We start from the raw sequence: 72,089 nt of genomic DNA on the forward strand, positions 1-72,089 counted from the left end.
AACTTTGGAGTGGAGATAGAGGTCAAATCCCCATGTGCAAATTCGGAACATGTACAAAGCTCCTCTCCAGGGTCTTATCCCCAGAGGAAGTCCTGACCAGTCCGATGTCTTTTTTCTGGGGGAAGGAGATCATGACATAGAACCTTCATGCAAGATGACTTATCTCCCAGGAGAAAGTCGTTATACCGCAGACCTCTCCTGTGCAGTGCTTAGCCTTGCAACTCCTTGGGCTGCTGAAGCCTACCCACTCTATCCCGTGCAATGAGACTAGCCTCGTGGGGTGCAAGAGCTGGGAGGCCAGCGACCTATTGCTTTAACATGGTTAACCAAATGTCAGGGGATGCTCCGTGTTCTAAGGCAGCAAGTGCTTGTGCCACCACCACTTTCTCCTTTTGTTTGGGCTCTGAGCGTACACACCATCCAAAGCATCAACACTATTCCACAGCAGAGAACTAGGCTAAATGATCCTACCCCCACCCATTCCTTAAAATAAGAAAATGCAGATGAAATCCAGGGGAGAGGTCTTCCATCAGAGAAAGATCCAGATGCGTCGAATTCACTTGCAGGATCGCCATTCTCAACTCACGGAGTGTCTGCTCAAACTCAAAAGTCCAATTCTGTAATAAATGTTGAGACAGAGCTTTTGACAGGTTAGCTGCTCTTGTAAAATTCTCATATTGTACTAAGTGACATAAAGGCCAGGCAACTTTGTTCACATCCCAATTTGGCCATCTGCCACAATATATCCAATTGTTCCTGAACCAAATTAATCTGTTGGTTTACCAACATCAGGCCTCCTTGTATCTGAGAATTGGCAGTGGCCTGTTTATCTAGGACCATGGTCACAGTGGCCTATAGTTCATTAATGGTTTGAGTTGTCTGCACAGTGGCAGAAAGTGCAAGGGCCGAGGCGGTAACCGAAGCAGTAACCGCGGCGGTGGCTATCAGACCCACAATAATAGCAGAGATCCCAAAAATCTCGCTTTTCCCTAAACAAACTCAAATTACTTGGCGCCTCAACAGGAGCTGGAATAAATCGAGGCATGCGCATTACCAAAGCAAAAGGGTGCTTAATAGCATCCCAGCATAATGCATAAAAACAATTCTAAGCAGAACAATTTATTTCTTTCTGATTCTTACCTAAGGTATCATTACTCACAACCCAAATAAAGGGCAGCTGAATAATTAGTTCTCTTAAAAGGGGTATACTTAACATTGGAGGAGGACCAATCAGATGATCCAGAGCTCTGTCCCTCACTCAGACTGTTGCCTAATGCCCCTTTCCAATCAAAAGTAATCTGTCCCTTCTCACTATCATAGGAGAAAGATCAGTACAGCTTCCATTAATTCAAAAGGATTAGCATTAGATCTTTCTGGATCCATATGAATAAAATTATCCTTTAATGAAGAAATCACAGTAAAGCACAAGCTTCCTACTAATGACAAGGTTCTCTCATCCTGAAAACTCTGTATCTGAGGATCTAAAGGCAAAAAGGCAAGCCCCAACTCTCTATTATTTGTGAAAAATCTAGGGAACACCTGGGCATTCTGCATCACTGGCATCGGTAGGGGGAAGGTAGACATGATGGCCCACCGTAACTCTCCCATCATACTAGGAACCATCATCCCGAGTAGGAGAGTCTTCATCACCCACTTGGCCTCCATCCTTCTTATTCTGGAGTTGTGAAGGAGCTCTTCGAGTGAGTCTTTCAGGGATCCACAGGGGGTTTTCTTCCTCCTGTGGAAAAACACACACAGCTCCCCTGGATCTTATAAGAATAGGATCCGGGCCTTTCCAGAGATCAGTCAAGACATCTTTCCATTTTACCATTTCTTTTGGCCTATCAGGCTCTAAACTGTGGCGATCAGCCGCAGTGTGGCCTTGGGCATCACAGTTCAAGAAATTAAGGGTAAAAAGTGCCATGGATACAGCAACTCTTGGTACCGAGGGTAGAACATCCTCAATACTCCCTTTTGTTTAATCAGATATGATTTGAGTGTACGATGGGCACGTTCCACAATGCCCTGTCCTTGAGGGTTATAAGGTAGGCCAGTTAGATGGGTAACATCCATTTGCCGACAAAACTGTCGGAATTTTTGAGAGGTATATGCTGGTCCATTGTCTGTTTTTAAAATTCTGGGTTTTAAAGATCCCATAGCCCTTTTTGTAAAGTGTAGGTTTCTCTATCCCCGAGGGAGGGCAGCAACACCAGTTGTGCAATTCTATCTCCCTGCTTTATAGAAAATACATCCCGAGGGCTAGAACAGAGAACTTGAATCTCCTCTTTATGATATGGGTCAACAATCCCAGGATATATAATGAGTCCCTGTAAAGTTAAGGAGCCACGGCCCAGAATAAGCCCAATGGTGGCAGGGGGCAAAGGTCCAGGGGAATGGACTGGGACCGGTTGAACATTCATTTGGGGCATGAGTAAGAAGTCGGAGGCGGCACGTAAGTCCATTCCGGAGGTTCCTCGGAAACCTCTACTTCCTCTTGATTGCTTTTCTGAAATTGGTTCCCATATTTCTGAGGGCCCTGGGACCATGGGCCCCGTGACCCGTTTTTTGATTGGGGTACCTTGGATTCTTCAATAGGGGGCAGAAGCCTCCCTTTTACATCCCGGACTGACCTGCATTCGCTAGCCCTATGATAACCTTTACCATAACGATAGCAAAGCTTCGATTCTCTTGTTCTTTCAGGGGCTTGACAATCTTTCTTAAGGTGCCCCATTCTCCCATAATTAAAACAAGCTTTTCGATTAGATAAATCTCTATACCTGTGCGTTTGTAAAATGGCGGCAGCTAGTCCTGCATTGGTTAGGGGTCCCCCAGCTCCCTGCACACTCTGAGCCAATCTTGTAAACCTTTGCTTTTGCGAGGGCGATAGCCGCTCGACATTCCTGGGTTGCTTGTTCATAGACAAGTTGCTCAATCAGGGGCATAGCTTGTTCTGAATCACCAAAGATGCGACTGGCGGCCTCTGTCATTCTGGCCACAAAGTCTGAAAATGGCTCTTGGGGTCCTTGGACAATCTTTGTAAGGTGTCCACTGGACTCTCCCCTTTTTGTGAGGGCCTTCCATGCTTTAATAGCGGCGGCCGACACCTGACCATAGACGCCCCAGATGTAGTTGGTTTGATTAAGGGCATGTTGACCCTGACCTGTCAGCATTTCAAATGTCCATTGCCTCTGATTCTCATCTTCAGCCGTGGCATTAACTCTAGCTTGTGCCTGGGCTGCATCATACCAGAGAGCCTTCCATTCCATGTATTGTCCCATGTTGGGAAGCACTGCTTTCATTGTCGTTTGCCAGTCAGTGGGAGTCATGGCAAAATTAGCAAGCCTTTCCACCTGTAATGTGGTAAAGTTAGCATTGACCCCATAATTACGAACGGATTCGGCCAATTCTTTAATTTGATTGTAATCTACGGGGTATGTACTCTTCCGCCTTCCACATTCTCGAATACTGGAAAAGCCATTTGTATTTTTCTCCGTTCCTCTAAAGGTAAAAAGGAGTCAGTACCAGTATTCAGCCGAAGCTCATATGGCGGAGGCGCTGAGGAGCGTGAGCCCGCCGGATTTATAGGCGGTGGCCTCACATTCATTTTTGTTTTCAGTGGCCGGTGTCTATCAGGGTGATATCTTTTTTCCTCATATCGTGCCACCTCCTCCTCTAGACCACCTTCTTCGCTAGAATCCAGAGTGTCAGAATCAGAATTATCTAGCTCCAAGGCTTCTAGCTCTACTGCAGGGTATAGACTAGATTCTGGCTTTTTCTTTTTCTTAGATTTGTTAAGGGGTGAATGATAACTCCCTTCTTTCTCTCCCCCTTTCTTAACTTCCTGGGGAGGGCCTTTTTTCTTAGACATGTCTTTTCTTTTGCGAGCTCCCATTCTCTCACTCCGTTCAGTTTCTGACATGCTATCCTGAACTTCCTCTAAGGTTCCCTGACTTTCTATTATAGCAGGGTGACAGGCCTCATCCTCCAAGCAGTTTTTAACTAGCTTCCAAATGGCTTTGGTACCTAAGTAGAGATCTCCTTCTGCATGCTTCCTGTCTAGTTCTTTACCTAGCTTGTTCCATGAGGCCACAGTGAGGGACCCGGAACAAGCATACCATGGTGCCACTCTATCTACCTCCTTCATAAAATTTTGAAGTGTTCGTGGTGCAATTTTAAGATCTCTTTGTTTTAGCACAGTCTGTAAGGCTGTAACCATTGACTGTGATGACCCCATCGCGCTGACAGCTTATCTAAAAAAACGCGTTCAACTCCGTTACCAGACTGACAGCACCAGACTGACAGCATCAGACTGACAGCACCAGACTGACAGCGCCAGATGGACAGCGCCAGATGGACAGCGCCAGACGGACAGCGCCAGACGGACAGCGCCAGATGGACAGCGCCGTTCTGTCAGCACCAGCCACGATGAAGGAGAAGGACAAACAGGACTAGCACCAAAGCCTCCACTGACCCGTCCCACGGTGATGACAAACTAAGGCCAAAGTCGAGAAAAGGGTTGTTCAGGATAAAGCATACCTCTCTGAACCTACGTCCCTGCAGTTCTGAATCCGCCCCGTTTTCCGAGGGGTCTCCCGCGGCGCCGGCGATGTTGAAGAGTTCCCGGGTTTCGGCACCAGATGTCCCGCGCTACCGTCTCGCCAGCAAGAACGACGCAGAACACTCGGATCCTTCTGCAGTAAAGCTTTAATGCATCTTGAGAGATAGATGATCAGCTTCTTAGAGGGAGACCCCAAGCTAAGAAACCCAGCCCCTTATATAAGCCTAGGAGCTCCGAGTGAGATGTGTAGAGCCGGGATTGGTGGTTTGCACATCACCCCAGATGACGTCACGGGAGAGGCACAGTTTAAACGGTTAACTCCAACTGACAGCGACAGTTAACTCCAACTGACAGCGACAGTTAACTCCAACTGACAGTGGATGTCAGCGCCATCTTCTAACGGCAATAGCGATAGCGAGGGCGGCTCCTCACACTTCCCCTTGTCCAGTCAGCTGTCTTTATGGGTTCCGCCAGCCCAGTCTTGACTGCCTTTCTCATCACTCCTCCAACTCTGTTACTGGGCTCCAGGGGATCAGCTTAGTGTTTAGTTGTGAGTATCTGTCTCTGCTTCCATCAGTCACAGGATGAAGGTTCTAGGATGTCACATAAGGTAGTCACCAACCTTATCATCAGGTAGGGGCTGATAATGTAGTCTCTCTGCTATTATTTAGTTTTCCAGTTGCTGTTATCCTTGTACATCTCTGGGAATCTCACTAGTGTCAGCTCTCTCCTCAAAGCTATAATGGCTCCAACTATTATGTTATCTCTTATCCTGGTCTTCTCTATTCTTACCCCGACTCAGTCTTCCTGCTCCCCCATGTCTTCTTCTACCCTCCTCTTATCCCCCTCTCTTTTTCCTGGCTCCCTCTCTTCTCACCCCATGTTCCCAATCTGCTTAGGAGATCTTGCCTCTTTCCACTTCTCTGGGGTATAATGCATATCTCTTGGGAACCTCCCTGTTTCCCAGACTCACTGGCCCTGGGATTGTAGGCTAACACTCCCCTGATCCATGTCTAAAATCCATATATGAGTGAGTACATACCATGTTTGTCTTTTTGTGGCTGGGTTACCTCACTCAGGATGGTTTCTTCTAGTGCCATCCATTTGCCTGCAAATTTCAAGATTCCGTTGTGTTTTTCTGCTGAGTAGTACTCCATTGTGTAAATGTACCACATCTGACTTAATTATTAACCCATAATTACTAATATATATTTTTATAAGGTCTTATCTTACCAAGAACGCCAGATTTGTGGCCTTGCCTCCTGGGATCACGTGGTGACTCTCCCCTCTTGACTACATTTCCTAGAATCCTCTTCTACTGCTAGTCCCACCTATCTTGCTTCCCTATTGGCCAACAGTGCTTTATATGTATAAGACAAACATATACACAGAAGACCATTCCCCATCTATGGTGGACACCTAACCCCTTCAAACCATAAACCAAAATAAACTTGTTTAAATTGCTTTTGGTCACAGTATTATATCATAGCAACAGAAAAGTAACTAACACACCACATTTTTCAAATGGTGGAAAAATAGGATATTTTAAGACAAGCAGAGTCTAAGGCAGTTTTTGATCATCAATCTACTACAGAACCAAATAAATACTGTGAACAGAGAAGGAAGAAAGTGTCAATCATAGAGATCACAGGGAAGAATAAATGCCATGAGAGGAGCTGATAAGTCTGCCGTGTCCAACACAGTAAATTAGGAAACGCCTCTATAGAGAATAAGGTAAGGAACAAATAATAATCCAGCCAGAAAAGCATGCAATAAGATTACAAGAACTAGTACAGTTTTCCCAATAATAGCCTTAAATGTAAGTGGCTTCAGCTTCCAACCAAGGGACACAGACTGACTAACATGACTTAAAAACTAGATCCAGCTATTTGTTGTTTTCAAGAGAAATACTACGTGGATGGAAAAAGAATGGAAAAATATATTTAAAAGGAAATAGCAGCCAAAAAGAAGCTGGAGTAGACAAACCAAAATTAAATGAGATAAACAAGATCATTACATATTAATAAATGGGATCAAGAAGTTATAATAATTATAAATACAGGTGTACCCCATATCAGGGCTCCTAATTTCATAAACACTAATGGACATAAACGATCACATAGGTCCTAAACACAATGATAGTGATTTCAATGCTCTAGTTTTATCTTCTGATTGATAAGTCGTCTAAACTAAACTAAAAATCATAGACATGGCCGGGCGCTGGTGGCGCACGCCTTTAATCCCAGCACTTGGGAGGCAGAGGCAGGCAGATCTCTGTGAGTTCGAGGCCAGCCTGGTCTACAGAGCGAGTTCCAGGACAGCCTCCAAAGCAATACAGAGAAACCCTGTCTCGAAAAATCAAAAAAAAATCATAGACACCTCAGAGTTGAACACTAGAGGTTAAATGGATTTAACAATGCTATAGAATATGCCAAGCATTAGATAAAATTACACATTCTTCTCAGCAGCCCTGGGACATCACATTCTAGGACACGCAGCAAATCTTAAATAGATAACCAAAATATTTTTTTTTATCTCAAAGAAGAATAAGACTACAAATCAACAGGAAGAGAAACTACACAAAGTAAGCAATAGCTTTCTGAGTGGCCAGTGGGCCACTGAAGAAATTAGGGAGGAAGGTTAAATTCCTAGGATCATAGGAAAATGAAAACACAACTTGCCAGTGTTTGGGATGTAACTAAGGCAGTTCTAAGAGGAATGTTTATAGCAATAAATGCTTACGTTATAAATCCAGAAAGAGCTCAGATGAATAAAAGAACAATTCAGACTGAGAAACAGTATATGGCAAGAAGTAATGGAGATCAGGGTAGAAACTAGTGAAATGGAGAAAAAATATGTAGAATCAAGCAAAGAATTGGTTCTTTGAAAACAAATGAGCTAGTTGACAAAAATCTTACTCAAACACACACGCACGCACACACACGCACACACACACACACACACACACACGAGAGAGAGAGAGAGAGAGAGAGAGAGAGAGAGAGAGAGAGAGAGAGAGAGAGAGAGAGAGAGAGAGAGAGAGAGAGAGAGAGAGCGCAAATCAATAAAACTAGAGGCCAGGCAGTGGTGGTGCACGCCTTTAATTCCAGCACTCAGGAGGCAGAGGCAGGAGGATCGCTGTGAGTTCGAGGCCAGCCTGGTCTACAGAGCGAGTGCCAGGATAGGTTCCAATACTACATAGAGAACCTATCTCAAAAAACCAAAAAAAAAAAAAAATCGTAGCAGGTATGAGAGTGAAGCAATAATAAGAAGTTTACCCACAAAGAAATGGCCTGAGACCAAATAAACTTGCTGATGGAATCTGCCAGATTTACAGAAGAGCTAACTTCAATACTTTATAAACAGTTATCTAAAATAGGAAGGGAAGGAGCATTCCTAAACTCATTTTACACAGACATCATCATCCTGAGGCCAAAGTTAGATAAGGACACCCCCCAACCCCCACAAAACAAACAAATAAACAAAACTCAACTAATTTCCCTGATGCACATACATGCAAAATTTCTCATTACGTTTTTTGCAGATTGAATTCCAGAACATATTAAGAAGATCATACACATGACAAAGCTACTTTCATTCTAAGGATGCAAGTTTGTCTCAATGTATGCAAATCATTGAGTGTGATTTATCATATAAGTAGGCTGAAGGACAGAAACTGCTTGATCATCTCAATCAATGCAGCCTTTGGCAAGGCCCAGCATCTTATCATAAAACCCCCCAAAGCTAGGAATAGAAAAAACATACTTTGGCATTCTAATTCCTGATCCTCCTGCCTCCACTCTCGAGTGCTGGGATTACAGACCTGGACTGCCGTGTCTGGCTCCTTTCATGGTTTTTAGCTGAACATTTCTATGATTCCAGTTTCTCTACTTGCTCAGGTTGGTAGTGCGTCTCTTTCTAGTCTTCTCTTTATTCCTCTCTATTTGCCAAATAAATTCATGATTGATGCAAATTAAAGTTTAAATAATAATGCAGAGCATGAGTGCTTTGTTTTAGTAAGTATCAGTAAAACTTATCCTAACCCAATTCTGCCATTCCGTCAGTCTTTTCATTGATATATCTGTATGCACTGTCTTCATATCTCCTTTGTTCTTTTACTTTGTGCTGATTGGCTATTTTAAAACTTAAATTCCACCCCTCTTGTTTGTTTTTGGGACAAGGTTTCTCTGTGTAGTTCTGGCTGTCCTGGAACTCGCTCTGTAGACTAAGCTGGCCTTAAATTCACAGAACTCTGCCTGCCTCTGCCTCCCAAGTGCTGGAATTGAAGGTGTGTGCTGCTGCTGCCCAGCCCACCCTTCCAATAGTAATGAAAATCATGGACTATTGGAGCATTCTGTAGCAATAACCCTAGCTTAACACTACATACATCTTTACCACATCAAGGCACTGCATTCACTAGTCCTTTTCTTCTCAGACATTTGGCAGATTTTATTTTACTTTGTCTTCATTTTCTCTTCCCAGTTTCTATGCCATTGTTTTCAAGTATTTCCACTCAATATATACTTAAATCTAACCAGGACTGTTATCGTTGGGCACAGTTAATGGAGTTTTCATTGTTTCCCATTCCTTCCTATTCCTTTGATGTTTTAACTTGAGATAATTTTCCTTTTGACTGAAGAACATGCTGTATTACTTCCTGTAGTACAAGTCTTGCCGGTGGCAAATTGTTCTTTTAAAAAAATTACATTAGTTTATTTACTTAGTATGCCACCTAACACAGAGAAGACACTTAAAGTATTTGCTGACTGAATGAAAGTGTAGCTACGTAAAGGAGTCTGGGTGTACAGGCAGCCTGCAGACAGTTTGTTTTTCTGTGTGTAAGACTGAAGCTTTCTTTGTCTTCTGATGCCTTCTGATGAACATGTGGCTTTCTTTCCACCGGTCTCTCAGTCCCTCGCTTGCCTTTTAAAGTGTGTGTATGTTCCCTGGTTTAACTGCAAAGGCGTGGTAGAGGAATGGTCATAACTGTAAAGTTGCATTTATTCCTTCTTTTAAAAAGTTGTTTTATGTGTAAGATGTGTATATGGTCACCACATGTGTGCAGTGTCCACAGAGGCTGGAAGAGGGTACCAGGTACCCTGGATCTGGAGTTACAGATGTTTGTGAGCTTCTGTGGGGGTGCTGGGAACTGAACCTGGGTCCTCTGCAGGAACAGCAAGTGCTCTCACCTACTGAGCCATCTTTCTAGTTCCCAATCCTTCTTATCTTTATTAGAGATTATACTAGAGATTTAGAATGGTGTTCTCATAGACATGGAAACCCAGAGTAGAAATAATTTTGTGTGATGTTTCTGTTGAAAACTAATAGGCATTTGGGAGTCTGATGAGTAGTTAGTTTGTGGCTTGTAAAATTTAACCTTTCAGACATGGAAAGGGATGCATGGGAGGTTACCTTAAAGGTTATCTTAAAAGGCTCCTATGACATTATATTGGAACTGACCCCAGACACTAATGAAAGAGTAATCCTCCCCAAATCACTCCAAAGCTAGTAATCCCCAGGGCTGCTGTTGGTGATTAAAAAAGAAACGTAAGAGCAGCTGTCTTTTTGTTCAGCTTAATTCTGTCCATGTACCTGGGTGGGTGTTAATTTCCTGGTGGTGCTGGCTGAGGGAAAGGGAGGTGTTAGGTTTCTGCAGGAACTGAATGTGCAGACGTGAATTCTGCCTGGTGTGTGCCTGGAGAACAGCACAGTTCTGGGGAGCTCAAGCTCGTGAGCTCAGGTTGCATGCCTTTTAATTTCTGTTCTTTAAGTTGGACACATGGGCCACTATGTACCTTAGGACATGACAGTCCTATCAGGTGTCAGCTAGACAGCACACTTTAATTAAGAGTGCATCACCTCACCCCCACCTCCAACAATGAGCCTTGCTGAGTCTGTAAGGCAGAAGTCATTTGGCAGACAAACAACACCTTCATCCTGATCTGCCACATATCTATCTATCTATCTATCTATCTATCTATCTATCTATCTATCTATCAATTGTCTATCTCATGTATCCATCATCTATCTGTCTGTCTATCTATCTATCTATCTATCTATCTATCTATCTATCTATCTATCTATCTATCTACGCATCAGGCAGGCATGGTGCTGGAGCAGTAGCTGAGAGCTTACATCCTTGCCGGCAAGTAGGAGGCAGAGATTACTAACTGGGAATGGTGTGGGCCTTTTGAAACCTCAAAGCCCACCCTGAGTGATACACCTTAACTATACCATGTGAAGCTGGGAACAGGGAACTCAGCTACACTTTTTCTGGACTTCAGACCCATAGAAACTATGAGCCAACAAAGAATGTTGTTTTAGGCTCTAAAATTTGTAGGAAATTGAAGGAAGCAGCAATGATGATGATGATGATGATGATGATAATAATAATAATAATAATATGGTACAACAATCTATATATCTATCACTAACTCAACTTCTAATTCTCTATCAAGGTTAATGTGCATCCCAGTAAAGTCAAACACATTAATCAATCAACTCCAGTTTTATTTCATTGTCTTTATTTGTTTATTTTGAGAAAGGATTCCTTTTGAATAACTTTGAATTCTAGGAAGAGCACAAGCTTGAAGGACAGTTCCCACCAAGATAAAGACAATTATCCATGAAAGTAAGGCTCTGTATGGCTTGTTTCACTTAATGAACTTATTTTGTTGTAAATTTTGGGTTTTTATTCTTTTTATGGCTGAAGTATTCCACTGTATATATGTGCCACATTAAAAAACATCCATATATCAGTTAACCAAACATCTCTTTATGATAAAAGTCCTGGAGATTCTAGATATGCAGGGAACATATTTCAACATAATAAAATCAGCGTATAGCAAGCCCACAGCCAGCATTATGCTAAACAGGAAAACTCAAGCATTTTCTCTAAAATCAGGAACAAGATCAAGATGTCTCCATTCCTCTTTCCATCCTGCTCAATATGGTGCTTGAAGTCTGAGCTAGAGCAATTAGACAAATGAAGGAGATAAAGATAAATAGAAAAGGATGAAGTCAAAGTATATTTATTTGCAGATGGTATGATTCTATACTGTCTTATAAAAGATCATAAAGAGTCCATCAGAAAACTACAGCTAATAAACATGGTTCAGCAAGGTAGTATAGAAGAGAAACACTTATTTTTTCCAAACTGAAGTTATCTCTGCTTAATTCTCCATCTCCCTCTGCACCCCTGTCTCAGGAAATGAACTAAGTAGACTCTTGGTTCTCTTATATTCACACCTTTTTCTACACCAATGCATTCTACTACTCTGCCCTCTAGGAGGTCCCTGCCTGGCCCAAGCCATGCCTGACATCTTAGGGCTCCTTTTTCTGGAGGCTCTTCTCCCAACTTTCCCTTGTTCCTTTCAGCCACTGTTGAGATACCTTCTCAAAGAAGCCTCTCTACAGCACGCCATTGAATCATGATGCCCCTCCCCATCTTACCATGCAGTTTTCTCCACCACCTCACCACTTTACATAATCTTCACACCCCTTCTATGCTTGATAATCAAACTACTTTATGTCACTTTTTTATTTTCAGACTGATAGTTCTATGAAGACGTTGCTTCTGCATCACTCCTGTGTAGCACTTAGTGGGCACTAAATTCGTGTTTGGCATTCTTCACATTGAGACTTCCTCCCTAAACTTGCTTTCATTTTCCCATTGTTCTGACATTCTCCCTCTATAACAAGAAAAACCTGCACCCCAGGCTCTACTGGGGATGGGGTATTTCAGTTGCCTTGAGTTGCTTCCTCCATGGCTTCCTTCTTTCATCCACTAGAACTGTGTTGTATCTTTAGCAAAAAGAAATGTTTCTACTAATTGCATCATTTCAGGAAATAGGGGGATTTACCCTGGGAGGACAACATTGGCCATAGCTGTGCAAAAGGGAACCACATACTTTTTTTTGGAACAAGCATCACTCTGCCTAATGTAAAAAACTGATTCTCACTCTCAAGGGGCAGATTTTTTCTTAGAATAGTTTGGTAAAAACTACTTTCCCCCTCCCTTTCACTAGGAGTGGAGGTAAGAGAAATTAGGATTCTGGATTCTAGGGAGGAAGGTCAAAACTCAAAGCTCTCCTGCTTGTTGAAGATGAAAAGGACATTTGAGGTGAGTATGGTCTGATTGTGCGTGGGAGCATCCAGGCGCAGTTGACCAGGGGAGCTCCTAGGGGAAAGAGGTCCTTCATTCTTCTCTTTCCTCTGGACGTCTGTTTCTTGAGCATGGCAAACAGAGAAGCTTCCTTTATGCTTATGTCCTGTATCCTGGCACAGAGCCCTTGACCTTCAACATAGACCACTCTTCTCTGTGTGGCGCCCACATCTGTCCAAGTTGCTAGAGCAAGGCCGAGGGAGTTCAGCAGATCGCTCCGTCAGGGCAGGCCACCCAGGCAGCAAGTTTGTTGCTTGCCCACAGCACCTCCTTCTCTATAGGTGCCACATGCCACAATTTATACACAGACATGATTTGCCTGATTGTTGCAGTCTGGGCCTGGAATAATTTTAATTAACAGGAAAATGGTCCTCAATACACCGATTAGACCTCTTCAGGTACAACAAGATAAAAGCCTGATAATTTGGATGGAGTACTCTTCTTAAACGTCTACTGTAGGCACGACAGCCAATGGGAAAGCCAGGCTGACTCCCACCTGACCCAGTGAGTAATTAAGAGAGGGCCCTTTCTTCTCCACCTCTCCCCCACTCCACCCCGCTCCCCAGCCGAAGCTTAACAGGTTGGCGGTATAATTTGGAGACTTTCAGGGGTCTCATACTAGAAGCTTAAGCAAGAGGCAAGGCATCTTCTACTCCCAGACCTTAACCAGCTGGGGTCGAAAAGCTAGCAAGTGAGGGGAGGAAGGAGCCGGAAGCGAAGGTGGGAACGGTTCTCAGCAAAGTTTGAGAGGGCCTAAGGCCATGAGTGAACTGGGCACGCAGAAGTCTGGTGAGGGCACTGTGTCTCGCCTGCTCAATGTGGTGGAAAGTGAGCTTCAGGCGGGGAGGGAGAAGGGAGATCCTACGGAGAAGCAACTTCAGATCATTCTGGAGGATGCCCCACTCTGGCAGAGATTCAAGGAAGTCACTAATGAAATGATCGTGACCAAGAATGGCAGGTGAGTTTGTCTTCGTCCTCTTTGTGCTGGTCTTGGGTGGGCAAGGAAGGTGAGACTCGTTTAGTACTGATGAAACGGCCACTCTTGACTCGGAAGCACTAGGCTCTGACTGAACACCTTAAAGAAAGACGGTCTCGGCTGGCTGTCACTCAGCCAATTTAATTAATTTGTTTGAGATCATCAGAGCAGAGGAAGATGGAGCCACCTGTCTTACACACACATTAAATGGGAATTACTATGCCGGGGCCGGGGGCATGCCCCATGTACTGGGGAAGAGGACTCAACTGTCAAAAACTGGTTTTAATTTTTGACTGACTGTCTACATGGAACAGTTGTGAGCTCAGCCCTGTTCAGATAATGTGAAAGTCGATTTTATTTGGAGACTGGACAGTTTCCTCTTAAGCATAACAAACTTGTTCGACAATTGTGATTAGTCGGAGATTGGGATTGAAAGGACAGATTTAGTCACGTTGCCTATGCCTCCACCTGCTTCCTTGAGGGTGAGTGTCCAGTTATGATTGTGTGTTTGTGACTGTGAAAGGTGGCATGGTAACAGTGCATGAAACAGTAATACCGTCTCGGGGAAGAGAAGCTTTCTTCTTTTATCCCCCATGCAAAGAGTGAGGAGTGTAGATAGGTACGGCTCCATGCTGGTATTGCTCAGATCCTGTGAAGTTGAGTCTGTTCAGAGGCTCTTGAGGCAATGCTAACAGCTAGGACTTAGCAGAGGAGAAGCAAGTGCTTTGAAAGACTCACTGCTCTGTCACACTGGCTCCTGATATGGTGCTCACACCATATCTTGTGGAACCATGGGCACAAAAGCAGGAAACACTGAAGGACGTTTGCAGTAGTGTTGGTTGAGCCAGGACTCTTATTCTGACACTTTGAGAGAAATATTGCTTATAGAGAAAAGTTGGAGCCAGCTCAAATTCAGGCTGGCTTTTGTCCTTGAGTAAAATGCCTCAGTGCCTAGTGTCTTAGTTTTCTAATTCTGAGTAACACACGGCACGGAAAATGAGCTATCCCTTGTACAGCTGGAAGAATTATGAGCCTGAGAGTCATTGCATGGGAATAAGCTACTTTCTGAGTCAAAGTTGTACTGTAAATAAGTGCATTTTATAAACTGCAATTACAGAAGTAGTGAAGCTATCAATCTTGTGTGATAATGACTTTTTTCATAAACAGATCCTCTTATGTGTACTATAAATCTTATTGCTTTGAACATTTGAAAATTTAATTTCACTTGCTTATTTTCTTGATAGGAAATATTTTAACTTCAAAGAATTACCCCAACTTCTTAGGTAGTTTTGATTTCTTTCAAAGATGAGTGATGATGCAACTGTAGAAACTTAATTGTGTCTGGTTATGGGTTTGTGCTTTATTATTTTGTCACCACACTAGTATCTAAATTCCATTATTTGGCCATCAAAGCGGCCCTCTATTGTGATATAAATAAGTGCAACCAATAGATTAAAATATGGTTCAAGTAAAGGCAATAAAAGTCTCTTGAGATATTAAGTTCAATTTGATGGTAAATTATAGCAGAATGTACCTTTGCCATTTGAAAAGAGTGTTTCTTACCTTTTTTTGTAAACCTCAGTAAAATTTCTTTCAGTATTTAAACTTTACAATTGTTTATATTTAAAGTCATTCCTGTTAATTATATGAAAATTATTCTTTGTGGCAACAGTGCACTTGTGGCCAAAGTGGTTCTTAGTTATTATTACATTCTTTTTCTTAAATTACCCTGAGCCTTCTGAACCTTTAGAGTCAAGACTTCACCGGAAGTGGGACAGCATGCTTTACCCTGTAGATGAGGAGCAGGAGATGAATCTGTAAGAAACTGCTGTGGTAACTATCGTTCGAAACCTGAGCAGGACCTGCTCTCACTCTCCCTGGGTTTTCTGACTAAGATTTTAGCTGACCTCATTGTTCCCCTTCTTTCTGCTTTTCTCCCCACTGCAAATTAAACAACAACAAACAAATTTTTAGCCATTTGTGTTTGATAAGCTTTCAGATACAGCAGTAACTACAACACTGCCAGTCTGTACTTACTTTCATGTCCACCGTTTAAGCTAGGAAATTATGTTAGGATGCAGGAAAAATTTCAATTCCAACTATACAGGCAATTGAGTTAAAGCTCTTCACTCCTCCCTTCCCCCACCACCCTCCTTTTTATTCCTTCTTTTCTCCATTTCTTCTTTCCTTCCTTCCTTCTTCCTTCCTTCCTTCCTTCCTTCCTTCCTTCCTTCCTTCCTTCCTTCCTTTCTTTCTTTCTTTCTTTCTTTCTTTCTTTCTTTCTTTCTTTCTTTCTTTTCTTGCTTGCTTGCTTTCTTGTACTAGAGACTGCCTTGTACTAGGCAAGTGATATACCATTGAGCTGTATCCTTAACCCTCTTTTGAAGGTCTCACTAAGTTGCCCAGGCTGGCTCTGAACTTAATTGGAACCCCAGGCTGTCCTTGAGTTTTTAGCTCTCATGCCTTAGCCTCCTGAGAAGCCTGTGAACTCAGGTCCAACGAAGTTGTTTTCTTTACCTGTAAACATCTTCATCTAAGAGGCCAATGCTGTATTTCATGTTTATGTATAGTTTATGCAGTTCAATAATTTTGAGTTAGTTAAAATTTGCCTTGAACAGATTTTAAGAAATTGGAAGCATTTTCTGACATATCTGGTGCTTATGGACTGTCATGAATAGGGTCTGGGAATGCAGGGATGGAATCTGTTGATAGGTGTGTGTGTGTGTGTGTGTGTGTGTGTGTGTGTGTGTGTGTGTGTGTGATGCTCAGCTCCTGCTGGCAGTTTCCAGTGAGGGCAGCACAAAAGAGAGAAAAGCAAAGGTTACACTTAGGCAGTTCATCTCCATGTCCGACAGCTCATGAATTGTTTTCTCTACACTTCACAATCACAAGTGAAGCAGATCACAAGCAACTGCATAATCTGCTTCCAATCTGATGCTACTGCTCTTTCCCTCTGATTGACAACTGCAGCTGAGCTTATGCCTGCTTACTACTTTCATGTATTGACATTCATGTGCTATGTGTTTCATGATTATACAACATATACGCACATGAACACACACACACACACACACACACACACACACACACACCCTCAACCCAACAACTCTCGTGAGCCCCTGATGACTGCTACTGTTTGACGAGGAGAGTGAAGACAGTGTTTTTGAGCAAGACTTCCTGAGGGTTGCCCTGAATCGCTTGTTTCTCTTCTCCTTACAAAGTCAGTCTCATCACTTCCTTTTTTCTTCTGTAGCCCTCTCTCCTGCTAGCCTCTTCCTGCAGGTCTATCTCCTATGATTCCTATTGGTGAAATAAAAACTGGAAAGCTAGCTTCACAGCAAAACCAAAGCCAGGTTTGTGGGTAAAACTCAGTACCCATGACCCATCAAGCATGGTGCTTGGAGATGAATTGTTCACAATGTCACATTTTCTCTTCTTTCCCTCTCCATCATCTCCCCTTTCTCTGAGGAGATTCTTTCAAGAATGAATTAAGCACTGGTAATCTGTGAGTTAGAGGCTGATTCACATGTTTCTGAACTTAAAGACTCTCAAGCTCTCTGTGCTTAGTCATGCTTTGGGGGGAAATGGAATAAAAAAATCACTTTGAACAGAAATGGATTTCATCCCTGATAGCAATATGAGTGATGATTACAGGTCATAGATGATGTATCAAGGTCACTGTGGGTCAAAACAAAGAAGGGGGAGGGGAAGATGATGTGGAAGGAGATTAACTTGGTTAAGAGGGAGGTCTAGTCTGGTTCTAAGGCCTTTGGCAAGCTAATGGATTTATTCTTTCCTTATTGTGATAACAGAAATTAAAATCACATGGCATTGTTTAGTTAATTTATGTGGTGATCTCCAAACCAAGAATAATTATAAAGTTCTTGACAAATGGATCACTAAAGGGTGTAAAACGGTTGATCATCCTATCATTTTTCATATAATACCTCTTTCCGAGCTTGTTTATTTAATTGACAGAATTATTGTATGATTCACGTACCATATTACTCATACATTTAACGCACACAGTTATATGGGTTTAGCATATTCACAGAATTGTGACTCCTCCACAACTGATTTTTAGAACATTTCATTGTGTTCTCCCCACCAAAGAATCCTATATTCCTTAGCCATCAGTGGCTCAGTGGTTTGCTTTTTTGCCTCTATAGATTTACTTATTCTGGTCATTTCATACAGTGGAACCATACAATATGTGATTCTTTGTGAAAATTTCTAACTTAACTCAGTGTTTTCAAGGTTCATGAATATTGTAGCATGAGGCAGAATTGCAGACACTTTGTGACCAAGTAACACCTATCATATGGATACAACATATTTTGCATCTATTCATCATTCAATGGATCTGTCTGTTTTTGCAATAATGCTGCTATGACATATGTGTAATCATGTGTTTTCATCCTTCCTGCACACATTCGTAGGAGTGGAATTGCGAGGTTAGACAGTAATGTCAACAGACCATTTTCCAAAGTGACTGCATTTTACATCCTCCACAGCACTGAGAGGGTCTCCAGTCTCTCCATGCTCAGCAACATTTTCTGTTGTCTTCCCTTCTACTGTAGCTGTTCTTGAAGGTGTGAGGTAGTATCTTACTTGTGTGCTTTTGGATGGCTAGTGATAGCTACCTGTGCAGTCATGGCTTCTTTACAATATCAAGTATTTCTGAATTTAGAAAGAGGGAAGAAATGCCATTATGGGTTTCTTCTTTGTGACTGAGACTTCACACAATAGAGTTGAGAGACTAAGAGGGAGTGCTCAAGCCTATTGGAACACCACATGGGGTGTTTCTTTGCCCCAGCAGATATGGCTTTCTCTTTAGTCTCTGGGCTGGTAGGCTTATTGGAACCTTGGGGCCTCTGTAGTAAAATAGGCAGTAACACCTCCTTGTAGTGAAGGAAGGCTTAAATGAAGTGTAACCTATGGCGACCCTTGGGTGCATATGGTAACTATTATCATTGAAAAATGAACTTGCATTAAATTATCTTGTTAGTGGTAGGTGAGAACTACTCAACAACTCCCAGTGCTTGATGTCACACTGCCACCTGGAGCAGTTGCATCATTCAGTGCTCACTGTAAGGGAACAGACATGCTTTGCAGATTTTCCTCTTTTTAAAAATAATATGCTACTGATGCTACATATCCTCACGGTACTTTTGAACTTTAGTTCACAAAACGACAACTTACTTGTCAGTCTTGGGCTTTTTAAAATTTTTATTCTTATAAGACAGGATCTAGTTATGTTGTCTCTGCTGGCCTGGAACTTGCTATGTAGTCCAAGCTGGTTTTGAATTCATAGAAACTCATCTGCCTCTGCCTGGCAAGTGTAAGTAACTATTTGCTTGACTTTGCCTCTGCAACTATTAATGAGTTACCACACCACTCTTGTGGGGTTTTTTAGTAATATAAAATTAAGAATAAAATAAAAAACAAACCCCAAATGTATCACTTTAGGGAATCAGAAGACAGAGACCACTTGCAGCCATACCTCCAGTGAACAAACTGTCTTCCCAGCTGTTAAGATGGCTTTCTGGATCTCTATGTCATTTCTCTGATCTCCATATTTAGGTTTCTTTGCAAATGGCATTTGTATGTTCAGTAACTCCTCTTGTCTACACTGGGCCAATACTATTAAAATAATTGAAAATGTTAAATACACAGAGAAAAGGAATAGTTCAGTCTAATGTCATGAGTGAATACTGGAGAAACACACCTTCTATTGCTTTTAAGGAAACATGCAGAAGAAAGCAGAAGAGGGAAGAGGCTCCATCACTAGCCTTCCCGGTGACCTGAAAGAGAAGTCGTCTTGAGGAGGGGAGTGATTGGGGATTCTCAGCCAAGAATCTGGGTTGGGAACACATTATCAGATACATTTCCCCTAGACATTTTATTTCTGATGCACATACTTAGTCTCATTTATCAAAACTCATGTCACAGCCAGGCAGCTTCATAAAGTTTCAGGAACTCAGTGAGTTGATTCTCATGAAGTGTTTATTCCAATACCTGGTGAATATTCCAAGTATTGCCACTCTGCCCTTAGACTCATGACCTCCAGCTGGCCAGTCCTGCTGCTGTTCAAGAATCTTACCTTGGGTCACTTTGGACATTGGAAGCACATGCAGTATCAACTCTGCCCCTGGCTGGTGGAAACCACTTCCCTTGGCATTTCCTTCTGGAAACTAGAAGTCTAGGAAGAACTGGGGAACTGAGTGATGGTGGCTATGTGGTTTCTCTTTGTGGGTAATAAAAAAAGCTACAGCATCAGAAGTCAGCTAGTCAGATATTTAGATAGATGAAAATATTGGCATTGTTCTAGAGGGTTGAAGAATGACCAGGGCATTCACAATGGTCAAAGACAGGCGGGGTTTAGGGAGTGCACAGTCTCACACTCCTCCCTGTGCTCACGGTGTGCGTGGGAAAGGGAAGGCTCTGAGAAGTCCCGCAGGAAAGGAACTAACTGTTCAGCCACAATCCCCCTCCTGATTGGTTTACCACGCAGCCTTACACACTCTGTCACCTTTATTCACAGCAGGGTTGCATGCAAGTCTGGGAAGGGTAGGTCTATGGCATTAGGACGATAGGGAGGAAGCTGTCTGAGAATGCGGCATCTGAGGACACACCTGTCTGTATGTCCTTCTGTAGGAAATGACTAGACCATGATTGTAACATACAGACCAGGGTTTTATAGTCAAACCCCAATGTCAAGTGCGTTAATAGCAAGAGGCTCTGGTGGAATTGGGCCTGAGGTCTTACCTGCTGTCTCAGTGGCCTCCCTTCCAGATCATTCCATGGGAAGGGCACCTCAGCGGTGAGAGGCCTTTGGGGCAAGGAGAGGAAGGGATCCTCTAATGTCCCTTTGTGGCTGTTTCTGGCTTATTTCAGACGGATGTTCCCTGTGCTGAAGATTAGCGTCACAGGACTGGACCCCAATGCCATGTACTCCCTCCTGCTGGACTTTGTCCCGACAGACAGCCACCGCTGGAAGTACGTCAATGGGGAATGGGTACCCGCAGGCAAGCCAGAGGTCTCTAGCCACAGCTGTGTCTACATTCACCCCGACTCCCCCAACTTTGGGGCTCACTGGATGAAAGCTCCCATCTCCTTCAGCAAAGTGAAGCTGACCAACAAGCTCAATGGGGGCGGGCAGGTACGCGTGGCCTCCCCATACACCAATCAAGAAATATCAAGGGTGCATTTAGGCAATTAGAGGGTCCTCAGCAGCCTGTTTGCCCACAGAAGCCCGTTATTTCCTGGAGTCCAAATGTAAACAGGAATAAACAGCTCTTAATTGGTGCTTCAGTTTTTAATGGACTTCCTGATGTTAAGAGAACGAGAGAGAGTGCACTAGTTTACTTAATCATCAGGCTCTTTTCCGTTTTGTCTTGCGTGTGGTGCTTTTTACCCAGCCCAGGGAGGGAGATGTTTGTGGGTACCAAGGTTTTGTTTTCCTCTCTCTCCCTGCTTTTTTTTTTGGTGTAAGTGGCATGTTGGCAATAGACAAATACCTTAATAAAAAGCTGCTCTCAAATGAAATAATTACTTCTTCTGCTTGGGCATTATGATAATTATCAATAGAATATTGAAACAAACCTTAAATAAGGAAGGTTTTATTTAAAAACCCTCCAATTAGGGTAAACATGATGTAGAGCTTCTTTCCCTATTTCGGTGGCAGGTTGCAAATCCAGCTCCCTGGGTAAGGCTGTTAGTTACTTTATAAAATGCAGACTGTTTGGGGGCATCGGGGATGGGACATGGGGGACGAGGCCGGCTTCTCTCCCCAGCCCTCAGGTTTTGCTTTGTCTGTGCTGAGCCTATGCCTTCTTTCTCTCTGTGCTAAGTGGCAGGGAGCATAAGCGCCCAGAGTTTAGGAGGTAAAAGTAATGCAATCCCAGCTTTGGGTTAGCTGAGATATTCTTTATTAAAGTGCAAATTTGAAGGTTCGTTGTCCCTGCCTTACTATATTTCACAGCACAAGGCTTTCAATAGCCTTTCATTTAAATCATGAAGAGTAAATTTTGTATAACCCTCTGATACTAGATTTCCTTACCCTGTAGGCACTGTTAACATTTTGTTACTGGGATTCTTCATATATAAACAAATATATATTTAAACGGATTGAAATATATATTGTGGTGCTGAACACGGAGGAAGCAAGAAAATGGAGGCCTGAATTTGGGTGGAATAAAGAAAACTTAACTTTGACTGTCCACTCTGACCCTAGTGTGATGCTTGCTGGGACTGTAAAACATTTCCCCATTCATTTTTACATAGAACTTCAGTTGGGTGAATGCCGAGCTGGGAGGAACCTAAGGTGCTGGCTAGCTGATGAGCTGTGATATTCCAGGCTTAGCTGTGTTTTCTTTTTAACTTTTTTTTCCCTCCCATTCAACAGATAATGCTGAATTCTCTGCATAAATATGAGCCCCAGGTTCACATAGTGCGTGTTGGAGGTGCCCATCGAATGGTCATGAACTGCTCCTTTCCTGAAACCCAGTTTATTGCTGTGACTGCCTATCAGAACGAGGAGGTAAGCGAGTGTGCACCTGTGCACACATCTGTGCACCCCCCCTGTGTGTGTGAGTGTGTGTGTGTTACATGGAAGTGCATGGCAGAATCAGTGGGGAGCCTTTTTATTGACAATGAGGAAGGCTGAACAGAATTTAAGTTTTGAGGGTTCAGACACTCTTGTCAGTGATAATGAGGCGTGTGCAGAGACTCTCATGCCTGTCTGCTTGCCAAAGGCCCTTCCATGTGCTATTCAACTTTCTGTCACTGCTATAGGTACAGGGGACAATACAGAGAAAATTTTACTTTGTCTTAACATTCTGGAGGCTCCAGTACAGTCCAAGTACCCTGTTTACTTTTGTAGGAGAAAAAAATAAAACCCTCTCCAACTTCCCTTCAAGAACATGTCTCAGTGAACCAAAGACCTCTGACTAAGTGTTCTACCTCCTAAATATGCCACCAGCTCCTAGGGGCACCAAACCTTCACACAGGAGCCTTTGGGACACACTCAAGTAGTCCACCAAAGCAGCCTCTCCTGGTGCCTTGTACACACAAGACACACTTGTGTATCGTTATAAAACTGCTGAGTCATATAGGAAATCTAGAGTCTTTGTTTTGGGTCCCTTAGTGTGCTTGGTTGGTAGCAAGCCAATGTGTCTGAGAGGAGTGTGGGCTGGAAGGGTGGCTGGCAACTTCTCCTTTCTGTTCTGGAAGCAAGCCTGTGGGGCTGACACATGTATCCTCCTAAAGTTTTATGACACCATCTATTCTGCTTGTCAGTTTTTTCTCTCTGAGCAGTCAGGTGCTTTTTTTTTCCTACTCAGTAACTTGAACATGGAGTGCTGAGAATTCCAAGCCTGGCCTCTCTATGAACTGCTTTGAGTCCATCCCACTCTTCAGAGGCCAGCAGTCCTGCTATTTGTCATAAATGACTGGGAAGCGTTGGACCCTTTTTGATCAAGCTTAAGCATGAAAGATAATATAGGTTTCTTAAAAAAAACCATGTAATGGATGGATAGCAGAATATGCAAGGCACAAATGAAAGGAAAAAAGCCCATTTTCTCTCGCTCTGGGAGGCACATTCTTTACGGCAGCTATAGTGACAAGCTTTTAAGTGTGCTCCCCCACTTGCTGTGACATAAATGAGCATTTCTTCTTAGAGGCTTCATAGAGCAGTTTCTTCACATAAATTGGTTCATCTTGTAAACATTAGCTCTTAGTTTTTTTCCTTCCTTCCTTAAACAACGCGATAGTATCTAGTGGATCTCTTTCTATGAAATTACATTCAGGCATATATCTTTTTCCTAGAATCATTCCAGTATTTTATTACACAGGTACATGACTCAATGTGAGCAGCCTCCTGCCCCCAGCAGAACTTAAGTTGTTTCATTTTCTATCATAAATTATGCTGCTGGGTAATCTGTCATAGTTTGCTTAATAATGAACACTTAGTGACAGGATAGTTCTGCACAAGAAATGTATATTGAGAATTTTGATAAATGTGCAAGTCTTCCCCCTGAAAAGGACATCTCATTGACAGCCCCCACACAGAAGCAACCGCTTTCACCATTGTCAATCTTATTGTTAAAAACAATAGCTTCTGGCTGCTTTATTGTGCATTTCTGTATGTGGCAGCTTTAACAGAGTCGGGACCAGGATTGGCATCTCCAGGGATGGTTTCTAGAATCTATCGTGTTCTGTCTCCTACGAAGGGCCCTGGTGATATCAGGTTGGAAAATGGCATCTTTGTTCCCATAGGTAAAATGATGCTGTAGGCCTAGCTTAGGGAAAGTGTGCAGAGAGAGTGTAGCTGTGGTTCTATAAAGGAGCCCAAGCTCTTGGTAGAAGCTTGGCTGTGGGCCAGTGGGAGCAGAAACTCCTAGGATCCTCCCACTGGGACTGTCTTTCAAGACCGACACCAGAGTCTCTCAGCTAGCCTTCTCTTCTCCACTTCTCTCTGGGAGGAGTCTGTGTTGAAGGGAAACCCTGTGGCTTTAGTATCTCAGGGAAGTGCCCTGGCTCCTCTGCCCAGGCAGTGATCCCTGCCCATCTCCATGTTGCTTGCTCTTAGACACTGGCCCTTGTCATTCCGTTACTGACTTGGGAGATGCCCAGAAACTTTTCCTGGCCACAGGTACTAGATAGTTCTCTCTGAACCAATGGCCTGGCAATGGCTACCCTTCAAGCAAATTCCCCAGCCCAACTTAGCCATTCCTTGAATTTGAACGCATCCCCTGGAGATCAAGCTATTTAAGCATACTCTCCTACTGCTCACAAGGTTTCTCTGGGAGTTGAGCAGGTGTGGGCCTGGCTGGGAGAGTCCAACAATTTCCTTTGCGTCCAGTGCTAGCTTCACTTCCCACCCAACCTCTCCAGGCTTAAGTCAAGAGAAATACCAGGGCATCTGCTTCTCACCTACACTCCCCTCTCCCTTTCTAGAAAGAGCTGTACGTTTATTTTACATTTCTTCCTTCACACAGAGAGTCATAGGTTCTTGCAGACATCAATATTTTGTTTGCTATTTCTTCAAAAGTATTTGCTGGATATCAGTACATGCTGGCTATTATCATAGATTCTGGAAACTGCAATAAACAAAACAGATACGAGCATCATTCTCAATGCACTTATGTACCAGTTGGTGGGAGATAAAGACAGACATTCTCTTTCTGCTTCCAGCTCTGTCTCTAGCTCTGTCTCTATGTCTGACTGTCTTTGTGTATGTCTGTGTCTGTGTCTCTATCATTATGACAGATGGAGCCGATGAGAGAGAATGTGGAATCAGAGCTGTAAAGTTTCACATTTTCGCTTTTCTTTGTAACTGTCCAATAGTTCTCTTTCATTGTAAAAGCAACACATTAACATATATATATATATATAACATACATGCATAACACACACACACACACACACACACACACATACATACACAGTGTCACAAGAGTCTGTCCTCTTCACTTACTGAATGGATTTTGATGATGTAGAATGACAGTGAATGGGAATGGATGATGTGTTTTCACACTAACATGGCCTTGTGGGTAAGTGAAGTGATTCCATGAGAACAAGGGACTTGATGCTGAACTGTATACAGTAGGTGAGGTGGGTATCACACCCGTGCTACACCCCCTACTGTGTGGTAGGAAAGGGGATTGCTTATGGCAGGGACTCAGAGATTCCTGGGTAAAATTGAGAAATGAATGGAAAGGAGGGTGGGTAGGTTAGCACCACCGGGCTTACTGATCCCTGACACTGTGCCCGCTTTGCTCACTTTGCACATCGCTTGCTATTTTCGTCCCACAGTGCAACAGTCAGCACAGTAGTGAACAACAGTCAGCACAGTAGTGAACAATGAGACGTGGGAAGGGAGAACAGGAAAGAGGGAATTGCAGCCTTACCGAAGTTCACAGGGGGAGACCATGGCTCAGTTTGCATTGCACTGTTTAACTAACCCTTCTTGTCTTTGCAAATACAAGATAACAGCTCTCAAAATCAAGTACAACCCCTTTGCCAAGGCCTTCTTGGATGCCAAGGAAAGGTGAGTAGAAGGATTTCAGTAAGATCTTGTGAACTGAATTCTGCAAATGAGGGGCTTCTTGAGCAGAGCTTGGCTCTGAATTGCCTTTGCTAGAAATGCGCTGCAATGTTCCGTTAGTGCTGAACAAACTCAACGAAATTCAAACTGAACCACAATTGTTTGTTCCTGTAGCAACTGCTATAGGTCCAGGAGAGCCTGCAACTGTCAGTATTTTGTCACCTTTGTTTTCCGGTGGATTACTGAATAACCACATAGTTACTGAATAACTACATAAAATGTGATTTAGGTTTTAAGTAACTTTCTCTGCATTTTTCCATCCTTTGAAGAGTATGGTGTTGTAATTTAATTTCTCAGACATGATCTCAGGCAGAGCAGACTGGCCTTGAACTTGTTGGATGTCTGAGGATGACCTTGAACTTCTGATCTCCCTGCCTCCATTTCGCACGTACTCGGGGTTAGGAGTGTATACCACCATGCTTCATGTATGTGGTGCTGGGCATTGGAGCTAGAACTTTGCATATGCTACCGACTCAGTTATAATCTCCAACCCATGAATATGGCTTTAATAGTCCCCCCTTTTCTTCAGATAGGATCTCTTTATGCCCTTGAAGTCTCCATCTTGCTGCTTCTGCCTCTGGAGTAGTGGGATTACAGGTGTATACCACTAACTCGCTTTCAATTTTTTTAAAAAAGATATCTTTAGTTCAAGAAAAGTGAAAAACCATGGGAAGCTTCTATTTCTCAATGGAAGACAAGAGTTAGAGAATTTCTGTGTCATGAATGGTGATCTACCAGATTGGGCGAGTGCTTTGCCAATTCCTCACCTTTCCTTTCCATGGAAGGATAAAATGGAAGAGTAGTGTAAACCATTCCTGTTCTATTGATTCTTGAAGTACAGTGAGATCACCTTTGAAGTGTTCTGACTTTACTGACCAAGTTTCAATTTTTTTCACTGATTTGTTTGTTTGTTTTCGAGACAGGTTTCTCTGTGTGGCCCTGGCTGTCCTGGAACTAGCTCTGTAGACCAGGCTGGCCTTAAACTTACAGAGATTGGCCTGCCTCTGCCTCTACCATGTACGGTGGAGGTATATGCCACTATGCCTGGCTTTCACTGATTTTTAAAAAATGTCTAATCTTTTCTTTCCCTTTTAAAGGCTATGGGTTGATGGACAGCCATTTTTAATGCTATGTCATGGGAATCTGTTCTGTTTAATATTTGGGAATATTTTGATGATGTAGATGACATACTTAGGTAAGTTTTTCAGATAACAGAAATCCTAAAGGACAAGTTGATCTGCAAGGTGACAAACTCTAAATGACAGTGATAGTAGCATGCCACCATAGAAAGAATTCAGAAGCCCACCAGGCTATGGTGCACACGCCTTTAATCTCAGCACTCAGGAGGCAGAGGCAGGTGGAGGGCCACTGGTGGATCTAGTATATCACCTATGAAATTGCCCCAAAACCCTGTGCAGATCTTAGCTGCTGTTAGTACTGTCTGCATCTTGTCAGGCACTTAAAAGAATCACAAAACCAGTCAAATCAAAGTAACTAGTGATAGCTGTAAGAATGACAGGAAAGGAAAAGTAAAGCTGTCACAATTTCAAGTAGACTCAGTGCCTCCAGGAAGGTGAACCTGGGGAGGGTGGTAGCTTTGACTGTTCTTATTCCAAGAGGCTTATCACCCTCTGCAGAGAGTTGCATGTGCGCTATGCTGGACTGTAACAGACTGTGACTTTCATTACTCTTTCAGAAACCACCTAAAGGACATTCCAGAGGCTGTCTCTGAGAGCCAGCATGTGACCTATTCTCCTCACTGTGAGTGGAGTGGACAGTGTGTGGGAGGCATGTGGGGCCACACCGGGAGCTATCTCCCTTCATGCTCACTTTACTGTCATGACTGTGCAAGGCTTAGTCCAAATTGAGACCCCATAAGTCATTCCTCCAACCCGAGGCAAGTGTATGCCTTCTCCAGAGTTCCTAGAGAAAAGCCAGGTTACTAGGTAAAGAGGCCCAAGCAATCCTTGAAAGGAAGTAATAAATTTCATACACTCTAGCTATCATATATAAGAGCTCCATTGACAGAAATCCAGGCTTATCTTCTCCCTTCGTACTCTCTGCTCGTTTCTTTGTTCTGGATTTTTCATTTTCTTAATTTTTGCTGGTGTTGGAGTTGGTCTTCATTGCTGCACCTCAGCAGGCTGTGGCCTCACATGTTAGGGTGTGGTTGAGTGTACTGCAGGGCAGGAGAACTGGAGTTCATCAACCTGGGATTCTCAGGACATTCCTGGTGGTACCACTTTCTCCATATCTCGGCATCATGGTGGAGCCAAACTTCTGAAGCTGTAATGGTAACCCTAGGGCAGTGACAAGGGAGTAAAGCTGACCTTTGGACACACTCTTTTGTTCCCTCTTCTTTTAAAACTGAAAATAGATTCTCGGGCTGGAGAGATGGCTCAGTGGTTAAGAGCACTGTCTGCTCTTCCAGAGGTTCTGAGTTGAATTCTCAGCAACCACATGGTGGTTCATAACCACCTGTAATGAGATCTGGGACCATCTTCTGGCCTGCAGGGATACATGCAAGCAGAATGCTGTATAATAGATAAATAGATAAATCTTCTTTAAAAAAAAAAGAAAGATTCTTCTCTCATACAATACATCTGACCATATTTTCCCTCCCTCCACTCCTCTCAGTTCCTCTTTCCCCCCAGATTCACTCCCCTTCCGCTTCCTTTCGGAAAAGAGCAGGACTGCAAGCGACAACAACCAACCCAACAAAACAAGATACAATAAGACAAGGCAAAAGCGCTTATATCAAGGCTGGATAAAGCAACCCAATGGGAGGAAAAGCGTTCCAGGAGCAGGCAAAAGAATCAGAGGGCTTGGTGCAGACCCATGTAGGCCCCATGCTTGTTGCTTCAGTCTCTGGGACCCTGCGAGCCCTGTGTAGTTGATTCAGTGGGCTATGCTCTGGCTGACACACTCTTTAGATCAGATGCTAGTGGGTTTGAGAATGATTCTTGCTGCCATGCGAAAGCTTTGGAAGTCTTCACCCCCTCCTAGTACCAAACTGCAAGGTATCTCCTATGGAGATGTGTCCTCAGAGTCCTTCCTGCAGAGAAGCCACTAGGAAAGCCTTTCAAAGGGACTTTAGTCAATGTTTTCTGTTTAGGTTAGGGTTCGCACAGACCTACACCTTCTCAATATCCATGAGCTGTAATGTTCTCAGCAAATACCCTGAGGTGTGGACATCATGGGGCAAACTAAGTTGGGAGGAGCTCCGCCTTGGTTTTGCATCCACTTGTCATCACAGCTGAGATGGCTTCTTGCTACAGGATTCGCATTGCCAAGTCTCAGTTTTGCCTAGAAACCACTTAAAGTAGAGCATTCTGTTCAGCATCTTCACCAACCATCTCTATGCAGTGTTTTGTTGGCTTCCAAAGTTCAGCAAAAGGATTGCTGTTCAGAATTAGCTCCTTCTCATTTTCTGTGCTCTCAGAATCCTATTTGTAGGTTCCTGCTGGAAGACATCATTTTCCCACTGGGTAGAACAGAGAGGGACCTCCACTCCTCCTGTGTAACCACATTAAAGAGCCTTGGTATCTGCAGTCAGTGAGTTCACACACATCTGGTGTTTCCTAGGCTACCTTTCATTTTAATTAAACCAGCACGACTTTTGCCATTTGATTTTGATGTGGAAGTCTCTGCATTTTCTTCTTGTCTATTCTAGTGGGAGGGTGGATCTTTTCCAATCCGGATGGCGTGTGCACAGCAGGAAACACCAATTACCAGTATGCTACGTCTTTGCCTCTGCCTGCTCCCCACACCCACCACGGCTGTGAGCACTACCCTGGCCTCCGAGGACATCGGCAGGCTCCCTACCCGTCTGCGTACATGCATAGAAACCATTCTCCCTCAGGTGTGTGGTTCTGCTAATTAAACCCTTGGGGTGCACAGATGCCAAAAAGAAGTACCTGAAGATGGAATCCCTTTCATCTATAGTATACATACACGCATACGATGCATGCGTATGTATTATTTTGTATACCAATATTTGATAGTTTAGTCTCCTCACCTTTTGTGTGTGTGGGGCTGATCCCAGGGCACATGCATAGTAGGAAGTGCTGGACCACTGGGCTATAGCCCCAGCCCTGTCCATGGTCTCTGTCTAACAGGTATGAAAGGCCTCAACTCAGGGTCCTGGTGTACTGATCGTTTTAGGCTGATGTCTGATGCTAAGTCAAGTCGTGGGGTCTGAGACACTAATCTCATTGTCCTTCAGGGCTCTTCCTTATCACTGTGCCCTGGTCTGGGGAGTCTGGGTCCAGTGCAGGAGAATTGTCAGGCAATCTCTGGGGGAGTTACAGTCCAGACTGTTCAAGCCTTTGATTGAGTTGGAGTCATGCAGACTCAACTTCTATAACTTTCCAGCCTATTTTAAAATTGGTATTGTCATTTTTCCTCGTTGACCGTTGTCTTGTCTACACTGGCCTTGTGCATGCCCAGACCCTCTCTGCATATTGGATGTTTTTTTTTAAAAAAGGAGATGAAAGCAAAGCTTAATTTTTAATTATGGTTATTCACACACCAAATAGTTACTGAGAACCAATTATATGCCAGGTTCTGCTTTAGGCACATGAACTAAAATGGTCAGATAACGTATTAATATGGAGATCTCTGTCCTAACATGAATGGCCAATACTACATATAACAGATGAGTGAAGTTCATGCCACGGGAGAGGCCGCTTTCCTTCCTCAGTGACACCTGAGATCTGCACTTGCAGAAGGCTTCCTGATCATCACTGATCTGTCCCTGGAAGCCTAATACTGCTGCCAGGTGTGGAGACTGGCAATGTCTCATTTTGCTTCCCTTTCTTGGGCTCAGCACACAGGTTTCTCTTCCAAGCCCTCTTTTAGGAAGGCGATCAAGACCCAGCCTCCCTCCCCGAGGAGCTACAAAGATACATGAAGAATTAATTGTAATACAGGGACGAGTGGTCTAATGTGGGTCTCACAGTTGCAGTATCACCTGGGAACTTGTTAGCTCTCTAGTGTCTCAGGGTCTACTCTGGGGCCAGAGTGTGCATTTTAACAAGATCCCCAGGTGCTTGTAAGCACATCGAAGTTTGAGAGGCAATCCATAAGACACACAGGCCACCGCACTGGGGGAAGGAAGGAAAAGTAGTAGGTCTGCATGCTGGGCAGGAAAGGATGCCCAGAGCGGGTTGAAATGGGAGTGGGCAGAGACGCGGGGTGCTTGGGGAGGAAGTGCTGTGTGCAGACACAGAAAGGTAAGAGCCTGCGACACCTGGGAGACAGATCGAGACAGAATGTGGAGGAGGGGTGCTGTCGGCACATGTGAGAGCTGAGACTAGGAGGTTGAAAGACAGAACATGGAGGAGGGGTGTCATTGGTAGATGCAAACGCCAAGACTAAGGTGCCAGCTGTGAAAAGCAGCAGCAGCCCTAGACCTCATTTCATTTTATGCTGCCAGGACAGATTGTCTGAGGTGGTGCATTTGTTTAAAAAAAAAAGGAATTTATTCCCTCACAAGGGAAGTTGGTCCAAGACCAGGGCAATGGCCTTTCTTGTGTTACAGCATATTTCACTTCCACAGTAATGGTGTTACCCAGTAGTGAGAATTCTCAGAGCACTTATCGACACGGTTGCACTGGGGATTAAGTTCCTACTGCATGAACTCCGGGAGACACATTCAAACCCCACTACCAGTGCTGTCGGCAGGAATCTTCTCCCTCTCTCATTCCTTCTTCATGCATTTACCTTTCACCTACACCACTCATTCAAAGGAAGACTCAAAACTATAGAAAACAGTACTCTTTCTTTTCTTATAAAAACACATACATTTAGGTATACAGTAATGTGTTGACATACACACATGCAGTAAAATTGCTACTGTATTCACTTACATCAACATTAATTTAAAATAGGAAATAGATTCTCACCAGGCGGTGGTGGTGGTGCACACCTTTGATTCCAGCACTTGGGAGGCAGAGGCAGGAAGATCTCTGAGTTCAAGGCCAGCCTGGTCTACAGAGTGAGTTCCAAGACAGTCAGGACTACAGAGAAACCCTGTCTTGGGGAAAAAGAAAAAAAGAAAGGAAGGAAGGAGATTCTCTTAGTAAAATTTCAGGATATAATACATCATCATCATCATTATTATTATTATTATGATTATTTACTTTGATCCGGTATTTCACATAGCCTAGGATGATGGCCTTGAAGTATGTATCCAAGGCTCAGGTCCTCCTGCCTACACTGTCAAGTGCTGGAGTTACAGGGGTGGACCCTCATGTCTGGTTTATGCAGTACTGGGGATCAAATCTGCTAATTGAGCTACACCCCAGCCCACCATATTAATTCTAGTTCATATTCTGTGTGCTCACTCTGCAGTGACTTGTACCTACATCTCCCCATTCCCGGCAGCCTCCATCCCACCCTCTGTGTCTACATAGCTAATGACTGTGTCTATGTACATGTGAAGCTGAGCACTGCTCTGTTCTTGTGGAAAAACACTTCTTAGAAGTCCATATCTCTGAGACCTCTAAGGAGAATGAAAGCCAGGACCTCAGAAATCTCCTCTGGGCTTTGGCATCCCTTGGGATTTGTTTGAGGGATGCTGTTATGGTCCATTCTTGCAGGGTAATAAATGAAGGAAGAGAGTCAGGTAGATCTGCATCACACAGGGCATCTTTGCCTATAAAGTGATGATGGCAATGTGTTTGGGAAGGTTATAAACTGAGTAGCACCTGGTCTGTAGTTGATATTCAATAACCACAAACATCCTATTTTGTCTGTTTCCCTCAGAAGTTACCAACACACTACACTGTTGGTACCTGTAGAATAAGCTGCAGTTATATTTTGCTGTGTGATGATGTCACTGGCCATTGTGTTTCCATGTTCTGTCAACTGAAATGTTGTTATTTCCCCAAAGTGAATTTGATAGAAAGCTCAAGCAATAATCTGCAAGTTTTCTCGGGACCTGACAGCTGGACTTCCTTATCCTCCACACCCCATGCCAGCATCCTGTCTGTACCTCACACCAATGGGCCAATAAATCCAGGACCCAGGTAAGACCAACACCAGGAACTCACTCATAGTGGGACTTGGAGGCTTCCTGTATCTCCCAAGACTCATGCGCATTGCTTCCTGGATGTATTGGCTTAAGTTATTGTTCTGATATTGAGTTAATAGGAAATGAAGGCTCTTTTGCAGTTGGGGAAAGGGTAATAGGGAAGTCCTATGATGAAGAGATTGGTCCGTCTCTCCAGGCTTTGTATTGGGGAGCAGAGTTGAGAAGTGAGGTCCTGGGCTATAAGGATGGTAGAAAACACAGAATACTGCATGCTTGGCATCACATATTTGCCTCTACAACAACTTCTGAGCTGTGCAGAATTGTTTCTTCATTTTTTTGAGGATATGGAAAGTGGGATTCAGAGAAGTAATTTGACCAAGGTCACAGAGCTAATATGTGGTAGAGGAGTCACACCAAGGACTTCTGGAGGCAGTGTCCTGCTGCTTCTACCTATCACATTGCCTGCTTTGGCCAGGGGGAGGCCATACCACAGCTCCTACAGTAGAAGAACCTCCCTTTCATGGCCTTAACTATCTTAGACAGTTGCAAGGGTCTCAGACAGTTGAAAGCTGTTTGATATTGAGTAAGTTGTTACTAACAGGGCCAGCAGCAGAATCCAGTCCTATTTTTTTTCTTATTTACTATATCTCACAGGGTCTCTTGGATTTTCTGCAGAAGTAGAGACTAGAGACAGAGTCCTTGCCTGAAGCCCCCCTCCCATCACTGCCCCTCCTGGCCCCACCTCTCCCTCTCAAGTGGTTCTGGAAATGTCCATGTGCTTTTTGGTAGCATCTCTTTGCTGAAGTTCCGTCACCAATTCCTGTCTCTCTGTCTCTGCAGTCCCTATCCGTGCCTGTGGACCATCAGTAATGGAGGTGGGGGCCCTGCGGCATCGGGCTCAGAGGTGCACGCCAGCACCCCAGGGACGTTTCTCCTTGGGAACCCTGCGGCCACCTCACCTTCCTCTGTGCTCCCCACCCAAGCAACCACTTCAGCCGGTGTGGAGGTCCTGGGCGAACCGTCGCTGACCAGCATCGCCGTGTCCACCTGGACAGCAGTGGCCTCACATCCCTTCCCAGGCTGGGGTGGCCCAGGGGGAGGAGGGCGCCATTCCCCCTCTTCATTGGATAGTTAGGCCGACTCCGAGGAGCCTCTGTCAGCAGAGACCTGTCTATGTGGAGGTCCATAGCAGCTGCCTCTGCTGATTCCAGTGAGTAGGGCTGCAGGGACTCTTCACCCAGAGGGCTGGAGGGCTGCATGGTAACGCCAAAAAGGCCTTCCAGAAGTGGCTTCGTTTGGGTGATGTGGATTTTACTGCTTGCATCTCCATCATTTCCCGTGGCTCCTTCGCTTTCTTTGAGCTTACCCCTGCCATGCTTAGGTTGCAAAGTCGGCTTTGTCCTTCGTGCCCTGCCCCTTGCTTCCTTTTCTCTGGAGGTGGTGCAGGATTGTGAGGAAAGTTCTGCATTTACCTAGTGAGGCGGCTGCCTCTTAGCTTTGGGCAGCCTTGGAAAGCACATGTGGCCATCAGTTCTGAGACAGCTTCTGCTCTGAGACCCTGAGATGTGAGTCTATAAAGTTGTCCATGGGAAGCTAATGTCAAAGTCAATCCCATGTTGTTTGTAGAAGCATGTCTGGAATTGAGGAAGTGAGGTTGACTCCTTCAGTAGTTCATAATCAGTGGCTCCCCATTGCCTATAGAATGAGACTTCTCGATGGGACTTCAGATGACGCCATACTCTAAGGACAGCCTCTAGAGTTTGGCCTTCCTCTGTATCTCCAGCGTTAACTCCTTCCGTTAGCCTTTTAGCACCAGTCAAGCAGGTGGCTTTTCCCTCCTCTGAACACTCTGCACTTGCCCTCCTCCATGCCTGAAGTAACCCTCTCTCCAGCCCCGCCTGTGTGAATTGTACCTGCTTGACCAGGACTGGTGGAAAGGCCACTGCAGTGTCAATCACCTGAGGTGATGTTTGTCTCTCTCTGTCCCTGCTTTCCCACCATCTTTACCTCAGGCACAGAGCTCACCACATTCCGCCTTATATTTCTGTGAGTGTATTTGCTTCCTCATCTACTGTAAGCCTCCTGAGGGTAAGACCCAGCCTCCCTGTCATTGTGCCCATAGCCCCTGGTATTGTGCCTTGACTGCCATAGGTGCCCAATAAACATTTGCTGAGTTGAACTGGTGTGAAGTATGTGTTTGCCAAGGACTGTATGGAGGTGACTGGCGGAGAGAACTCTGACACTAGCCTGTGACACAGCAAGTCAGTGTGGAAGCGAGGAACACGTTGGTTAGTCTCCCGCATCTGAGGCACAACCAATTTTGGGACTGTAGTGACACATGGGAATGTGTGAGATTGTTAGGGATCCCCTGGAGCCCTGTATAGGATTATAGATACCTGGGTATGTCCCATATCTGCGGGAATAGAAGCTTTGGGCCGAGATCCAGAATCTACAAGGAATACTGGGAAGTGGTTGAAGAGTCAGGTAGGAAATCACTTATTTCAAATAGAGAAAGAGAATGGGAATTCTTCAGTGCATGACATTCAACTTCTACTCCAATCAAGGTCATTGCTGTAGTCAATGATCAGAACCATGGCTTCCTCCATGTTTCCTTTCTTACCCACTGTTGGCTATGTTTGTAAGTGTGGGAGCGAGCCTTCCAGACCCGAGTGTTGAGTTCTCTGCATATCGCCACCAGACTGCACTGACTGAGGGGGCCCACAGCTCCACCACAGCAGGGCCCCGGTCCACCACTACTCCACCAGCCGAGATCCCTCCACCCTAAGGCTGAGGCGGTCAAGAATGGCATCTCAGGGTCCTTGGCTCTCTCTATAATGAAAAACCTCATAACATGGTTAAATGAGGTTTCTTTAAGAAAAACAATACCTCCTGTCTCTGGAAACAATAATACTTCAGCTACATGGTATCCTGAGAGGCTGTTCTATTCCTGTTAGGGTTGCCCGGCTAGAGCTCTGGGCCACTAATTGATGTGAGTGACTAAGGTGAGCTATCCTCAGGTGACTGCTCCTTGAAAAGGTGCTCCATCGTCATGTTCCCATGGCAGTGCTGTAGCCCAGGTCCCCAGAGTCTCTGTGACACCATTAGACATCATTAAGGTCTTAAAACATTAGCATCTCTGCCAGGTGGCATTTTGGTAAGTTTCAAAAAGTGGCCATAAAGCTAGGCAGTGGTGGCACACACCTCTAATCTCAGCTTTTGGGATACAGAGATGGGAAATCTTTGTAAATTCGAGGCCAACCTGGTCTAGAGAGCTATTTCCAGGACAGCCAGGACGACGCAGAGAAACCCGTTTGGAATAACAAAACAAAACAAAACAACAACAACAAAAAAAATGTGGCCATAGCTTATTTGAGTGACAGCTATTTCAAGTTCCTGGTGAAGGCCTTGTCCCCAGTTGCTGTAACAACACCTTGTGTGTCAACTGTTGGATGCGTTCATGTCTGGATGTCTGTCTGTGTCTGTCTACATGTATGTATTTTTAAAGCATGAAAGCCCATCTTCAGCTTCACTTTTCCCATACCTCCCAGCCTAAAGGAAACCAAGCATGTGGCTCAGAGGCTCCAAACAGCGAGACACCAATAACCTGCATTCTTTTTTTCACTCACTTTGCTCCAGTGGCTCCGATCCTCTGCAGAGCAATAAAGTGTGCAGCAGCCGAGTTGGAGGTGATTAAGTCTCATCAGTGTTAAAGTGGATGCTCAGCCTGGAGTCTGAGATGATTCATATATGTATCCAAATGATAATTGCTTCTGCATTTAGGATCTCCTTGCAGTTAGCTAGACACCCAGAGTCATTGACCTTCTGGTTTCTTCTCTAAATAGACAAGGACTAATTTGCATTTGGCAAGAACAATAGTATTTGTTGAGGTTGGTTTAATAAATGATATCTGATATGTTAGATGAACTTTTGAGGCTGTATACCTCTTTCTCACTGACATGTTTTTACCCAGAATATTATAAAACAAAGTTGACATCACATCCAGTTTTCAGGCCTGTCACATGAAATCGAGGAGGTGAATTCCCACCTGAATAGAAAGAACTACATAACTCTTCCAGCTAAGTAGTAGGTTCTGTTTTGCTCTATTCCATTCTGCTCTCTATTGTATTCTAAAGCCCCACTGCCCCTTTTCTGGCTTGTATCTGGATTTGTGAGACTTCACCATTTTTTCCCTCCCCGAGTGAGCCAGCCTGTCACCACCGACCTCTGCACACTGAGTGGGAGCCAGGTGCTACAGGGACCACTGACCCCCTTCCTGACACTCAGTGGGCATCCCTTCGACTTGGAGGAAGTTGTGAAGACGTAGAAGGTGGGAGGGCGTTGTTTCCATCAGCTTAGCCATTGACGGGAAGTCTCAGTAAAGGCTGAATGCCACTTTATCCTAAGACTGGAGTAAATCTGGGCAAATAGCAGCAAGCTAAAGGGGCGCATACAATTGTCCCTGCACATCTGGGACACCACACCCCTTTCCCAGTGCACATGTCTCTGCAGAGGGTTGCCGCACTCCCACTCAACTCCGCCCCTCCTAGCAGAGATGGCTTGCTGGATCAGGATTTCTGCGTTTGCACCACAGTCCTGTCTGTTGCAGGCTGTGAGGGGCTCCTCAGACCACAGAGGGGCTAAGCATTTCCAAAGAAGAAAAGCAATGGAGCCTCAGTTTGATATTTATTGTAAACAACATAAAATTAAAAATGCTTATGAAAACAACTTTTTTTTTGTTTTTGGTGCTAAGGTTGATTGGGGTCCACTGCCAGCCTGGTCACTATGACTGTTCTGGGGACCCAAGGTGAAGTAATGTCTGTCCTGCATCCTGACAAATCTTTGGGGTCTCCAAGAAGTGATTCCCTTCCTTGCACTCAGTACCTGAGGAGCCCAGGGCTGCCCTTGTACTTCTTGGGCTGGTGACACTCTGGGACCGTGCTTCCTACTCCTTGGCACTGTCCATATTCAGTTCTGGGGACCCCAGGACACAGAAGGTGGAGGCCACATGGCAGTGGAGCACAAACTTTGATGTCAAGTGTAACTGGGATGCCCCTCCATGCTGTACCAGCAAAATACATGATGTGTTGGCTTAAGGGCGAGTCTGCGGGGTCATTTTCTTGGTTGATGATTGATGTGGGAGGGCCTGACCCACTCAGTGGGGGGTGCCACCCTGGGCAGGCAGTCCTGGATTGCATAAGAAAGCAGTTGGGCAGGCCATAGAACAAGCCAGTAAGCAGCTCTCCTCCATGGCCTCTGCTTCTGCTCCTGCCTCCAGGTTCCTGGCGTGACTGTCTTCAGTGATAGACTGTTATCTGGGTGCTATAAGATGACACAAACCTTTTCCTCCCCCAAGATGCTTTGGGTCACAGTGTTTATCCAGCAACAGGAGAACTAGGTCACATCATTTCTGTAATTTAAACTTTTAGCAGTTGGGACAATCAACACCTACCTGTTCAGGTTCATAGGGAAAGGGAGTATCCGTTTTCACCCTTAGGAGTTATTGCTACGGCTCTGGACACTCTCTTCAAGAAACCATAGTTAGCAACTTTTAGCCTGTGCCTGAAGGGGTAAAACTCTGAGGACCAGCTCCTTCAGTTAACAATGCAGCCAATATCCAGGTTGCTGCATGAGCCCATGTTTGGTTAATACACATCTCTGAGCTCCACAGTAGGTTGGGCCCTTCCACATAAGCCATCGATCAAGAAAATGCTCCCACAGACATGAGCACAGGCTGGTCTTGTGGGGAAATTGCTCAATTGGGGTTGTCTTTTCCCAGGTGACTCTAGTTTGTGTCATGTTGACAAAAGCTAACCAGCTCATATACATGCACAAGCTTGCTACAGTTCAACCTGCACAATGTCTGCTTGGTTTCATGCTTTTAAGAATGACTTTCTGAAATGTCATTAAGTTGGACTGCTGAATTTAATTACTAATGTTTACTGAGCAGTTATTATGTGCCGGCACTGTGTTAAGTACTTTGCATGCATTATCTAACTAAGTATTTTTGGAAGCTTACAAGATACATAATGGTTTTAAATGGTTTTATTAATTTCTGATTTGCAAACTAGAAAATTTGCTTATTTGAAGTGTTTAAGTTATTGATGTTTAATTTTTAAGTTACATTTATTTATGTGTGTGTGTGTGTGTGTATGCGCACGCACTATGCCTCTGAATGGAGGTCAGAGGGCCTCCAGGAGTCAATAGTTCTCTTCTTCTGCCTCGTGGGGCCTGGAGATTGAACTCAGGTTGTCAGGCCTGGCAGCAAGCACCTTCACTCACTGAACCATCTTGCTGGCTTCAATTTATTGATTTTTAAAGTATATTTACAAAGTTGCACAAAGCACCATCATCATTTAATTATAAATCATTTTAATCAGCCTATAAAGATAGCTTATTTCTATTGGTGGTTATCACTCATTGCCTTTCTTGTTTCCCTATAACTCCTGGCCCTAGGCAGCCAAGACTTCTATACTTTCCCATTCTGGATACTTCATGTACACAGACACATGTGACTTTAGTCTTTATGGATGACTTCTTTTACTCAGCCTATGATTTTAGAGGTTCATTGATAGAGCACACACCAGCCCTCTGTTCCTTTTTGTGCAAATGACATTCTGTTGTATAAATGCATGTTGCATTTACTCATCCTTCAAGTTGATGGACATTTGGTTTGATGCCCCTCTGAATAAGTGAATAAGTGTGTACACGCTCCTGTGTGAGCTAGAGGTTGTCATGCCAGTTCTCCATTGTGCAGATGGGCAGGGAGGCTCAGACAGCTGAGATGGGCTTCCCAGTGTCACACAGCCACTAGGAAGCTGGACGAAGGCCTCTCCGAAGGTAGTTACATCCTTGAGCCCAATTCAGTGTCACTGCTCTGTCGGCAGGGGACCAAGCAGAAGCAATTACATTTACTCTGGAGGTGCCTCCCTTAGCTTCTTGCCATATCAACTTGGGTCTCTAGGGATACTGTAAATAAAGCAAAGGGCCTGTTCTTTGGGAAGAAACTTGCCAGAGGAAGCAAGGAAGCAGGAGGCAGAGAGATGGCCATATGAGCAGAGGCTCATGGGCCGCATATTTCCGGGGCCTGGTGGCAGATGGCTGGCTCCAGGAAGAACTAGATGGCAGGAAAATGTCTCTGAGTGTTTCCCAGAAACCCTTTTGGGCAGATTCTGGTAAAAACTGAATTGGAACAGTAGAATATGGAGTTCATTATAATTTGGATTATTAATGAAAATGTGAAAGCCTACTTAATGAAGCTTGTAAATATTAATTATAGTTAGAAATGAGGTAATTTGGGAACTTGTTGTCACTTCTCAAAAATTGTATTGGAGCCAAAACATTGAGAATGCTTTAAGAATTCACTTCATATTTAGAAGTCCTCAGAAGGGTTGAGGTGGAGAAAAACTTTGCATTTGTAATGATTTTGATCCGGGAGGCCAGTGATATGTTAGGTCACTGTTTGGTCGCTGCTTCCGCGATGGTCACCGAGCAAGACGATGCCACGAATGCCTTTCTCTGCAGAGGATGTGGTTCAGGGCCCCTGATGTGGGGGCTTTTCAGTCTAAACCCAGAATAGCTTGCCCGGGCCTTGACGGTCACATTAGTATACTGGGTCATGTCCTTGAGAGGTGGTCAGTGGGAGTTGACGATCCTGTTGCTTTTATCACACGGGGGATGGGTATTTTATGAAAAGAAGTCGAGGTGAGGAGATGTAGCAGGAAAGCTAACAGATTGCCTTGCGTTGTTACTGCTGCAGTTCTCTCGACCTTCTGTAGGTGGCGCAATTGTTCAACATAACTATTTCTAAGGAAGAAAACCCGCTGTGTAGAAGCATCTAGACGTGTTCTTAGACCCAGCTAACACAGTTTCTTTTTCACTGCAGTCTATCCCGTATGTTTATCTCAGTTTTATCGAAATCACTCCTCCAAACTTGCTTACCCTGAGCCATAGAAACACTTGCACATGTCCTTAAGAATTTCTATTTTCAAGCTGTAAAATTCCAGGCTTAAAGCCTGGCCCACAGCCGGTGAGATGTCGCATAACAGATCAAATTTTAGGTTTGCTGAGTCATGCAGGCTCACAGAACTCTGGAATTCAGGTTTTACTCACCAGTTCTGACCTGGAGTTCCAACAGGGGTCCTGGGCTTTGTGCTAAGACATTGGTTGACTCATGTCAATTGTTATGCTGTTGTTTCAGAGGTGGAAGATGTGTAAACACATGGAGGGGATAGGAAACAGAAAAATGTACTACCTTCCCAGTGTTCTGATCGCTTGTGTAGGGTAGAGCCTGAGCTTCAAATCACCTGCAAATTACTTTCTCTCTGTTTTCTTTTTCTTTTGTCAAAACCAAACCAAATCAAACAAAAACCAAAAACAAGTCTCCTCCACCCATCCCCCAAAGATAACAATAAAACAAAAAGAAACCACAGTTGTAGCAGAGCCATGCACTCTAATGTTTCCCTATGTGTCTCTCCTTGGGGTAACCAGGGACAGATACTTTCATATTTCTGTGTATTTTATGAGTAGAGATGTACTGGCTGGTTTTTTTTTTTTTTTTTTTTTTTTTTTTTTAACGAGACAGGGTTTCTCTGTATTGTTTTGGAGGCTATCGGTCCAGCCCGGCCTCGAACTCACAGAGATCCGCCTGCCTCTGCCTCCCGAGTGCTGGGATTAAAGGCATGCGCCACCACAGCCGGCACTGGCTGGTTTTTGTGTGTCAACTTGATATAAGCTAGAATCCTCAGAGAGGAAGGAGCCTCAGTTGAGGAAATGCCTCCACGAGATCCAGCTGTAAGGCATTTTTTCAATTAGTGATCAAGGAGGGAGGGCTCAGTCCATGGTGGGTGTTTCCATCCCTGGGTTGATGGTCCTGGGTTCTATAAGAAGGTGGCTGAGGAAGCCATGGGGAAGTAAGCCAGTAAGCAGCACTCTGGAAACACAGTTTGCTTTGGAAGGTAGAGGCTGTGTCCCTCTCTGAGCAGAGTTCAAGGTGCGACTAAGATAATGTCTTCCAGACTTAGGAGCAGCAGCAGATGTAGGCCTGACTTCAGGACCCGAGCAACAGCTTCAGAGGGAGATTTGAGCTTCAGGCCCCAAGCAGCATCAAGGGAGCCACAAGTCCCAGACCTGGGAGCAGCATCAGTGGGAGGCTCCAGCCTCAGGCCCAGAAGCTAGGAGTGATTGCCAGGTGAAATGACAGCAGCGGTTTCCAGCAGTAGCTTCCAGAAACTATGGCAAGAAGTTCCTCTGGGAAAGAGCACCTGTGTCCCAGCCAGCATCCACTGCCATTTCTTGGTTGTAGATATCCTGCTACTACATCAACCACTGGACCCTCAGGCTCACCTATATCTACAACGGTAGGAGAGTCTGCTAGAGCTGTAGCCCCACCTGTACTGTGAGGAGTGACCACCTGAGCATTGGGTCCACTTCTACCAGGAGGAGTGTTCACCAGAAGCTCTGCTCTAAAGGAGCCATCAATACCAATTGGAGAAAGCACAAGCTCCACCTATACTGATTAGACAATAAGGTAAGAACACACTCAACAATATAAAGAGCACTAGAAACTAGTGGTGCTACAACAGCAAGACCCGAACATTCCAACACAGATGAAGTAGAATAAATAAATAAACATAACTTTATGAGGATGATTGAGACCCTTAAAAGAGGAAATGAAAACTTCCCTTAAAGAAATGGAGGAAAAGACAAAAAAATTGGAAGATATCAACAAATCCCTTAAAGAAAACCAAGAAAAAGTAATCAAACAAGTGAAGGAAATGATTCAAGACATGAAATCTGAAATAGAGGCAATAAAGAAAACACAAATGGAAGGAATTCTGGAAATGGAAAATCTGGGCAAACAATAAGGAAGAACACATGCAAGCATAAACAACAGAATATAAGAGATAGAAGAGAGAATTTCAGGCATTGAAGATAACTTGGAGGAAAGAGATTCATCATTCAAAGAAAATTTAAAACCCAACATTCCTTAACACAAAACATGCAGGAAATCTGGGACACCATGAAAAGACCAAACCTAAGAATAATAGGGATAGAAGAAGGAGAAGTCCAACTTAAAGGCACAGAAAATATATTCAACAAAATCATAGAAGAAAACTTTCCCAACCTAAAGAAGGACACATCTATGAAAATACAAGAGGCTTACAAAACACCAAATAGATAGCATTGAGAAAAAAGTCCCCTCATAACATAATAACCAAAACAATAAACATAGAGAATAAAAAAAGAATATTAAGAGCTGCAAAGGAGAAAGGCCAGGTAACATATAAAGGCAGACCTATCAGAACTATACTTGACTTCTCTGGAAACAATGAGAGCCAGAAGGTCCTGGTCAGATATTATGCAGATACTAAAGAACCACAGATGCCAGCCCAAACTACTTTACCCAGCAATGCTTTCAGTAATCATAGATGGACAAAGAAAAATATTCATTCCAGGATAAAACCAAATTTAAACAATGCCTATCCACAAACCCAGCCCTACAGAAAGTACTAGAAGGAAAATGCCAACCCAAGGAAACCACCTATGTCCACAAGAACACAGAAAATAGATGAGCTTACAGCAGCAAATCCCAAAGATTGGAATTGAACACACAGTGCTATCACCACCACCAAAAACAAAAATAACAGGAACTAGCAATCACTGGTCATTATTATCTATTAATATAAGTGGTCTCAATTCACCTATAAAAAGATTAGGCTAACAGATTGAATACGAAAACAGAATCCATCCTTCTGCTGCATACAAGAAACACCTCAACCTCACAGGCAGACATTACCTCAGAGTAAAGGGTTGGGTAACAGTTTTCCAATCAAATGAACCTAAGAAACAAACTGGTGTAACCATCCTAGTATCTAACTGTCACTGTAAAATATATCACATGTTTGATGAGGGTATCGGTAACTATTTATTGTGGAAGGTACTTACAAGAGAAAATGGCAACCCAGATGAGTCAGCAGCTTTCCGAGACCTGACCGGAAGCCTGAAAGAGAGCATGTGTCTCTCCTGCACAAGCTTTTATTCCCACATCTGTATGTGCCTCTAGCCACGCCCAAAGTGGTCATCTGCACAGGTATCTAAAAATCTCTCCCTCCCTACATCTAACAAATTAGACTTCAAACTATAATTAGTCAAAGGGCATTACATATTCATCACAGGAAAAATACATCAAGAGGAAATCTCAATTCTGAACATCTATGCCCCAAACATAAGGGCTCCTACATTTGTAGAAGAAACTTTATTAAAGCTTAAATTACAAATCAGTCCCACACACTAATAGTGGGAGACTTCAACACCCCACTCTCACCACTGGACAGATCTGCCTGACAGAAGCTTAATAGAGAAATAAGGGAATTAACAGATGTTATGACTCAAATGGACTTGACAGACATCTATAGAACATTCCACCCAAACACACAAAAAAACATACTTTCTTTTCAGTACCTCATGGAACCTTCTCAAAAATAGACCACATACCTGATAACAAAGAAAACCTCAACAGATACAAAAAAATTGAAATAAGCCCCTGTACCCTATCAGATTACCACAGCTTAAAGTTAGAATTCAACAGCAACATTAATTTCAGAAAGCCCACAAAAACGTGGAAATTCAACAATGATCAACTGAACCACCACTGGGTCAAGGAACAACAACAACAATGAATAAATAAAAAATAAATAAATGACTTGCTAAAATTAACAAAATCAGAACCTCAAAGGGAGACATAACAACGGACACTGAGGAAATCCAGAGAATCATTAGGTCATACTGTACTCCATTAAATTAGAAAACTTTAATGAGATGGACAATTTTCTAGATAAATGACACATACCAAGATTAAATCAAGAACAGATAAACAACTTAAATACACCTACAACCCCTAAGGAAATAGAAACAGTTATCAATAGTCTCCCAACCAAAAAAAGCCTAGGCCCAGATGGATTCAGCGCAGAATTCTACAAGATGTTCAAAGAAGATGTAATACCAATACTCCTCAAATTACTCCACACAATAGAAACAGAAGGAACATTGACACACTCTTTTTAGGAGGCTACAGTTACCCTGATACCCAAACCACACAAAGACACAGCTAAGAAAGAAAATTACAGACCAATTTCCCTCATGAACATAGATACAAAAATACTCAGTAAAATACTGACAAATCGAATTCAAGAACACATCAGAAAAATCATCCACCATGACCAAGTAGGATTCATCCTGGAGATGCAGAGACAGTTCAACATATGAAAATCCATCAATGTAATCCACCATATAAAAAACTGAAAGAAAAAAATCACATGATCATCTCACTAGATGCTGAAAAAGTCTTTGACAAAATTCAACACCCCTTCATGATAAAGGTCTTAAAGAGAATAGGGATACAAGTGACATACCCAAACATAATAAAGGCAATATACAGTAACCCAACAGCTAACATCAAACTAAATGTTGAGAAACTCAAAGAAACCCCACTGAAATCAGGAACAAGACAAGGCTATCTATTCTTCAACATAGAACTTGAAGTTCTAGCTATAAGAAAAACATAAGGAGATCAAAGGGATACAAATTGGAAAAGAAGTTAAACTCTTGGTATTTGCTGATGATATGATAGCTTACATAAGTGATCTTAGAAATTCTACCAGAGAACTCCTACAATTGATAAACACACTCAGTAATGTAGCAGGATACAAGGTTAACTCAAAAAATCAGTAGCTCTCCTATATATGAAAGATAAATGGGCTGAGAAGGAAATCAGAGAAAAATCACTCTTTATAATAGCCATAAATAACATAAAAAATATTCAGGTAACTCTAACCAAACAAGTGAAAGACCTCTATGATAAGAACTTCAAGTCTTTAAAGAAAGAAATTAAAGAAGATATCAGAAAATGGAAAGATCTTGCATGTTCTTGGATAGGTAGAATCAACATAGTAAAAATGGCAATCCTACCAAAAGAAATCTACAGATTCAATGCAGTTCCCATCAAAATCCCAGGACAATTCTCCACAGACCTTGAAAGAACAATACTCAACTTCATATGGAAAAAAAAACCAGGATAGCCAAAACAATCCTGTACAATAAAGTATCACCTGGGGGCATCACCATTCCTGACTTCAAGCTCTACTATAAAGCTATAGTAATGAAAACAGCTTAGTATTGGCATAAAATCAGACAGGTGGATCAATGTAACTGAATCAAAGACCCCAATATCAACCCACACACCTATTAACACCTAATTTTTGACAAAGAAGCTAAAAATATACAATGGAGAAAAGAAAACAGATTTAACAAATGCTGCTGGTATAACTGACTGTCAACATGTAGAGGAATGCAAATAGATTCCTATCTATCGCCATGTACAAAACTCAAGTCCAAAAATGCCTTAAGTCAGTTCAGATCCATATACATACAACTGAAAAGAAAACGTCAAGCCCCCGCTAAAGACTGCTATCCTGGTTACCCTCACCTAAGAAGCTAAACATTTAATAACAGTAAAAAATTATTAGCCAAGTTTGTCTCTTGACTGGCAGATGTGAGGTCATGTTCCCGAAAAGCTTTAAAATAACAGAACTTAAGGAATCAAGATAGACCTATACATGGGCTTGGTTGAGAAGGAGACAAATGTTGAGTGGCAGATAACAGGAAAGGTTTTAACCCCCTATTATCCCTGCCCATATGAAAAGTTGTATTACCCTTGTGTTCACTGCTTTCCTGTGTCTGATTGCTGTAGGTGGCATCTGACCTTTCAAGGTTGTAAACTGCCTTGCTTTCATTACTCTAAGTCTCCAGTACTAATTATTAGGAGTTGGGGGAGGGTCTTCCTCACAATTTTTATTATTCTAGAATCTTCCATTAAGTAGTTTTCTATTTTGTGAACAAACTTCAGCATATTTGTCATTCTTTTTCCTGAAGAGTTGATCTCCACTTGTTTTCTGCTGTGAACATCATTGCACTGTTTGTGGTGAACACCAGTTGAGTGTCCACAGGCTGGAGACTTCACAGTAGAAGTCAGTCTTTAGATATATGCTGCCTGATCTCTGTGCTTTTTATTGCAGTGTTCCCTAAGTTGATTGCACAAAGTCACAATTCTGGTAGTAACATGCTTCCACAGTTCTTAATCTTTTCCAATTAGAATTGTATAACTTTTTGTTGTTGTTGTTGTTTTTACACTCGAGGGAGGGTTTCTCTGTGTAACAGCCCTGGCTGTCCTGGAACTCACTCTGTAGACCAAGCTGGCCTGGAACTCATAGAGATCTGCCTGCCTCTGCCTCCCAAGTGCTGGGATTAAAGGCATGAGACACCACCACCTGGGTAGAATTGTGTAACATTTTATTTAATTGGTTTACTTTTCATATTAGGTGAGAGTGAGTTTTCACAGTTTTATAACTATCAGAGCTTTCTCTTTTCTGAAAATTTTCTCATTTTTCTAGGCCTGCAAATTTTTCCTTACAAGTTCTGGATGATATTCCTATGTTGACATTAGGACCTCTTGCTTAGAGTTATCACAAAATCCTGAAGGGATGGCAGCTATATGATTGCATGTTGTATTAGTTAGCTTTCCCATTGTGATCACCCAACAGGAAGAAGAAAAGATTTATTTTGATTCATGGTTTTAGAGGGTTAAGTCCGTGGTTGTTTAGTCCCATGTGTTTGGGCAGATGTGTGGGAGCCCCACCTCTCATAAAATTTATTATCCTAAACCCATCACAGGGCATGGACTGGGCCTAAAAAACTGAGCCCCTCCAGAGAAACAGGAAAATTTCATCTTGCCTCTTATCCCCAGGCTTGGAAGTCACACAGAATCAACGCCCCACACAGTGACTGTAACTCACCCAGATCCAAGGGGGAAGGAAGGAAAGTGGGCTCTGCCTCTGGATAGTAGGTAGTGTATGTTGAAGTCATGGTTGATACAAAAAGCATATATAGGGAATATTATGACCTTTTTTGTTAAAACTACAGTAACAATCTAATCTTTCATGCCAGTCCAGGATGAATTTTACTGCTAATGTCCATCTTCTGTTTTCTTGTTCCTTGCTTTTGAACCAACTCTCTTTCAAATCTCAAGCTCATAGACTGTACTAAGTAGCTCCAGGCTTTCAACAACCAAGGGAGAATTCAGACAATGCTGGAAAACCTTCCACATATTTCCTGCTGTATCAGTTGATGCTTGGTCTTCCTCAAGTCCATGTTTTTAACTGATTATTATAATATCAATTTTTGGTTTTATAATTGCCTCAGTTTTACTCTTTAAAGCACCTTTCTATGTCACTGAGTGAAGTTCTACCACAGGGGATTGCCTCTTTCATCTTTGTATTTCCATCATTTACCCTGAATATCCACCATACAGCAGGTTCTCACTCAGGGTTCCTATGCTGAACTGTCTCCTAGAGTGATGTCATACTTCTGTCTTCTAATGAGAGCCCATTTTGCTGACTTCAGCATGATATGCTGGTATTACTTTAAGAGTCATTTGTTGTTTAGACTCCTTGTGATTCCTGAGATGGGGCCCTAAGTGTCTGATAAATTAATAATGTTATGAGCTTAGCATATATATGACTCCTTGTGTTTGCAAGCAGGAGACATAAATGTTTCAGCATAATGGACCTTGAAGGTACTAGACTGGAAAATTATCTCCCCAGTTCTGTTTCCTCATGGCATGATGCACCTGCTTTTATTTCCATCCAAAATGCAAACAAAGTTCTACCTCACAGCCTCCTGGACTTCATCCTCTGGAGATACTAGAAGTCTTGTAAAGATGCCTAGAACGCCAATAATTTTAAATGTGTGCTAGGCTTATGAGTTTGGAGCCACTCCCCTCAATCCCGAATGAGCACCGTCTGCTATAATTTTAGCAAAATGTGGGACAACGAGCCTTTTGTGATATGACACATGTATTTAAAAAGTGAAGAATGGAGAATAAATGAAGTCAGGAGAATTAATCAACATGCACAAATGCATTTCAGATGAAAATTTAATGACCACTAAATATACACTTACCATTGCTTATGGAAGAGACTCCATCTCAACCGTTCTCAGCACACTCCTGTGTCTCTCCTCAGCCTCAGAAATTACCTCCCATTGGTTCTGATGCGGTTGACTCTGAATGTTGATGCTAATGACAGAAATGAAAGAAAGATTACACTTGACAGCCACAAACAACCCTTAGACCCTCACCCAAGTCACTGACCTCTGACTTGGTTTGCTGTTGTGGGCTGGTTCATTAGGCAGTGAACATTGGCTTATTGGAATTCTCCCACCCAAGTACTAACCAGGTCTGACCCTGTTTAGCTTCTGAGACCAGAAGACATCAAGCACTTTCAGGGTGGTATGGCCATAGATGGCTTATTGGAATTCTATCTTCTTATTTTGTATTGAAAGATGTTAATAGCAGCAAAAATACCAACTGATGTTTGTACATGGATAGCCATCTATGCACACCAGAGGACTGTCTCACAACATTAGCCTTGCTTAGATACTCATTGCCACGTCACGGACTAGAGGTATGATTTCCCATCTGTTTTTAGGCTGTGTTAGTTCTGCCAACAACTGCCACTACCACCACCACCCATCTCCACAGCTATTTTACCATGTTTATCTTTTGTTTAGATTTGTTTATCTTTATTTCATGTATAAGGGTGTTTTACCTCCATGAATGTCCGTGTATCACGTGTGTGCAGTGCCCATCAGGACCAGAAGAGGGTGTCAGATCCTTTGTACCTGGAGTTACAGATAGGTGTGAGTCTCCATGTGGGTGCTGGGGATCTAACCCAGGTGCTCTGAAAGAGCAGTCAGTGCTCTTAACCATGGAGCCCTCTCTCTAACCTGAATTCTTTTTTATTTTGTAAAACTGACACTCTGTACTCATTAAACAATACCTTCACACCTTCTCTGTCTACTTTCTGTCCCCGTGATATTGGCGACTCTGGCTGCCTCATATGAGGGGAATCATACAGTTCCTGTGACTGGAATGCTTTCCTTAGTGTAGAGTCCTCAATCGTTTTTGTAATTTGTGCCTGAGTTTCCTTCTCTTGTTGAGCCAAATGTCATTCCATTGTGTATACGTGCCACACATTAGTTATGCATTCATCTGTCGACAGGCATGGGGGTTGCTCCCGCCTTTCATCTGTTGTAACAATGCTACTGTGAACAAGAGCATTCAAGTATCCCTCGGAGACTTTCCTTCAATTTCTCTGGGTGTCTCTACTCAGGAGTGGAATTGCTGGATCACATGGCAGTTATAGCTCTATTTGCTTGTGGACTGACACACATTTTCCACCCACGCTGTGCCATTTTGTACTCACACAGTAGTACATAGCTCTCTGCTGTTTCCAGTCCTTGTCAACATTTACTACTTTTCATTGCTTTACTAATAGCTATTGTATTGGTTGTGAGCTGACAACCTGATTGTGGCTTCCGTTGCACCTCTCTAATGGAGATGTTGGCCGTTTGTATATCTTCTTTGGAGGGGTGTGTACTTGTGATCTCCACTTAGTTTAGAGTGGTATTGCTTTGTTATTGAGTTTTTGCTTGGTCACTGGGCTGCTTGGCACCTCACACCCGAGCTTCCTTTACATTGTTTGTCTGGCCCCAGGGAGGTCTTGGCTCTAGCTAGGTGCCTGGTAACCAATTTCTGCAGCATGGTCTCACAGAGAATGGTTAACCTACTGAAAGGATCATAATTTCACTTAAAGTACAGAGTCCTGTAGATGAAGGCAGTGGGATTGTCACGTCTGCTGTGCGGCCTGTGTCCGAGAACGTGCGGAGGGTGTCGGGGATTGACAACACAGAGACTCGTTCAATGATATAAAGAAAACTTTAAACAGGCTCCAAAAAGGTTCAAGAAAACCTCCTAAGAAAAGCTCCCACCAGAGAAGCTTCTGCTCTCTCCTCTCCCCTGGCTGGTTCTGCTCTGACCCAGAGGTGGATGTGTGTGGGTTTTTAAGGTGTGATTAGTCTTTGGACAAGGTTGAGGTCAGGGCGGTTTCCGTGGGAAGGCCTTTCCCAGGAACTTATTGTATCGTTTTTAGTAAACATGTTTTTACTAAACATTGTCTTACAGCTGCCTACTCCCAGGCAGAAGGGGAAGTGGGTCTCTGCTCAAGGTCTGGTGTTCCCACAATTCACCCCTTTTTATTTTCAAATGAGGCACTCCTGGCTTAGGTCAAGTAGGGTCACCCTCCCTTTCCCGTCTTTGGGGGACCTTGAACCCCTGTTTTAGGTGGGAGGGGTCTTCCCCACAGGTTGTCCGTCATCGGAGATACCCCAACCTTAAATCATCTGTAACCAACCTTCATGGCTATCGGGATTGCCATGGGCTAAGCTGAGCAATACTTGGTTACGGATCTCTTGTCTCTGGAACAAGGCACGTTTGAGCTCGGCATAAAGCCAGAATGCCTACTGCCACTGCCACCATTTCCAGGACTCCCATCGACATAGCGCCTCTCCATCACCATACCCATCACCAGATCTGGGCCATAACATTCTACCAGCCTTCGTCTGTTACAAGGGTAACCTGCACGTGATTTACATTCTGTTACAAGGGTAACCCGCATGTGATTTACATTTACAATTTGATAAAGTTTCCAATCATTTCAAGATCTGCTCAGGAAAGCATTTAGAAAGTGCACTTGCACAGATACATTAGGTACAATCATTGATGTTACACATGTAGCATTATGAAAATATGAACAATAGGCTTGTTGCACTATCCACAGAGCACCAATTTGTTCCTGTGGTGATGTAGTTTGTTGATTTAACGTCAGCTGATTATGCGACTTGAGTTAAAGTCTCCTTTTTGTCGCATTAGGACAAGTTGCATTTCTCCAGAAAAATACAATGGCCTAGTCGTGATTCCAAAAACAGGAACCACTAAGTCTGATATTTCAAGTGACCATGTCCTGTTCAAATACTGAAAAGAGGCTTTTGCCACTCATCATAGTCCATACCAATGTCCAAATGCTTTAAATGGGTCCTTTTTTCTCTGTTGGCTTCACGATGAAAACTCATGGGTCTGGAAGGTTGATGCAGCAGGTCTGTTGAGAAACTGGAAATCTCGAACCGACTGTTTTCTTTCTTTCTTGGGCTGTAGATTCGATGACATCAAGGGTCAGGAACACTGATTTAGGAGATCTCACTCAAACTGGCTTAGGTAGGCTCCCATGGTCTCAGGTCCAGTTTTTCTCTGCTCCATGTATCTCACTAAATGGTCTGACAGCTGCCGAAGCTTTATTCTTTTCCTGCAAGAAAACACAAACATGCCCTCGACCCCAAATTAGGGTCTTCTCCACTGTCTAGTGCATGGATGTCTCCATTTGACCTGAGCAATGGTTGCTCAAGTTCCATCATGCCAGAATCTGTCTGAAGCTCACTGGCATTCACATTATAAACTTTTTAAATGAGGAGTGTATTATTTGATGAGTCATGTGGGGACTGGGGGCATTATTCCCCCTTTTTTATTTTGTAAAAAAAATACTTTTTTGAACTGTTGAAGCTGGACCATAATAGTAGAAGGATTTGTCTATTTTCCTTGGTTAACTATCTAGGTAAATTGGGATTACTACTTAGATTATTTGTAGATGCCCATTAAAAAGGACATATCCATTAAATATTTCCCAAAAACTTCTGAAAATCACTCAAAGATTGTAAACTATACTGTGTCCAAATAACTTTTGAAAATTATTTGAAGTCTGTGAGCAGTCTTTCCCAATCTAACCTGTAGAGCTCTCACTAGCTGACAAGGCCTCATTTGTATCTTAAATTTTTCTGTTAAAACATTAACAGACTGGCTGGATGTTCCTTTTGGCTATATATAAAGCAATCTAGGTAGCTTCTGAACTATTTTTGAAGGGATTTAAGTATCCTTTTAATCATATAAGCAGTTCACACTCACGCATTCACAATCACATTTCATACATACCGGTGTGGCCACACCATACATTCAGAACATACATGCATCTTTCAGTCATCCTTTTTCCCTAGGTCATGATTAGTCTGCTGCAATGAAGCTCCCTTAATTGAAATCTATGTGAAAGAACAACTCCAGCCAATCCTTGAACTAAAAGGGTTAAAAAGTCCTGTATGTTCTTTATCATTCCTCCATTTGAGCTACAGTCATGGGGTACAGCCGTACCTACTCCTTGTAATTCTGTAGATGCAAGGTGGAGAGGCCAGGCTTTTGGCCAAAAGTTTTTAGAGATGACTCACAAAATAGAACTTAAATGTAAACAAAATTTTCCATTCCATATACCTTTGTCTTTTTCTTTTTCTTTTACTTAATACCAGTACCTCCTTTATTAACCGTTACCAATTTTCAATTTACTCACTTTTAATCCATCCTCCAACTGAGGGTGATCTCTCAGGTTCCCCTTTCTTTCCTGACCTTGGTGTCAGGCGAAGTCCTGGAGATTTAATCCAATCCACCCTCTAACTTAGGGTGATCTCTCAGGTTCCCCTTTCTTTCCTGACCTTGGTGTCAGGCAAAGGCCTGGAGATTTAATCCAATCCACCCCCCCATCTGAGGGCAATCTCTCAGGGTCCCCTTACTTTCCTGACCTTGGTGTCAGGCGAAGGCCTGGAGATTTAATCCGGTACCCCTAGCTTGGTACCCCTTTTTAACACATCCGCATAGCCTTACTGGCCAGCCTTTTAGATCTCTCAGTTTCCCTCAAAAATGACCAAAACCCTTCCTATGCCCTGGGGCCCTGGTCTCCAAAGGGAGGGATGCCACAGGACAAACCTCTCCCTGTTCTAGTTTACCTAGTTCCCTCCCCGGGCTCCAGCCCCTCCCTTGCATCATCTGGGGGCCCCTGCTTTTGGACTTGGGTGCCTGGGTGGTGAGGACCACTCCCATTTCTTGCATGAGGTCCCGTCCCCAGAGGTTAATAGGGAGGCCAGGCAAAACATATGGCTGGAAAAGCCCTGTGTGGCCCTCAGAGTCTTGCCACTTTAGGATTCTGAGGCTTTTTTGGGGCACAGCCTGTCCTATTCCCTGGAGGGTCACTGTCCCTTCCTCTTTCGGCCAGGCGGGGGGCCAGAATTTATCTGAGAGGACAGAAAAATCTGCCCCAGAATCTAAGACGCCCCTAAAGGACTTGCCTTCTATCTTTAATGTAAGCTGGGGGCGGTTCTCCATAGTGGCTACCCAAAATGCTGCCGGGCCGGTACTTCCAAAACCTTGGTTGCCCCTTTTCTCTTTAATTTTTCTAGCCTCACAAGGAGCTGTAGGGAGGAGGAGTAACTGAGCAATCCGTTCTCCTGCAGGGATGGCAACAACCCCACTGCCCACTGATGTCATTATTTTAATCTCCCCCTCACTATCCTGGTCTATAACACCAGGGTGTACCTGGATGCCTCGAAGAATAGTACTGGACTGTCCCAAGAGTAGTCCGACCGTGCCTGGGGGCAATGGCCCGTGTACCCCAGTAGGGAGGGCCTGGATCCCCATTTCCGGTGTTAGGATTGCCCGGGCAGAGGGAGCGAGGTCCAATCCTGCACTCCCTGAGGTGGCTCTAAGGAGGTCTAAGATATGAAGGGGTTGCTCTGGGGAGAAAATGAGTCCTGCCACTTCCCAGAGCAGGGGTCATTGCCCCGTACACATTGGTTTTGGGGCCCTGGGGCAGGGCCCTCCTCCCGTTTCCCTGATTATTATTAGCAGGAAGGAAATTTCCCTCCCGGTCAGTTTTAGAGTAGCAGTTATTGGTCCAATGATATCCCCTTCGACAACGGGGCATAAACCAGGTCTCTTGAGACCCGTAGTACTATTTTGAGGGCACTCTCTACGGAAGTGTCCCTCCCTATGGCAGCTAAAACATGTTTTTCTCCCTCCCGGAGTAGGTCTTTTTTTCCCCACTTGGGGCCGAATAGCAGCAGCTAACACTTGGCCCTGGATGAAGTTCCCATCAATGTCCCTACAGATCCGGATATAGTCATTTAGACTTTTATTGCGATAGGGGCGAAGGGCTTCCTTACAATACTTATTTGCGTTTTCAAATGCCATCTGCTTGATGACTGGCATCGCAGGCCCAATGCCCCCAAATATTCTTTCTGCTACCTGACTGAGACGGTCTACGAAGTCTTGAAAAGGTTCGGAAGGTCCTTGAAGGACTTTGGACAGATGATCCCCTCCTCCCTTGGAAGGCAATGCTTTCCAAGCCCCTTGGGCCGCTGCTGCCACTTGGGCATAGATCGCGATGTCATATTGTATTTGTTGCTGAATGGTGGCGTATTGACCACTCCCGGTAAGCATCTCCACATTTCTCTGGGGCTGTCCGGCCTGTGCATTTCTTTGGGCTGTCTGGCTGCATCTTTCCTGAAACTCACCTCTCCAAATCAAATAATCTCCCCCCGACAGAGCTGCTCTGCAAAGCTGCTGCCAATCGCCAGGTGTCAAATTAAGAGACGCAAAAGATTCCATTAAGGAAAGTGTAAAGGGAGCCTGTGCTCCATAATTTAAAGTTGCCTCTTTAAGTTGTTTTATATCCTTAAAATTTAAAGGGTTATGACGCCGAATGGCCTGTCCAGAATTGTTCGGATCTGGAACTTCCATTACTGGGGCCACCACCGGGCAGCATTGGACCCCTCCCCTGGGTCTTCCCTCCAGGTCTGAGAAGGACTGGGTTATCTCATAGGAGGAGTCCCTTTTTTCAGAGTATGGGGAAGGGTTTCTCTCCCTGTCCTGTCTTTCCTTAATTCGAATCTTTTTTAGTTCTTTTTTAAGGGCCGAGATCTCAGCAAGTAACCGTTCCTTTTCAGACTGTGACGAGTCTGAGTCTGAGCTACTTCCACTTTCTAGGTCTGATAGAGAAGGATATAACCGATTCTGACCGGAGTCCTTCTTTTTGGGTCGTGCCCGGAGATCTCTACCCGTTTTTTGTTGTTACTAAGAGACTCCTCCTCATCCTCACTAACAATGGAGCCTCTAGTTTCAGTCACGGTCTCTTCATCATCACTCTCTGCCCCTGAACTCAAGGAGGCTTGAGTCTCAGTCTCTTGTAACTCTAAAAAAGCCTCTTTTGTGTCCTGAACTACCTGGCGGTGACGAACCTTATCTGTCAAAAGTGCTCCCCTCACTAATCTCCATAAGGAGAATGTCGTAGGGGGCAAGGACTCAGATCCCTCTTTTCGTAAAAGTCTATGAAGATCACGGCGAACCTCCTCCCAATCTGGAATATTTAAGCTTCCCCCAGTAATGAACCATGGACTGGCTCGTTCGATCGATTTTAGAAAGCCTTCTAGGGTTTTAGACTTGACTGCAGTCCCATGTTCTTTAAGTAACTTTTTTAGTTGATACTGCAATGATTCTAGCTTCCTGGAACTATTCCCCATAGTTTCTTAACCCCGTCCACTTACCTCGCTTTCACGATCTCAGTGGGACCTCCAATTGTCACGTCTGCTGCGCGGCCTGTGTCCGAGAACGTGCAGAGGGTGTTGGGGATTGACAACACAGAGACTCGTTCAATGATATAAAGAAAACTTTAAACAGGCTCCAAAAAGGTTCAAGAAAACCTCCTAAGAAAAGCTCCCACCAGAGAAGCTTCTGCTCTCTCCTCTCCCCTGGCTGGTTCTGCTCTGACCCAGAGGTGGATGTGTGTGGGTTTTTAAGGTGCGATTAGTCTTTGGACAAGGTTGAGGTCAGGGCGGTTTCCGTGGGAAGGCCTTTCCCAGGAACTTATTGTATCGTTTTTAGTAAACATGTTTTTACTAAACATTGTCTTACAGCTGCCTACTCCCAGGCAGAAGGGGAAGTGGGTCTCTGCTCAAGGTCTGGTGTTCCCACAATTCACCCCTTTTTATTTTCAAATGAGGCACTCCTGGCTTAGGTCAAGTAGGGTCACCCTCCCTTTCCCGTCTTTGGGGGACCTTGAACCCCTGTTTTAGGTGGGAGGGGTCTTCCCCACAGGTTGTCCGTCATCGGAGATACCCCAACCTTAAATCATCTGTAACCAACCTTCATGGCTATCGGGATTGCCATGGGCTAAGCTGAGCAATACTTGGTTACGGATCTCTTGTCTCTGGAACAAGGCACGTTTGAGCTCGGCATAAAGCCAGAATGCCTACTGCCACTGCCACCATTTCCAGGACTCCCATCGACATAGCGCCTCTCCATCACCATACCCATCACCAGATCTGGGCCATAACATTCTACCAGCCTTCGTCTGTTACAAGGGTAACCTGCACGTGATTTACATTCTGTTACAAGGGTAACCCGCATGTGATTTACATTTACAATTTGATAAAGTTTCCAATCATTTCAAGATCTGCTCAGGAAAGCATTTAGAAAGTGCACTTGCACAGATACATTAGGTACAATCATTGATGTTACACATGTAGCATTATGAAAATATGAACAATAGGCTTGTTGCACTATCCACAGAGCACCAATTTGTTCCTGTGGTGATGTAGTTTGTTGATTTAACGTCAGCTGATTATGCGACTTGAGTTAAAGTCTCCTTTTTGTCGCATTAGGACAAGTTGCATTTCTCCAGAAAAATACAATGGCCTAGTCGTGATTCCAAAAACAGGAACCACTAAGTCTGATATTTCAAGTGACCATGTCCTGTTCAAATACTGAAAAGAGGCTTTTGCCACTCATCATAGTCCATACCAATGTCCAAATGCTTTAAATGGGTCCTTTTTTCTCTGTTGGCTTCACGATGAAAACTCATGGGTCTGGAAGGTTGATGCAGCAGGTCTGTTGAGAAACTGGAAATCTCGAACCGACTGTTTTCTTTCTTTCTTGGGCTGTAGATTCGATGACATCAAGGGTCAGGAACACTGATTTAGGAGATCTCACTCAAACTGGCTTAGGTAGGCTCCCATGGTCTCAGGTCCAGTTTTTCTCTGCTCCATGTATCTCACTAAATGGTCTGACAGCTGCCGAAGCTTTATTCTTTTCCTGCAAGAAAACACAAACATGCCCTCGACCCCAAATTAGGGTCTTCTCCACTGTCTAGTGCATGGATGTCTCCATTTGACCTGAGCAATGGTTGCTCAAGTTCCATCATGCCAGAATCTGTCTGAAGCTCACTGGCATTCACATTATAAACTTTTAAATGAGGAGTGTATTATTTGATGAGTCATGTGGGGACTGGGGGCATTATTCCCCCTTTTTTATTTTGTAAAAAAATACTTTTTGAACTGTTGAAGCTGGACCATAATAGTAGAAGGATTTGTCTATTTTCCTTGGTTAACTATCTAGGTAAATTGGGATTACTACTTAGATTATTTGTAGATGCCCATTAAAAAGGACATATCCATTAAATATTTCCCAAAAACTTCTGAAAATCACTCAAAGATTGTAAACTATACTGTGTCCAAATAACTTTTGAAAATTATTTGAAGTCTGTGAGCAGTCTTTCCCAATCTAACCTGTAGAGCTCTCACTAGCTGACAAGGCCTCATTTGTATCTTAAATTTTTCTGTTAAAACATTAACAGACTGGCTGGATGTTCCTTTTGGCTATATATAAAGCAATCTAGGTAGCTTCTGAACTATTTTTGAAGGGATTTAAGTATCCTTTTAATCATATAAGCAGTTCACACTCACGCATTCACAATCACATTTCATACATACCGGTGTGGCCACACCATACATTCAGAACATACATGCATCTTTCAGTCATCCTTTTTCCCTAGGTCATGATTAGTCTGCTGCAATGAAGCTCCCTTAATTGAAATCTATGTGAAAGAACAACTCCAGCCAATCATTGAACTAAAAGGGTTAAAAAGTCCTGTATGTTCTTTATCATTCCTCCATTTGAGCTACAGTCATGGGGTACAGCCGTACCTACTCCTTGTAATTCTGTAGATGCAAGGTGGAGAGGCCAGGCTTTTGGCCAAAAGTTTTTAGAGATGACTCACAAAATAGAACTTAAATGTAAACAAAATTTTCCATTCCATATACCTTTGTCTTTTTCTTTTTCTTTTACTTAATACCAGTACCTCCTTTATTAACCGTTACCAATTTTCAATTTACTCACTTTTAATCCATCCTCCAACTGAGGGTGATCTCTCAGGTTCCCCTTTCTTTCCTGACCTTGGTGTCAGGCGAAGTCCTGGAGATTTAATCCAATCCACCCTCTAACTTAGGGTGATCTCTCAGGTTCCCCTTTCTTTCCTGACCTTGGTGTCAGGCAAAGGCCTGGAGATTTAATCCAATCCACCCCCCCATCTGAGGGCAATCTCTCAGGGTCCCCTTACTTTCCTGACCTTGGTGTCAGGCGAAGGCCTGGAGATTTAATCCGGTACCCCTAGCTTGGTACCCCTTTTTAACACATCCGCATAGCCTTACTGGCCAGCCTTTTAGATCTCTCAGTTTCCCTCAAAAATGACCAAAACCCTTCCTATGCCCTGGGGCCCTGGTCTCCAAAGGGAGGGATGCCACAGGACAAACCTCTCCCTGTTCTAGTTTACCTAGTTCCCTCCCCGGGCTCCAGCCCCTCCCTTGCATCATCTGGGGGCCCCTGCTTTTGGACTTGGGTGCCTGGGTGGTGAGGACCACTCCCATTTCTTGCATGAGGTCCCGTCCCCAGAGGTTAATAGGGAGGCCAGGCAAAACATATGGCTGGAAAAGCCCTGTGTGGCCCTCAGAGTCTTGCCACTTTAGGATTCTGAGGCTTTTTTGGGGCACAGCCTGTCCTATTCCCTGGAGGGTCACTGTCCCTTCCTCTTTCGGCCAGGCGGGGGGCCAGAATTTATCTGAGAGGACAGAAAAATCTGCCCCAGAATCTAAGACGCCCCTAAAGGACTTGCCTTCTATCTTTAATGTAAGCTGGGGGGCGGTTCTCCATAGTGGCTACCCAAAATGCTGCCGGGCCGGTACTTCCAAAACCTTGGTTGCCCCTTTTCTCTTTAATTTTTCTAGCCTCACAAGGAGCTGTAGGGAGGAGGAGTAACTGAGCAATCCGTTCTCCTGCAGGGATGGCAACAACCCCACTGCCCACTGATGTCATTATTTTAATCTCCCCCTCACTATCCTGGTCTATAACACCAGGGTGTACCTGGATGCCTCGAAGAATAGTACTGGACTGTCCCAAGAGTAGTCCGACCGTGCCTGGGGGCAATGGCCCGTGTACCCCAGTAGGGAGGGCCTGGATCCCCATTTCCGGTGTTAGGATTGCCCGGGCAGAGGGAGCGAGGTCCAATCCTGCACTCCCTGAGGTGGCTCTAAGGAGGTCTAAGATATGAAGGGGTTGCTCTGGGGGAGAAAATGAGTCCTGCCACTTCCCAGAGCAGGGGTCATTGCCCCGTACACATTGGTTTTGGGGCCCTGGGGCAGGGCCCTCCTCCCGTTTCCCTGATTATTATTAGCAGGAAGGAAATTTCCCTCCCGGTCAGTTTTAGAGTAGCAGTTATTGGTCCAATGATATCCCCTTCGACAACGGGGGCATAAACCAGGTCTCTTGAGACCCGTAGTACTATTTTGAGGGCACTCTCTACGGAAGTGTCCCTCCCTATGGCAGCTAAAACATGTTTTTCTCCCTCCCGGAGTAGGTCTTTTTTTTCCCCACTTGGGGCCGAATAGCAGCAGCTAACACTTGGCCCTGGATGAAGTTCCCATCAATGTCCCTACAGATCCGGATATAGTCATTTAGACTTTTATTGCGATAGGGGCGAAGGGCTTCCTTACAATACTTATTTGCGTTTTCAAATGCCATCTGCTTGATGACTGGCATCGCAGGCCCAATGCCCCCAAATATTCTTTCTGCTACCTGACTGAGACGGTCTACGAAGTCTTGAAAAGGTTCGGAAGGTCCTTGAAGGACTTTGGACAGATGATCCCCTCCTCCCTTGGAAGGCAATGCTTTCCAAGCCCCTTGGGCCGCTGCTGCCACTTGGGCATAGATTGCGATGTCATATTGTATTTGTTGCTGAATGGTGGCGTATTGACCACTCCCGGTAAGCATCTCCACATTTCTCTGGGGCTGTCCGGCCTGTGCATTTCTTTGGGCTGTCTGGCTGCATCTTTCCTGAAACTCACCTCTCCAAATCAAATAATCTCCCCCCCGACAGAGCTGCTCTGCAAAGCTGCTGCCAATCGCCAGGTGTCAAATTAAGAGACGCAAAAGATTCCATTAAGGAAAGTGTAAAGGGAGCCTGTGCTCCATAATTTAAAGTTGCCTCTTTAAGTTGTTTTATATCCTTAAAATTTAAAGGGTTATGACGCCGAATGGCCTGTCCAGAATTGTTCGGATCTGGAACTTCCATTACTGGGGCCACCACCGGGCAGCATTGGACCCCTCCCCTGGGTCTTCCCTCCAGGTCTGAGAAGGACTGGGTTATCTCATAGGAGGAGTCCCTTTTTTCAGAGTATGGGGAAGGGTTTCTCTCCCTGTCCTGTCTTTCCTTAATTCGAATCTTTTTTAGTTCTTTTTTAAGGGCCGAGATCTCAGCAAGTAACCGTTCCTTTTCAGACTGTGACGAGTCTGAGTCTGAGCTACTTCCACTTTCTAGGTCTGATAGAGAAGGATATAACCGATTCTGACCGGAGTCCTTCTTTTTTGGGTCGTGCCCGGAGATCTCTACCCGTTTTTTTGTTGTTACTAAGAGACTCCTCCTCATCCTCACTAACAATGGAGCCTCTAGTTTCAGTCACGGTCTCTTCATCATCACTCTCTGCCCCTGAACTCAAGGAGGCTTGAGTCTCAGTCTCTTGTAACTCTAAAAAAGCCTCTTTTGTGTCCTGAACTACCTGGCGGTGACGAACCTTATCTGTCAAAAGTGCTCCCCTCACTAATCTCCATAAGGAGAATGTCGTAGGGGGCAAGGACTCAGATCCCTCTTTTCGTAAAAGTCTATGAAGATCACGGCGAACCTCCTCCCAATCTGGAATATTTAAGCTTCCCCCAGTAATGAACCATGGACTGGCTCGTTCGATCGATTTTAGAAAGCCTTCTAGGGTTTTAGACTTGACTGCAGTCCCATGTTCTTTAAGTAACTTTTTTAGTTGATACTGCAATGATTCTAGCTTCCTGGAACTATTCCCCATAGTTTCTTAACCCCGTCCACTTACCTCGCTTTCACGATCTCAGTGGGACCTCCAATTGTCACGTCTGCTGCGCGGCCTGTGTCCGAGAACGTGCAGAGGGTGTTGGGGATTGACAACACAGAGACTCGTTCAAAGATATAAAGAAAACTTTAAACAGGCTCCAAAATGTTCAAGAAAACCTCCTAAGAAAAGCTCCCACCAGAGAAGCTTCTGCTCTCTCCTCTCCCCTGGCTGGTTCTGCTCTGACCCAGAGGTGGATGTGTGTGGGTTTTTAAGGTGCGATTAGTCTTTGGACAAGGTTGAGGTCAGGGCGGTTTCCGTGGGAAGGCCTTTCCCAGGAACTTATTGTATCGTTTTTAGTAAACATGTTTTTACTAAACATTGTCTTACAGCTGCCTACTCCCAGGCAGAAGGGGAAGTGGGTCTCTGCTCAAGGTCTGGTGTTCCCACAATTCACCCCTTTTTATTTTCAAATGAGGCACTCCTGGCTTAGGTCAAGTAGGGTCACCCTCCCTTTCCCGTCTTTGGGGGACCTTGAACCCCTGTTTTAGGTGGGAGGGGTCTTCCCCACAGGTTGTCCGTCATCGGAGATACCCCAACCTTAAATCATCTGTAACCAACCTTCATGGCTATCGGGATTGCCATGGGCTAAGCTGAGCAATACTTGGTTACGGATCTCTTGTCTCTGGAACAAGGCACGTTTGAGCTCGGCATAAAGCCAGAATGCCTACTGCCACTGCCACCATTTCCAGGACTCCCATCGACATAGCGCCTCTCCATCACCATACCCATCACCAGATCTGGGCCATAACATTCTACCAGCCTTCGTCTGTTACAAGGGTAACCTGCACGTGATTTACATTCTGTTACAAGGGTAACCCGCATGTGATTTACATTTACAATTTGATAAAGTTTCCAATCATTTCAAGATCTGCTCAGGAAAGCATTTAGAAAGTGCACTTGCACAGATACATTAGGTACAATCATTGATGTTACACATGTAGCATTATGAAAATATGAACAATAGGCTTGTTGCACTATCCACAGAGCACCAATTTGTTCCTGTGGTGATGTAGTTTGTTGATTTAACGTCAGCTGATTATGCGACTTGAGTTAAAGTCTCCTTTTTGTCGCATTAGGACAAGTTGCATTTCTCCAGAAAAATACAATGGCCTAGTCGTGATTCCAAAAACAGGAACCACTAAGTCTGATATTTCAAGTGACCATGTCCTGTTCAAATACTGAAAAGAGGCTTTTGCCACTCATCATAGTCCATACCAATGTCCAAATGCTTTAAATGGGTCCTTTTTTCTCTGTTGGCTTCACGATGAAAACTCATGGGTCTGGAAGGTTGATGCAGCAGGTCTGTTGAGAAACTGGAAATCTCGAACCGACTGTTTTCTTTCTTTCTTGGGCTGTAGATTCGATGACATCAAGGGTCAGGAACACTGATTTAGGAGATCTCACTCAAACTGGCTTAGGTAGGCTCCCATGGTCTCAGGTCCAGTTTTTCTCTGCTCCATGTATCTCACTAAATGGTCTGACAGCTGCCGAAGCTTTATTCTTTTCCTGCAAGAAAACACAAACATGCCCTCGACCCCAAATTAGGGTCTTCTCCACTGTCTAGTGCATGGATGTCTCCATTTGACCTGAGCAATGGTTGCTCAAGTTCCATCATGCCAGAATCTGTCTGAAGCTCACTGGCATTCACATTATAAACTTTTTAAATGAGGAGTGTATTATTTGATGAGTCATGTGGGGACTGGGGGCATTATTCCCCCTTTTTTATTTTGTAAAAAAAATACTTTTTTGAACTGTTGAAGCTGGACCATAATAGTAGAAGGATTTGTCTATTTTCCTTGGTTAACTATCTAGGTAAATTGGGATTACTACTTAGATTATTTGTAGATGCCCATTAAAAAGGACATATCCATTAAATATTTCCCAAAAACTTCTGAAAATCACTCAAAGATTGTAAACTATACTGTGTCCAAATAACTTTTGAAAATTATTTGAAGTCTGTGAGCAGTCTTTCCCAATCTAACCTGTAGAGCTCTCACTAGCTGACAAGGCCTCATTTGTATCTTAAATTTTTCTGTTAAAACATTAACAGACTGGCTGGATGTTCCTTTTGGCTATATATAAAGCAATCTAGGTAGCTTCTGAACTATTTTTGAAGGGATTTAAGTATCCTTTTAATCATATAAGCAGTTCACACTCACGCATTCACAATCACATTTCATACATACCGGTGTGGCCACACCATACATTCAGAACATACATGCATCTTTCAGTCATCCTTTTTCCCTAGGTCATGATTAGTCTGCTGCAATGAAGCTCCCTTAATTGAAATCTATGTGAAAGAACAACTCCAGCCAATCCTTGAACTAAAAGGGTTAAAAAGTCCTGTATGTTCTTTATCATTCCTCCATTTGAGCTACAGTCATGGGGTACAGCCGTACCTACTCCTTGTAATTCTGTAGATGCAAGGTGGAGAGGCCAGGCTTTTGGCCAAAAGTTTTTAGAGATGACTCACAAAATAGAACTTAAATGTAAACAAAATTTTCCATTCCATATACCTTTGTCTTTTTCTTTTTCTTTTACTTAATACCAGTACCTCCTTTATTAACCGTTACCAATTTTCAATTTACTCACTTTTAATCCATCCTCCAACTGAGGGTGATCTCTCAGGTTCCCCTTTCTTTCCTGACCTTGGTGTCAGGCGAAGTCCTGGAGATTTAATCCAATCCACCCTCTAACTTAGGGTGATCTCTCAGGTTCCCCTTTCTTTCCTGACCTTGGTGTCAGGCAAAGGCCTGGAGATTTAATCCAATCCACCCCCATCTGAGGGCAATCTCTCAGGGTCCCCTTACTTTCCTGACCTTGGTGTCAGGCGAAGGCCTGGAGATTTAATCCGGTACCCCTAGCTTGGTACCCCTTTTTAACACATCCGCATAGCCTTACTGGCCAGCCTTTTAGATCTCTCAGTTTCCCTCAAAAATGACCAAAACCCTTCCTATGCCCTGGGGCCCTGGTCTCCAAAGGGAGGGATGCCACAGGACAAACCTCTCCCTGTTCTAGTTTACCTAGTTCCCTCCCCGGGCTCCAGCCCCTCCCTTGCATCATCTGGGGGCCCCTGCTTTTGGACTTGGGTGCCTGGGTGGTGAGGACCACTCCCATTTCTTGCATGAGGTCCCGTCCCCAGAGGTTAATAGGGAGGCCAGGCAAAACATATGGCTGGAAAAGCCCTGTGTGGCCCTCAGAGTCTTGCCACTTTAGGATTCTGAGGCTTTTTGGGGCACAGCCTGTCCTATTCCCTGGAGGGTCACTGTCCCTTCCTCTTTCGGCCAGGCGGGGGCCAGAATTTATCTGAGAGGACAGAAAAATCTGCCCCAGAATCTAAGACGCCCCTAAAGGACTTGCCTTCTATCTTTAATGTAAGCTGGGGCGGTTCTCCATAGTGGCTACCCAAAATGCTGCCGGGCCGGTACTTCCAAAACCTTGGTTGCCCCTTTTCTCTTTAATTTTTCTAGCCTCACAAGGAGCTGTAGGGAGGAGGAGTAACTGAGCAATCCGTTCTCCTGCAGGGATGGCAACAACCCCACTGCCCACTGATGTCATTATTTTAATCTCCCCCTCACTATCCTGGTCTATAACACCAGGGTGTACCTGGATGCCTCGAAGAATAGTACTGGACTGTCCCAAGAGTAGTCCGACCGTGCCTGGGGGCAATGGCCCGTGTACCCCAGTAGGGAGGGCCTGGATCCCCATTTCCGGTGTTAGGATTGCCCGGGCAGAGGGAGCGAGGTCCAATCCTGCACTCCCTGAGGTGGCTCTAAGGAGGTCTAAGATATGAAGGGGTTGCTCTGGGGAGAAAATGAGTCCTGCCACTTCCCAGAGCAGGGGTCATTGCCCCGTACACATTGGTTTTGGGGCCCTGGGGCAGGGCCCTCCTCCCGTTTCCCTGATTATTATTAGCAGGAAGGAAATTTCCCTCCCGGTCAGTTTTAGAGTAGCAGTTATTGGTCCAATGATATCCCCTTCGACAACGGGGGCATAAACCAGGTCTCTTGAGACCCGTAGTACTATTTTGAGGGCACTCTCTACGGAAGTGTCCCTCCCTATGGCAGCTAAAACATGTTTTTCTCCCTCCCGGAGTAGGTCTTTTTTTCCCCACTTGGGGCCGAATAGCAGCAGCTAACACTTGGCCCTGGATGAAGTTCCCATCAATGTCCCTACAGATCCGGATATAGTCATTTAGACTTTTATTGCGATAGGGGCGAAGGGCTTCCTTACAATACTTATTTGCGTTTTCAAATGCCATCTGCTTGATGACTGGCATCGCAGGCCCAATGCCCCCAAATATTCTTTCTGCTACCTGACTGAGACGGTCTACGAAGTCTTGAAAAGGTTCGGAAGGTCCTTGAAGGACTTTGGACAGATGATCCCCTCCTCCCTTGGAAGGCAATGCTTTCCAAGCCCCTTGGGCCGCTGCTGCCACTTGGGCATAGATCGCGATGTCATATTGTATTTGTTGCTGAATGGTGGCGTATTGACCACTCCCGGTAAGCATCTCCACATTTCTCTGGGGCTGTCCGGCCTGTGCATTTCTTTGGGCTGTCTGGCTGCATCTTTCCTGAAACTCACCTCTCCAAATCAAATAATCTCCCCCCGACAGAGCTGCTCTGCAAAGCTGCTGCCAATCGCCAGGTGTCAAATTAAGAGACGCAAAAGATTCCATTAAGGAAAGTGTAAAGGGAGCCTGTGCTCCATAATTTAAAGTTGCCTCTTTAAGTTGTTTTATATCCTTAAAATTTAAAGGGTTATGACGCCGAATGGCCTGTCCAGAATTGTTCGGATCTGGAACTTCCATTACTGGGGCCACCACCGGGCAGCATTGGACCCCTCCCCTGGGTCTTCCCTCCAGGTCTGAGAAGGACTGGGTTATCTCATAGGAGGAGTCCCTTTTTTCAGAGTATGGGGAAGGGTTTCTCTCCCTGTCCTGTCTTTCCTTAATTCGAATCTTTTTAGTTCTTTTTAAGGGCCGAGATCTCAGCAAGTAACCGTTCCTTTTCAGACTGTGACGAGTCTGAGTCTGAGCTACTTCCACTTTCTAGGTCTGATAGAGAAGGATATAACCGATTCTGACCGGAGTCCTTCTTTTGGGTCGTGCCCGGAGATCTCTACCCGTTTTTTGTTGTTACTAAGAGACTCCTCCTCATCCTCACTAACAATGGAGCCTCTAGTTTCAGTCACGGTCTCTTCATCATCACTCTCTGCCCCTGAACTCAAGGAGGCTTGAGTCTCAGTCTCTTGTAACTCTAAAAAGCCTCTTTTGTGTCCTGAACTACCTGGCGGTGACGAACCTTATCTGTCAAAAGTGCTCCCCTCACTAATCTCCATAAGGAGAATGTCGTAGGGGGCAAGGACTCAGATCCCTCTTTTCGTAAAAGTCTATGAAGATCACGGCGAACCTCCTCCCAATCTGGAATATTTAAGCTTCCCCCAGTAATGAACCATGGACTGGCTCGTTCGATCGATTTTAGAAAGCCTTCTAGGGTTTTAGACTTGACTGCAGTCCCATGTTCTTTAAGTAACTTTTTTAGTTGATACTGCAATGATTCTAGCTTCCTGGAACTATTCCCCATAGTTTCTTAACCCCGTCCACTTACCTCGCTTTCACGATCTCAGTGGGACCTCCAATTGTCACGTCTGCTGCGCGGCCTGTGTCCGAGAACGTGCAGAGGGTGTTGGGGATTGACAACACAGAGACTCGTTCAAAGATATAAAGAAAATTTTAAACAGGCTCCAAAATGTTCAAGAAAACCTCCTAAGAAAAGCTCCCACCAGAGAAGCTTCTGCTCTCTCCTCTCCCCTGGCTGGTTCTGCTCTGACCCAGAGGTGGATGTGTGTGGGTTTTTAAGGTGCGATTAGTCTTTGGACAAGGTTGAGGTCAGGGCGGTTTCCGTGGGAAGGCCTTTCCCAGGAACTTATTGTATCGTTTTTAGTAAACATGTTTTTACTAAACATTGTCTTACAGCTGCCTACTCCCAGGCAGAAGGGGAAGTGGGTCTCTGCTCAAGGTCTGGTGTTCCCACATGGGATGGCGGAGACCTGGGGCCTGAGAGGCCTCCACTGGCAGAGATCCTCCCTCACCCTGGTGGCAGATGTATGAGTTTTCTTGATTGGCTGCTCAAGGGCCACCTCATCTCAAGACATCTTGGAATCAAACAGAGGACTCTCCTAGAGACATCTGCCCCTTTCCCTTGTGGCAGGGAGCTCTACTGAAAACAACCTAAGACACTTAGTAGAGGTTAAGTCTGCTGAGGCCCAACCTCTGTGGCTACCTCAGAGTTGTTGAGCTGTGTGACTGAGAAAAATATCATTTGTTGATCATAACTCATTGTCCAGTGGCCCTTCCATTCCCGATCTTTGGTATAGCCCTCACACAGGACGGAGGCTCTTCCCTCCTGAAGCAAGAAAGCTTTGGGCCAGACCTGGGGCAGTATTCACTTCAAAAAAAGGTAGTATACAGACTGCTGACCCCAATGACCACCACAGTTACCTGTTGATAAAGCAAAGCCAAGCTCATCGCTGATGGCAGCGAAGGATTGCACCATCTTCATGTCTCAGTATTGTCTCAGAAGGGAAGGTCAGTGTAGGTTAGTCAAGGTTTGAGGATGTGGCTGAAGGTTCCAATGATGACTGACTGACTGGAGCTTCGAGAATTTCCTGATATTCCAGGTTAGGGGTTGATAGGTACAGTGATGGGAGTTTTAAAATAGGCTTATGTTTTCCTAGTGTTCTAGAGTGTAGCCTCACATGAGACAGATGGTCTACCATGGAGCTACAAATCATGTTTTGAAGAAGGTTTTGATAAACAAAACAGCATCACCAGCAAGGTGTTTACCTTGTTGCTTCCAGAGAAGGCTTAGTGATCTATTATTCAGCTTCATGGGGTTTCAGGAAATTCTTTCCTTTTTTGATATATATATATATATATATATATATGTCTTAGAAACAATCTTATTTTATATATCAATCCCAGTTCCCTCTTCCTCCCATGTCCCCATGTCCCCCACCGACCCCCATCCCATCCCTCTTCTGCTCCATAGAAAGGGTGAGGCCTTCCATGGGAGATCTTCAAAGTCTGTCACATCATTTGGCGCAGGGCCCAGGCCCTTCCCCGTGTGTCTAGGCTGAGAGAGTATCCCTCTATGGGGAATAGGCTCCCAATGTTCAGGAAATTTTTTAAGGAAAGAATTAAAGAATTGTCAGTTTTATCTTCCTGGAAAAGAGTATTTTGGAGCAGTAATATTTTTTAAAAATGTAATTATTAGATATTTGAGACTTTCTTACCATGTATTTGGACACAATAAAGCAATGTTAATGTGGAAGTCTTCATATATATATTTGAGGAAGGATCTCTCTATGTAGTTCTGTCTATCTTGGAACTTGCTATGTAGATCGGCTGGCCTCAAACCCACAGATATCCATTTGCCTCTGCTCCCCGAGTGCTGGGATTAAAGGTGTGTGCCACAACTCCCAGCTTGGAAGTCCTAGTTCTTGATCCTTTCAATCCGTGCTGTATGCATTCCATAATGTTGCACACACACCCTTTGCCAGCATAGAGCATCTTGGGAAGGAAGAAGAACTGAACAGGTGGATGGGTTGGTCCGGTTAACAGAAGAAGAGACCCTTTTCAGCATGGTACACTGAGCTCAAACGGAGATGTGCGTGAGCTGGAAATAAATGTGGAGTGTGAATGACTTGTGAATCCCCTTAATACCTCTCATTGTAGCTCAGTGCAGTAATGCCCCTGGCATGCACAGGTGATGGGGAGACTAAACCATGAGATCAGATTGCCTCCCTACGGGAAGAGAGGTACATTCACAGTGAGAATGTTACAGTAGTTCTGGAGCATCTATGTACAACATGGTGATGGAATGAAGACTTCCAGGGTAGACCAGGAAGACGCCATCTGTGGTGCAGCTGATTCTGTGTCTGAATTGCAGAAAGTAAGTAACACCCCTGAATCTCTGGCCGTTCGATGACTACTTTAGCCTGAATGTCAACCATCTTATTGGTCAGGAATTCCAAAATATGGAGGAGTTGGAGTGACTTAGTCAGCAGAACCTTGTCATCTCTGAGAACTAAGTGGGCTCCTCAGGCATCCTACATGGAGGGAGTTAAGCTTTACTGGGAATGGGAAATCTGGGAAACCAATTCCAGTAAATGGACTGAGACTTGGGCCAATACTCTTGTTGAACAATCAGAACAATGAGACAGTTTTAAGTGAAACACCTTTAATGGGCATGGCCTTAGATACCCTGTAGCTCTCCTGTAGAAAGAAACCATGCCTCTTGTGTCCCAGATGTCCGGTTGGCATGCCATGTATACAGAGAGTTGTGATACCTGTGGTCTATGGATCCAGCTGAGGAAGCATTTCCTGGAACAGGAACACTCTTCTGGGAAACCAGGCTCTTTCCTCGGGTTTAGTATTTGCTAATGAGCTTCCAGGTGTCAAGCAATTGTTTTAGTCTCAGTCCAATGCAGATTTAGGATTGTTCCAAATTTTCTCAGCAGCTGAGGAGAACTGTCAAATGCTGTACATTGGGTTTAGGAGTCAGTTGCTTAATTTGATGTGACTTTTCTGTGGACAGGATGCCTGTTAGCATGGGGAAATGGTCAATTTAATATGTAACACTCTAGAGTCCCAGGAAAAAAACACCCCTCAGGTTCTTCACCCCTGGGCTGGAACTATGGAGGTAAAAAGAGGACCTGAGCCAAGGGAAGGATCTAGTAATTGGGTCCAGAGGCAGCTTGGGGAGAGTCTGTGGACTGACTTTTTGACCGGCAGCTGGATAATGAGAAAAAAGATATATGTGAGTCCAGGGTGACTGGTAATTTGAAGATAATCTTGAACATTTCATACCCTTCATCCCCATGTCTGTGAGAAGGGCAGGCTTGAGTTCCCTATAATGTGACCTTTCTGGTCACTGATATCATACCTGTCTGTCCCTGTTGGGAATGCTACAATTTGACTGTGATAATAAAAAATACATGAGGAAAAGTCAAAACTGGAAGTCATCAGGCTGGCTAACTACAGGGTTCTAAATTCCTACAGAAGCAAACTGAAGCCTACCATAGACAGTGAAGTGAATAAGACCTTGTCCACCAGAAGTCAGTCATGGATGGTGAGATGGTTCGCCCAGCGGTATCACTAGATGTGGTAGTTTGAGTGTAATTGCTCCCCCATAAGCTCATAGGGAGTGGCACTGTTAGGAGGTGTGGCTTTGTTGGAGGAAGCATGTCACTGTGGGTGAGGGCTTTGAGGTCTCACATATGCTCAAGCCAAGCCCAGTATCTCAGTTTTCTTCCTATCACCTATGGGATCAAGATGTAGATCCTTCTCCACTCCCAGCTCCGTCTCCAGCACCGTGTCTGTCTGTATGTCACCATGTCCTGCCATGACAACAGACTAAACCTCTTATTTTAAGAGTCACCATGGTCATGGTTTCTCCTCATAGCAATAGAAACCCTAATTAAGACACCATGAAAGTCTCTCGACCTGAATTTAAGTCCCAGAATCCACCTGAAAGTGGAAGGAAAGAACTGACTCCACAAATTGTCCTCTGACTTCTCACATTCACTGCGGTACATGAACACACACACACACACACACACACACACACACACACACACACACACACACACACACACAGAGAAAGAGAGAATAATAAATACAACGAAATTGCTAAAATAAAAAAGAAATCCCCAACCGACTTCTAATTAGAATCTTCCCACTCCAATCAATCAAACGTGTTTTCTTTGTTTTCCGTCTGTGTTCTGCTTGCCAAGGCTGACCCCCAAGATAGTGGCAGAAGAAAAAAGAATGCACTGGATTTCTGATTGCCCCTCTCATGAAGCCTTCCTTGTTCAAATAAAATTTGGTAAGTCTTTTTATGTTGACTTTTTCTTTTAATAGTTTCAGAGTTATTGCTCTCCAGGACTGGGATAGAGCTCAGTTGGCGCTTCCTTGGCATGCTCTGGTTCCATCTCCAGCATCATAGAAATCCTTGATTGAGGGGGCATATTTGTGGAGGATCAGAAATTTAAGATTGTCCTTGGCTACTACAGAGTTCAAGGCTAGCTTGGGCTACATAGTGAGAGCCCATGTCAAGCAAAAACAAAAGCAGTTATTCCACAATACCCTTCCACTTGTTGAACATAACTCTTCAGTTT

General features: G+C 44.1%; 1 protein-coding gene across 1 annotated transcript; it reads left to right on the forward strand.

Annotated features, from left to right (window-relative positions):
• Positions 1 to 13,360: 13,360 nt before the first annotated feature.
• Tbx19 (T-box transcription factor 19) lies at positions 13,361 to 35,008 on the forward strand. The gene is made up of 8 exons (XM_005071378.4): positions 13,361 to 13,680; positions 20,596 to 20,860; positions 22,106 to 22,240; positions 25,689 to 25,750; positions 27,504 to 27,568; positions 29,481 to 29,669; positions 32,703 to 32,838; positions 33,684 to 35,008. The coding sequence occupies exons 1-8, from the start codon at positions 13,484 to 13,486 to the stop codon at positions 33,976 to 33,978; spliced, it is 1,344 nt and encodes a 447-aa protein (XP_005071435.1). The 5' UTR covers positions 13,361 to 13,483; the 3' UTR covers positions 33,979 to 35,008.
• Positions 35,009 to 72,089: the final 37,081 nt, after the last annotated feature.

The sequence above is a fragment of the Mesocricetus auratus genome, unplaced genomic scaffold (genome assembly GCF_017639785.1).
Source record: "Mesocricetus auratus isolate SY011 unplaced genomic scaffold, BCM_Maur_2.0 Super-Scaffold_100676, whole genome shotgun sequence".
Classification (NCBI taxonomy): domain Eukaryota; kingdom Metazoa; phylum Chordata; class Mammalia; order Rodentia; family Cricetidae; genus Mesocricetus; species Mesocricetus auratus.

Coding starts and splice junctions, on each gene's coding strand:
- Tbx19 (XM_005071378.4), top strand. CDS start 13,484: ATGAGTGAACTGGGCACGCAGAAGTCTGGTGAGGGCACTGTGTCTCGC. Junction 25,751..27,503: donor TTCTTGGATGCCAAGGAAAG/GTGAGTAGAAGG, acceptor TTACTCTTTCAG/AAACCACCTAAAGGACATTC. Junction 29,670..32,702: donor TAGAAACCATTCTCCCTCAG/GTGTGTGGTTCT, acceptor ATTTCCCCAAAG/TGAATTTGATAGAAAGCTCA.